The following is a 66,088-nucleotide window of genomic DNA, read 5'->3' as shown; positions in this document are numbered from 1 at the left end:
TGGCACAACAGACTTCTCCTGTCTCACCCTCTACTCCCCTCAGCAGTGTTTTGCTGCATAAAAGAACTGGGGTGCAGGCCAGAGGTGCAGAGGTGAAAGGCTTCACCAAAGACAGAGTGGGGAGCAGAAAAGGCATATCTGCTGAAGTACACTGCTGAGGGGAACAGTGGGCGAGACAGGAGAGGTCTGCTGTGCCATGTGGGTTAGCTCCCTGGCCTGGGCTCGAACTCATGCCACAGTGGCTGGCAATAGCTTGATAGGGCTGACACTTTAACCCCTGCGCCACCAGGGAGGCCCTTGTGTAGGTTATTTAAACATACAGAATATCGTATGTTTGAAGAACACAGTATTGAAGAATACGGATTTGGGGAATAGGAATTTTAATTTGTTCATTTGTTTTCATTCATTCAACAAACGTGAATGAGAGTCTGCCTAGCATTGCTCTAAGAGTGAAGGATATATAAGTGAACAAAATAGGAAAAAATTCCTGCTGTCATGGAGCTTACATTCTAATGAAAACAAAAAATATTTGTATGTACCAGCACTGTTGTGAATACAACATTTACTGATGCAGTTAAGTTTAATATGTATCAGTTTCTTATATAGAGAAAGTTACAGTATGGTACTCAGTCCTGTAAAACCTACTTTATGTGTGGCTGGCTATTCATCTATATTTCATTTTTGCTGTTATTTGTCAACTTATTTAAGAGTAGCGTTTACTTAATATGTTACATTTTTACTATTTTATTTATGTTACCTTTCATACTTACTTGTACATGCATGTGTCTGGTTTAGGGGACTCCATAGCAGTTCCAAAAATTTAACAATGATTGGATGCAGGAAGAGATTTTACTTCCTGAACCCTTGTCTTTTTGCATTCATTGTCAGAATGACAATGAAGGTTACATGCTTTCAAACCTTATCTGGATCATAGGGAGTGGCTAACACAGATTTTTCAGTTTGTGGAATTAGTTACTTAGGGTTAGGTGGATTGATTGTTTTTATTTGGTGCTGCTATATATATAATTGCTTAGTGATGACTTTTTAATCAAGAGGAAATGATTTCTATGGAAATAATTTTTCTTATCACTCTATTTCTAGGTAATTATTACAACATCAAAAATCTTCTGGATGAGCAAAGTGTACTTCTTTTTACTCAGATAAAAAGATGAAATATGAAGCAAAGTTTAGATGTGTATGTGTGTGCATGTGCGTGAGTGTATATATACACATATACACACAACGGTTTGTACAGTTGGAACATTTCTCTTTGTAATTATTTGCACTATTTTAAAATAATAAAATTTTATTTAGTTTTCTGTTACTTATATCAGATATTTCAAGTTCCCATATCTTAATTTTTCCACAAATATACACTTGACCTCTAGTGGTTCTCATGCTTATAATATTTTAATAATATAAAATAAAAAAAAATATTGCTTGCAGTGAAATACAATATGTTTATTTGTCAGAAGATATCTGATTAATATATCCATTTATTTAAAAGTCATTTCCAAATTTTAGTTTTAAATCACTAATTGTTAAGACAACCAAAAAATAGAGAACTGTACGAAAATAGTACATCTGTATTAGTTTCCTTGGACTTTTGTAACAAACTAGTACAAACTGGGTGACTTAAAATAACAAAAATTCTGGAGCGTCAGAAATCAAAGTATCCGCAGAGATTCTCTCTCTCTCCTCTCTCAATCTCTGTCTGAATCTCTCTGAAACCTTTAAGGGAGAAGCCTTTCTCTCTTTGGTGTTCTTTTAACATCAGTAGTATTTTTTGTTAGAGACTGTCCTGTGCCATAGCTTTCTGTGCTCGGTTCCCTTCACCTTTCTAATATTCAGTGAAATATCTCACTAAATACATCTAGGCCATGGAGTCTAATTTTTATTTTTTTTATCTTATCTTATTTTATTTATACAAGAGCTGGGGTACAGGCCAGAGGTGCAGGAGGGTGAGAAAATTCACCAAAGACAAAGTGGGGAGCAGGGCAGGCAGTGGGACCGAAAGCACTGCTGAGGGGAGCAGCAGGCGAGACAGGCGAGGCCTACCACACCATGTGGGTCTATCCTGGCCAGCCGGGATTCGAACCCGTGCTGCAGAGGCTGTGGACAGCTCCATAGTGCTGCACTCAACCCAGTGTGCCACCAGGAAGACCCAAGAGTCCAATTTTTAGTTATTATTTTTTGTGGTATGTCTGTGTATATATATGTATATATGCGTATATATGTCTGTGTATGTGTGTATATATATACGTATACATGCTATAATTACAAACATAGTTGATGTTTCATGGTAAATTATACTTAGGCCAGCCTCCTACTCATGTACTTTATTGCAATTTCCTAATGAAGGAATATCCTTTTATATATCCCTTTTCCTAAACCTTTTCCTACAAACAAAATATACCTTTTCCTACAAATTTTCAACACCTGCAATAGGTTTATTGTCAAAACACAGCAGTTGTTTGACTCTGATTTGCAGGTTGGGATAAATTTATCAATAAGTTTCAATCACCTGTTATTTTCTGTTATTTTCATTCCCCTATAGCTGATAACCTCCAGGTGCAAGAAGATCTTGGGGTAAGCCTGTTTCTCCTACTGTCTACTCATCTAGACATCTGGGTATTCTGTGTGGTTGCAGAAGATCTTCACTATATCTTTTTTTTAAAGATTTATTTATGTATTTAAGAACTGGGGTGTAGCCAGAGATGTAGGGGGGTGGTGAGAGGATTTACCAGAGACAGAGTGGGGAGTAGAACAGGCGAGTGACTGAAATACACTGCTGAGGAGAGCAGCGGGTAAGACAGGAGAGGTCTGCTGCCATGTGGCTTAACTCCTGGCTGGGGATGGAACTCAGGCAGCAGTGGCTGGCGATAGCTTGATAGCACCGTGCCTTTCTTTAACCCTTGCACCATCAGGAAGGCCCCTTTTCATTAAGTCTTAAGTCTGTCTTCTGGTATATCCTCATATGGGAAGAGATCAGCTCTACATCCAAGTTCTTCTGTGAAGGGTTTTGGTAGCATCCAGCAATAGCTAGCTTTACAATGGCCTCCGGTTTCTGCTGGTCAAATTGAGCAGCTGTTACTTGTTTAAATCCACCTGGTAGCCCGAGTGTGAGGTTTCTATTTACTCTTCCATTTGTTTTCAGAAAATGCCATGTATTTTGTGTTCATTGTGACAACATAATCTCCACAGTCATTTGGGTCACTTTAGAGGAATTCACACAGCTTCCCACCAGCAGGACTGTCTTCTTTTCCAGGCTCCAAAGCCAGTCTCCTATAGCCGATTTTAATACTTTTAGAAGCAGCAGCAACTTGAGTAAATGATAGCTTTAAGAGCAACTAAAAGAACCCTTTATTTTTCTAATTAAAACATCTGCCTTATTGATTCACAATAGTGCTTAAAATGATCGTTTTTTCCTTTATTTTTATTTTTTAAATTATCCAGCTTTGGAGGACTAGTAAACATTTTCTGAATAGGCTACATCTTAACATCTTTCATACTTATCAATGCCACCATAAAGGGATTAGTTTAACTTCCACCATCTTATCACCTGGTAGTGATTTGAATACAATGGACATAGGACAGAAAATCAGAGAAGGGGTATAGGGAAGATTGATTGTTTTGAGTGAGGATGTTTAGTGCCCTGCAATGGTTGATTTTGATCATTTCATCCAATTTTATACTTAGGCTTTTTTTTCCTTTTTTCGTAGAGGAACCTCTTTAAACTGACATAACTAAAAATCTTCTTTTACAAGTGTATGTGGACACTTCCGAAGTAGCTTAGTTTGAGTCATTTTGCTGTTTCATCCCCCTCATCTGTCTATACAGAAGGGCTGGTGACCCTTTGAGGGGCTCTGAGACCTTGAGCTTGATAGGTATGTTCCCACCTGTAGGGTAAAGAAAATATCAGGCTTTTCTGCCCTTCCGCCATCAGGATAGATGATGGATCCTTGTCCTGAATGCATGCCTGATGGCGGGCACCTGGAATAGGGTGTGGGCATAGCTAGATGGGATTCAGCTGAGCTAAGACTGTGCTTTTAAGGGCGGCGTCATGGGGACGCCAACAGCAGCAGCAGCAACAGCAGTAGAAGCCGAAGCAGAAGCCGAATGAGAAGCTGAGAAGCAGCAGAACCAACGCTAGAGAGCCCAGATAGCCATGTGCCTGGTGAACCCCAATAAAAGACCTGCAAAACCACTGAGGACTCTGACTCCTCCTTTACCCGGTCTACATGGGATCAGAAAACCTGCTCTGTGCCTAGTCCTGCCTCTATACCACCAAAAGTGGGATCTAAAACTGTGTTGGACTATAAACCAGAGGCACACTATGGGGGTAGGAGTGGGGAAAGGAGGGATTGGGGTCAAAATAAGGGGAGTGCAATTGTATGGGGAATATATAAATTAAAAAAATATATATAAAAATAAAAAATAAATAAAAGTGTGTTGGGGGACATTTAGCTGGAGCATACCTCCTGTAAGGGCAGGATAGGACACTGAGTAGGTTATGATCCGAGCAGATGGGGTAAGGAGAAGAGTCCTGGAGGCCTCAGTGGCTTTTCAGGCTTTTATTTGAATTTACCAGGTACATGGCAGGCAGGAGTGCCGGAGGGCCAGGAGGCTGGCAGGCCTTTCAGCCCCCAGCAAGTCTTCACTCTTTCTGGGCTCTCGGACCTTCTCTCATGGCCTCTGCTTCTCTGCTGTTTCGTTCTTTAGTTCTCTTTGCTTCTGCTGGTGTCCCTGGGACGCCACCCTTAAAAGTCCAGTCTCAGCCCAGGTGAATCCCATCTACCTATGCCCACACCCTATTCCAGGTGCCTGCCATCAGGCATGCATTCAGGACCACAGCGATCCATCATCAATCCTAATGGCAGGAGGGCAGAAAAGCCGGATGCTTTTTCACTTACCCTATACCTACTATATGAAGGAACTCTGCAGAATAAAGGGCTTGAGAAAATTACCCTCCCATCATGCACCTGTCAAAAAAAAAAAAAAAAAAAAACGGGCCTCCCTGGTGGCACAAGGGTTTAAGCACTTCACTATGAAGCAATCTGCAGCAAGAGTTCTATCCCCAGCCAGCCAGGGAGCAACCCACATGGCGAAGCAGACCTCTCCTGTCTCGCCTGCTGCTCCCCTCAGCAGTGTATTTCGGTAGATCTACCTGTTCTGTTCCACACTCTGTCTCTGGTGAATCCTCTAAGCCCCCTGCATCTCTGGCCTGTACCCCAGCTCTTGTATGCATAAATAAATAAATCTTTAAAAAAAATTCTTAAAACTATGCATACATACATTTGACAAGAGAGTCAGCATTTGGGCCCCTGCACCCAGAGGGCATCAGTGTCTTAGATTGTAAAAGCATCCATTAAAAAAAAGCATCCATTAGTTTTTTTCTAATGCCTTTACTTATTAAAAAAAAAAAACACACCCAATAGTTAAAAACAGAAGAGGAGAGGACTTAAAGAGCAGAGAGAAAACAATACAACCATTTAATATTGCTACATCACTGAGAACAGACTGTCAAGAAAGTAAACAAGGAGTAAAAGTATTTTAAATCTACATGGAAGCACCACCGGAGAGCCTAGCTGAGGGCATACCTGAGTGCTACCACCAGTCTTAGAGTTTTGAGCACACTCATCTCATCCATTCATCTATTCATTCAATCAGGATTTGCTGAGATGCTACAATGGTTACCATAACCTTGATGTGTTCTGAGAAAAATGGTCCTCAAGACCATATGTAGGATAAACAAAATTATCAGCTTTTTCATGTCTTCCTGTCATGAGCATGTCTGATCAGGGCCTGAGGTCTTGCCCTGTAATTATGGACACTTGGGCCCAGGAAGCACTGGACATGCGTTGTAGGGTAAGGTAAGTATCAGGCTTTTCTGCCCTCCTGCCATCAGAATAAATGAAGGAAACCTGTGGTCCTGAATGCATGCCTGATGGCGGGCACCTGGAATAGGGTGTGGGCATAGGTAGATGGGATTCACCTGGGCTGAGACTGGGCTTTTAAGGGCGGTGTCAGGGGACACCAGCAGAAGCAGAGAAGCAGAACCACCAGAGAATGCTAGAGAGCCCAGAAAGAGTGAAGACTTGCTGGGGGCTGGGATCCCTGCCAGCCTCGCAGCCCCTCAGCCCCCCCCAGTACCCCTGCCTGCTGTGTACCTGGTAAATCCTAATAAAAGCCTGCAAAATCCACCAAGGGCTCAGGACTCTCTCCTCCTTTACCCCATCTGCATAGAATCCTAGAAATCCTGCTCCGTGTCTTCCTGCCCCTTACCTTTGGCGTAAGTCGGCAAGATGATTCATGCAGACGGGTATGGAGCACTCCAAAGACTCAGGAGGGACTGAAGAGTAGCAGACTGAGCCTGTGACAGCACTGGAGGTGCCAGGGCAGCACAGGGGGTGGACAAGATCCAGGAGCTACAGGATGAGACCTCGCCTGGAGGAGGAGACAGCCAAGAGGACCAGCCAATGACCCCCAAGGCAGCAAGAATCATTGGGGAAGAAAGGACCATTCTTCAGAGCTCGCCAGTGTGGACAAAGGGAAAAGCCGATGAACTTGGACTAATGGACTAACAATCCTGCCAGAAGGCAGAGGACCTTGGCGAGTTTAATATGTTTTGGGGACCCTGGGGGTGGATGTTATCATTTAAAATCAAGGCATGGCCAGTGGGCCTTGGTCTAAGAGCCCACAGTTGGCTGAGGGAGGAAGTCCTCACCAAGTTCTCTGCAGCCAGGCAGAGAAAAAGCCAACTGAGAAAGCAAAAGCTGGTACTGAGATTGAGAAGCTCTGAGTGGCTGTTAAGCACTAGGTAAGCTAAAGAAGGCCAGTGAGACTCTTAAAATCAGCTGTGGGTGATGCCCTGCTCATAGTTGAGTGAGGGTGAGGAGCTGAGGAACCGGTCCTTGGGGGACAGGTGGGGAACGTGGCTTGTAGTGGAGCCCAAGCCTAAGAAGGGACCCAAGAGAGGCCTCATGTGGAGCGTGCATCCACAGATCCCCGACCCTTGTGCTTGTGCAATGGGTTGGCCTGAGTGCAGGGGTCTGCGTGTTGAATTGGTGGCTATGAAAGCCCAGTGTTGGAGTGACCGCAGACAGAAACACTGAGGGTTGGGCGATTACCCCCAAAGAGTACAGAATTGCCAATCCAGGAGTGCGTGCATCCTGGGGGTGGATGTAGTGTGCAGCTTGTGGCTTACACTACAGCTGGAGAAGGCCAGGAAGCCTGATGGCTCCTAGTGAGTTACAGTGATACAGTTAACAAGTTTGTCTTTCCCCCATTTTTTGCAATTCCCCTTATCTAGCATTAACAGGATTGATGACTTGTCTTTCCCATTTGTTGCAGCTTCCCCTCCCCTTGGGAAGAAAAAAAAAAAAAAAGCTGGCACCCACTGGTTTCCCTGTAGACCCTTCCCCCTCGCCCTAAGGAAAACAAGTTGGTGATCACCCGTCTCTGTGCCTTGACACCTTCCCCTTCCCTTAAGATGAATGAGCTGACACCCATCCATCGACCTGTTGAGCTGGCGCCCACTTGTCTCTGTGCAGACCCCTTCCCCCCTCCCTTCGCGGATGCCTACCCATCTCCCCCTGTATAAATACCCCTGCCCACTGCCAAAGAGGAGGACGGTGGTTTTTCGGACATGAGTCTGCCTCCCTCCTCATTTGTCGACAAATAAAACGGCTTTCCTTTTCCTCAAACTCAGTTTCCTTTTATTGGCTGAGGGAAACTGAGGCCGGCGTTCGGTAACAACAGCAGATGCTGTGAGTGGGTCCCCTCCCTTGTATGAGCAGTGCCTTTGGCAGCAGATTTGGTGGTTCATGTGCTGGTGCCAGTAATTGTCTTTTGCCACTATGTTGGTGCCCTGCCTGGACTAATTTGTTCTGTTGTATTTTGTTATATTGTGATGTATTTCATTTGCTTTTGTGGGCCATGGCTGCAGTGTTCTATTGCCAAGAGAAACATATATGACTTGTATAGACTGGCAGAAAACCCTGAAGGGGTGGATTTTAGGGTAAGGAAAAATGTCAGGCTTTTCTGCCCTCCCGCCATCAGGATAGGTGATGGATCCTTGTGGTCCTGAATGCATGCCTGATGGCGGGTACCTGAAATAGGGCGTGGGCATAGGTAGATGGGATTCACCTCGGCTAAGACTGGGCTTTTAAGGGCGGCGTCATGAGGACGCCAGCAGAAGAAGAAGCAGAAGCAGAACCACGAGATAAGCAGAGAGAATATGAGAGAAGGCCGAAGAGCCCGGAAAGAATGAAGACTTGCTGGAGACCGGGAGGCCTGCCAGCCTCCTGGCCCCCCAGCACCCCTGCCTGCCGTGTACCTGGTAATTCCAATGAAAGCCTGCAAAAGCCACTGAGGGCTCTTGGACTCCCTCCTCCTTTACCCTGTCTGCTGGATCAGAAAACCTGCTCTGTGGTCTTCCTGCCATTACATGCGTATATGTAAATGGGGGCACGTGTGGCCAGGGTCTATAAGGGTGTCTTCACTCTGAGGGCTGGATGACAGAGGGAGGAGACAGCCAGAGGAATTAATTCTGAGAGAGAAAGCTGATCTGTCCTGATTCAGCAGCAAAGGCCTGTAAAATATCCTAGGCTCCAAAATTATCTTTTCATCTGCGAGAATTGATGATGAACCTACCAGGTCTGGGAAGATTGCAAAACACCATATAAAAAAGCAATCTGGATGGCCTCCCCGGTGGTGCAAGGGTTTGAGTGCAGCACTGTGAAGCTATTTGCAGCTACTGCAGCATAAGTTCGGTCCCCGGTCAGGGAGGTGACCTGTGACCCACATGGTGAAGGTGCAGCAGACTTCTCCTGTCTCAGCAGTGTATTTCCCCTGCTCTTTCCCCTCAGCAGTGTATTTCAGTCAATCCATCAGTTCTGCTCCCCACTCTCTCTCGTGAATCCTTTCACGTACCCCCCTAACACCTCTGACCTGTACCCCAGTTCTTTATGCATGAATAAATCTTAAAAAATAAAATAAAAAAGCAATCTGAAGATATCACCAAGCTGGCAATAGAAGAGTTTCCTTGCTTTCCTTCCCAAATGAATAAATAGCAATTAATTGGAAATCACACCAAGGGAGTCCTGAGCCACAGGCTGAGATTAAATCACTCCTTGTACCTCAGAGACCAATACAGGCTGCACCTGAGGGAATAGAGTGGCTATTCATGCTGCAGTGGGCTGAAGGGCGGTGGAAACACCTGGAGGCTGTGGTCAGGGATGGAGGACTCAGAAGTGGGGTGGCTGTCCTCATTAGGGATTCTAGGGAGGAAAGGGTGTGGAAGTGCATGCCCTTGATTTGGTGACGCCCACGTGGAGGACAGAACCTCTACCCAGACTGGCAGGGTGGCTCAGGGTTGAGTTCTGATGACCTAGAAGGCCTCCAGTGGCTCCCACCCAAGGTGGCATGAGCTCTGCTCCAATACTGGCCTCATTTGCTTTCAAATTCCAGCTTTGAAGTTTTAAAGCTGTAACTTAACCACCATTCAGTCCCCTCCGTTGTAAATTGACAATCATAACTCTCGTTCTCTGATCTGCTCCAGAGTTCTTGCAAGGATCAAAAGGGATAACATGCGAAAGTGCTTTGCAAAGTGTAAAATGCTAGTTAAATGTGGGTATTATTATTGCTCAGGAAGAACACTTAGCTCATTGCTTAGTAATGGTGAGGCAAACAGTGTCACTAAATAAGACAATATAATGGTCTTAAGAGGCTCTAATTCAGTTTCTCCTTTTTATTCAAGCACACAATTGCATTCTAACACTTCACAGACAGGCTGAAATGGGCCCTGTGGAGGCAGATAAGGAAAATTAGAACAAGGAGCTATTTGCTCCCTCGTTTTAATAACTGAGTCAAGGAGCAGGCACTTTGATACAGGAAAGAAGGAACACTCTCTTACTCAGTCCTCGGTGAGAAAATAACTCTATTACCAAGCAGGCCCTCTAGAATCAAGGTCACAGGCACTGCTCACGGAGACTGCTCCCAGCACAGGAAGGAGAAGACGCCATCCGCATCAATACAGTGTGCTCAATATGTAAAATCAGACTAGTCACAACCATTCACGAGACAGTCATTTTCACAGATCTTTTTTTCCCTTTTTAAATAATTGCATACTGAAGTGGTGGATCATGGGTGATGGAAGCTAAGAGTAAAATTTAGGATGGAGGTATCAAAAGACCAGAAAATGGAGGTGGGGGTAGAAATGATCAACACAGTCACTCAACCAGCTATAGAAATGAAAAACCCTTAGGCTCCAGCTGCTATACTAAGTCTCAGACTGCTATAGAAAGTATCTGGAGGCGCAGACCAGAGGTGGGGATATGGAGATGGAGGGCCATTGTCAAGAATTGCTGGTGCTTACAAATGAACTAGTCACTTGGCCAGAAGTAATTAATTTAAAAGCAGACAACAATTCCACAAAGGAACAAACTCCTCCCAAAAAGAACAGTCTATCAATACCGTTTCTGCCCTGGCAAGATACAGCTCTTCTGCCCGCCTGCTGCTATGCAGTGCCTCTTAACAAACCTGTCCTTTTCGGAAGAAAAGAGACAGCTCTTTTCTGCCCACTTGTGTCTGTGCAAGTATCCTCTTTTTCCTTTCCTTTTTTAATATATCTTTTTAAAAAAAGATTTATTTATTTATGCATATGAGAACGGGGTGCAGGCCAAAGGTGCAGGGGGTGAGTGGATCAACCAGAAACAGAGTGGGACACAAAACAGGCAGATTGACTGAAATACACTGCTGAGAGGAGAAGCAGGCGAGCCAGGAGAGGTCTGCAGCACCATGTGGGTTGCTCTCTAGCTGGGGATAGAACTTGTGCTGCAGTGGCTGTGGTCAGCTTCATAGTGATACCGGAATTGTCAGGTCTAATCTCCCAGCCAGGAACGGATTCCAGGCTGCAGGGCAGCGCTAAGCCCCAGCCGCTAGACCCCCCCACGGGTTAGTGTCTCAGGAAGTCATAGCAGGAACTTCGCAGACGCTCAGGCAAGCAAGCGAGCAAAGGCAGGTTTGTTTAGAAGAAAAAGTCTATTGAGGAGAAAAAGAACAGAAATAAAGTGGGACTCCCAGGCCAGGGAACAGCCCTGGGAGGGGAAAGGAAGCCAAAGTGAAGTCCTGTCTCAGGGAATATATACTTTCTTTCCCTGATTATTCTAAAGCTCTACCAGTCTCTTTGTGATTGGTCAGTTTTTGGCTGTCTCACTTAATTTGCTACTGAGTGGGAGATCTTCACATTCCTTATCTAACAGGTCTGTCTTTCCCCATTTGTTATATCTTTATCTTTATGGTCTAGCCCTCCCGATGAGCATCTTTACACTTTATCTTATCATCTGAAGAAAACCAGGACCATCCTTAACAAGATTATCTGTAGTGCTAGAATGTTTGTTTTTCCCAGTGGAATTGGTTTCATTTCCTTGCTCATCTTTATCTCTGAAGCCTTCCTGAATTCTTCAGAGGTCCCCTCCTGCACTGTCCCTAAAACTGCCTAATAACCCTAGCTTGCCCTGTCTCAAAGGGAAAAGGAAATAAGGAAAATGTACAACTCAGGAAGAAAACAGGGAAATAAAGTCTTTAATGCGTCCTACCCGATCTGCCAACCTGGAAACCCAAAGTCACTCTCAGAGCTGGCCAGACGGTGCAAGCTGGTGGAGAGCCAAAATGGGAGAACCCCCCAAGCCCACATGTCTGGCTTTATATCAACCTGGCTACTTAACCCCACCCTCAGGTCCCAGTCACCTTCCCTTCCCTGGTGATGGTATTTGGAGTTCCCAGTGTCTTTGGCTTTGGCCTGGGGTGGGGGTGGAGTCCACAAAGCCTGTATGGAATTAGCTTTAGGACATCCTTTTCCCCCTAACAACCCCAAGCACATGCTAAATACCACCACTGCCCCATTCACATCTCTGCCTCAGAGTCCACAACCAGCCAGGTGCCAGCTCCCGAAGTAGAGCCCCGAGGCGACCCAGCAGGACAAGAGCCAGAATCACTTCTGTTAGTCAATCTTTATTGGTTGCTCTCACCCTTCACCCCAGGGATGCAGACCTGGGGGACAGCAGGAAGCCACGTGTGAGGCAGCACCAGAAGGCAGGGAGTGTGGGGCTGGGCCCCAGCACAGAGTGTACCCCAGGGCCAGGGAGTCCCTCCCCCCACAGCAGTGTGGCCTTCACAACCCTGGGAACAGCTGCATGTACTGTCATTTTCTTTTCTTTTTTTTTTGCTTTAATAATAAAAAAGGAAAGGAAAATTGTGTATAATGTGTATGCTATTCTTGCTATCTACATTATGTATAAAATATAGACTCTTTTTACTTTATAACACACATCTTTCCCCTTGATAAATAACTTCAACATATCTAGTATACATGCCTTGACCTTGTCTATATATGTTTGGTTTTCTACATACATACATATATATAAATACATACATATAATTACTCACATCTGTAAAAAACACAGTAAATACATCCTCAACAATGACAACTGAACAAATGCAATTTTGGTTTAAAAAAATGAAGTATTTCTATGAAAGCACCAGGCAGCAAACAGAAAGCCATAACTGCTAGAAACTTCTTCCTCCCCTGGGCCAACACAGGGCAGAATTCTAAATATGTTTGGTTGCTTAAACAACAAAAAGGGGTCTAAGGAGTTGGTCAGGTCCCTGCTTTTGTTTCTTTTCCTGGGATTTGACTAGAGTTACAAGTAAGTCATTACATTCAGAAGGACACCAAGGTGTCCCGGTGATGCTTCAGGGACAGCAGAGACCCGCACAGGAAGGGAAACACAATGGCAGCAGGCCACCATGGGGCAGAGCCCGGCCTGCCTGACAGCCTAGCTAAGTGCAGAGCCATCACGTATAGCACAGTCTTGCTATTACTCTGTTCGCTTTGTAAACAGAAAGGGTGCAGCAGATTCAATAGCATTCAGCAGTGCAACACTTTAGTAGCCTGACTGAGAGTCAGATGCTCGCGTGCCCTGTCCAGGACTCCAGCACAGAGAGACTGGGATGTGGGGAAGAGGAAGTTTCTGCGGCCACTGCTTTGCACTGCTCACTGACTGGGGTCACTCAGTTCAGTCCTGGCTTCATCTCAAGATCCAGTGAGACCACCGAGCCTATCACCTGTTGCAGCTGCCCAGGAGGTCTTCACTGTTCTTGTAAGAAGTGCTGGAAGCCACTCAGGAGGGCCACTCCTGAAATTGGGAGCACTCCCTGTCTGTCCACTTTCCTGCCCAGGGGTAGGACGGCCCAATGGCTGCAAAGTCTGCAGCCACATTGTGAAGTAGCACACCTTTCTTTCTCTGCCCTCCACCCAGGCTTCAAAAAGGAACTGAAAGGGTGAACTCTTGATCTTTTTTGTTTAATGAGCTCCCACTTCTACAGCCTCTGCAGTAGAAAAACGGAGGCAGTGGGTGCAGCAGAGTCCTCAGGCAGTGGAGCCCTAGGTCTGGATCTAGGATTGGGGTGGGGGCAACCTAAGGAGAGCTGGCCTCAGGAAATCCAAAATGTAAACATCTGAATTGGTGTCTCTGTTCTTACCTACTATAAGAAATCGGAGAGAACTGTTCATCTTACAATCACAATGGGAATGTTTAAACAGCTAGTTTTTTTGGTAGAGTCGAGACATAATTGAGTTTCTAAAAACATTCAGTTAGCTACAATACAACAAAAACATTCTGTAGCTAAACATTCATTTAGCTACATTACAGTCCTTAGCAGGTGTGAGTTCTAGCTGCAAGTCATACACCAATCAGCCAGGACCTCAGCCAAGTCACTTCACCTCTGAACCTCCCTCTTCCTATCAGAGAGCCCCCAAATCCTGGTAGGAGAGCAGTGTGACTTAGAAATCTGGGTGACTTGTGGTACCACTAAGAAGAAGTCCTGTAACCTTGACCATCATGTCACCTCCCTAGGATGTAAAATAAAGGAACTGAATATGCTGGACAGAATCCAGGGCAAATGGATTCTCTTTCTCCCCAGGATATCACTGGCCAAGGCCGAAGCGACCCCTTCCCGGCCCAACCCACCAGAATAAAGACAATCACATCAGAAACCTAATTTATGAGCACAGACCACATTCAACAGCTTCTGCTATGAGACAAGATAGTTAAAAGCGGATAAAGGTATGAATTCAATATACAGCTAAAATCTAAGTCACAAATGAACATTAAATGCTCCACTCCCTGAGAAAAGGCATTTTCCCATGGGATACACCCAGACCACCGAGAACACATTTGACAGTCATTGGTAATAACCGGCCAAGGACATTTGAAAATCCTAAGTCTGAGGCTTGCTGCATCACCTACACTCAAAATCAACTAGGAAGTCAATTTTTAAAGGAGTTTAGCGATATTTCTGTTTCGGAAGGGAAAGAAAAATCGACTCCTACTTGCAGCTCTCTCACTAACCTTCTGGAGGAATGTGAGTGTGGCTTCCTGCTCAACAGGAGGGTGTTGACAGAAGTGCTGAGAGCCCTATGCAGGTTGCAGTGAGCCCTTATCACAGCTGCTCCACAGGGCAGGAGAGCAGCCCCCTACCGAGTCCGCAGGGAGTGCTTTCCTGACCAGGAGAAGTACAGAGGCACAAATCCTTCTAGTAGGGAGGCAAACTGGTTTGATGGAGAGGAAAGGCTTTGGAGTCCATTTTGCTTAATAGCTGTGGACTTTCGGCAAGTTGCTCTTCCTTCAAGTCTCAATTTTCTCATGTATAAAATGGGACCAGCAATACCCACTATTGAGTGTGATTTACAGATGAATGAAACCAAGAATCTACAACACTGCACACAGTAGAAAAATCAAGAAATGTTGGCGCACAGTGGGTTCCTCAATGGCTCTCTGCAGAGAAAGTGTTTGGGAGGAGTTGTCTTGAATTGCAGAGGGCCATGTTTCCCCTTTAAGTGTCCAGATACACCTGACATAGGTAATGAAGGCAGACTAAGGAATGTGGCTGGACTCTGCTACACCTCTCCCATCATGGAGTGACTGACAGTGATTGCAGACTCTCCAAAAGAAAGCTTAGAGAATCCAAACTTTCCAAATAAGCCCAGTGCATTTCCAAACACTGGACACCAGTGGATACCAGAACATCAGACTTACACCCTCTTCAGGATTTGGAATTTGGGATCCCTGTGAAAGCAACCAGTGACATCAGCCACATTTTCAGTACTAAAAGCAGACACATGTGGCAGAAAGTAAACGAGGGAATGGCAGAACTAGATGTGAAAACCAGAAAGTGCTGCCTCCATCCCACAGGTTCCTAGCTACATCTTAAAGCCGAAAGGGGCCTGATTATCACCGGGACTTTGTCCCAGGTCAGTCAGTGGATGTGCCCAGACACCTAAGGGCACTACTCTCCATCTGGACTAAAACAAAGCCTTCCGCAGAGTGCCGTTGAGGGCTTAAGATGAACGTTTCCTATTATGACTCCCAATCAAGGCTTTGCAAGTGGTAAGACTGGGACCAACGGAGCACTAACGTGTATCCCAAGCCCACTCGCAGTGAGTTTTGTATTAAAAAGTCAACTATCTGGGGCTTTATTCCTCACATTTCTTCATCTACCTACTACACGTGTTGCAGCAGATAAAGCTGGAATAAACTTACTAAAATATTTTTCATGCTTCTCTAAAAGTCTATTTTCTTTCTATATACCCCAGCCTCAAATGAGAATTTTGGTTTTAGACATTGAGTTCAGAGGCCTCATGGGAGAAACCTCCCAAGTATCCTGGCTAAGTGGAGAAACCTAAAATAAGAATCCGAGGAATATCTCAACTTACATTATCAACAATTTAGAAAAATGAAATGCAGACAGTCACTGGTTTCCCTCCCTATTCAATCACAGCCTCATAGGCCAGCTAGAAAAAAACTTGTTTCTAATAAGAAGGAAATTTAGGACACCTGAACCAATACAGCCCCTGGCATGGCCTCTGCTCAAATTACTGGGAGACTTTCATTCTATCAGATGTGGTTTTGAACTGATAGTTACCAAAGCAACTAGCCAACGGGGAGCCAAGAGGGGAGCCAAGAGGGGAGCCAAGAGGGGAGCCGCCGGTCATTGTGAACCTGCAGTCTGATTTTGGGGCCTCTCCTGGTGGTGCAGATTCCTTGAGGCTGTCTGCGGCCTCTGCAGCACCAGTTCGATCCTGGCCAGCCTACGAGGGTCTCACAAGGTGCAGCAGAACCCTCCTGTTGTGCCCGCTGCTCCCCTCAGCAGTGTATTTCGTCAGACTGCCAGTTCTATTCCCCGCTCTGGCTCTGGGGGATCCTCTCACCCTCCCGCACAACTGGCCTGTACACCGGTTCTTGTATAAATAAATAATCTTTGAAAAAAAATAAAGTGAAGATTTGCACCCAGGAAGCCGCCTGATCCACTTTCTTCCAAAAAAAGTTTGAATTTATCCTAGTGGAAAAGTGTGAGCACAGAGGGACTTTGCCTCCTGCCCTTCGTGACCTAATCATGTGGAGGGTTTATCTCCTCGTTTTTTATTTATACATAACAGAACTGGGGTACAGGCCAGAGGTGTGGGGGGTGAGAGGATTCACCAGAGAGAGTGGGGAGCAGCACAGGAGGATCTACTGAAACACTATTGAGGGGAGCATTGGGGAGAAAGGAGGGGTCTGGCGCGCCCTGTGGGCAGCTCCCTGGCTGGGACCGAACTCGTGCAGCAGAGGCTGCAGACAGCCTCACAGAGCTGGGTCTGTACCCTTGCTCCCCAGGGAGGCCCTGTGGCCTCCTTCCTGAAGGTCCTCTCTGGAGGGTAGAGGCTGGGCGCCCCGGGATACATACTCATCACCTGCCCCCAGGGCACACGGTGGGGTGGAGAGACCAGCTCCCCTTCCTTTGGGGCCGCCATTCAGACCCGGTTGGGGGCAGGGTACTATCCTGCCAGCCAGACCGGGGCAGGTAGGGGGCGACGGCCCTGGATTATGTCACCCCGCAGTCCCCAAACCCTGAGGTGTGTCCCTGAGATGAACACGCGGGTGGGGAGGACCGGCCCGGTGCACCCACCCCAGGTGCACCCACTCACCACGACACGCCGGGAGACCAGTCCGCGGAGGCGGGTCAAGGAGGGTCACGCTCAGGAATGAGTCCTGACCCCCAGGGTCCTCCCAGCCCTAGAAGACGCCAGCCAAGCCCCCCGGTTCCCACCCGCAGCCCCCACGCAGGGGCCTCGAGGCCCCTCTCCGCGGGCAGCCGCACGGGGGTGTTCCCACGCCCCCCCCCTCACCTGCTCCTTCCGCGACCGCAGAGTCCCCAGGCCCAAGGAGACGGGTCGCGCCAAAACTGGGGTACCGCGGGCCCCGACTTCACTCCGGGGTTCGGGCGGGGCGCGTGGGCACACAGGTGGCTGGGCGGAGCTCGCGGGCGGGAACACGCAGGTGCACAGGCAGGTGCGGGGCCAGCACACCTGGGAGCCTCCCGCAGGGGCGCCCGTCTGGGAGTTCCGCCCGGAAGGGAGGAGATGGCCCGTGTCTGCTTCGGGAGCCTTTTGAGCGCTGATAGGCATCTGTCCCGAGCTGGGCACCTGCTCGGGATTCCTCAGCGGGGACCGCTGACACGCAAGACCGGCCCTCCCGGGAGAGACAGGTGGGCCCACTGCGCCATCAGGCGGGGGCGCCGTGCACCAGGTTCCCCGCCCCAGCAACACCCAGCACCCTCGCAGCTCCGCGTTCACGGCATCCCCGCCTCTCGGCACCAGGAGGGGCGGCCTCTTCTTTGCCCCACCCAGACCTAGGCCCCTGCTGGGCCCTGCATCATCCTCAGCCCTCTCCACCATCCACCTGCAGCTGCCCCACTGCAGTCCAGGAACACGGTCTACTGTCCTCTGTCCAACCGTCCTCGCGGTTGCACTTACACATCGTCTCCAGCGATTTGTTACTGCAAGACACGGCTGGTGAGTACTGTCACACTCGAAGATTTCATCTGCATTGGAAAGCATCTCCTTGGGTCATTCCCCCCGAAAAAGAAAGACCGTATGAAGCAGTCTACATGTTCTAAATGCACAGCTCTCTGCAGGAGGATGGCACGATGTCATTCTTTTCCCAGGAAGGAGTGAGGGGGTGTATCGCACCGCACCGTGGCCAACATGTCCCTCCAGGTGTCCAGGGCTGGGAGCACCCGGTCCACGAGAACCAAGGACACAATGAAGTGTCGTTATAGACAAGAAATATTTAACTACTTGAGACCCTCAACAATACGGAGCATTGGCTCCGGAGTACAAATAAGGGAAATACTTAAAACCCCCTTAGTTTTCGAGGGTGAACAGAGGACTCAAGGAAGGAAGCAAGTAGAACGGCCAGATGCTTGCCAGCACACGATCTCTGTGCACCACAATGAGATCACATCACGGGTCTCCACCACAGCGGTGCCTCCGGGAGCTGTAGCCACCCGAGCAGGGGCAGGAGAGAGGTCTGCTAGTAAAACCTCCCCACCTTACCCACAGTGTCCTTCCACACCCCTCCTTTGGCTGCAGCCAGATGACTCCACAGACACGCAGGAGGACGGAACCAACACCTGAGGAGCCGGAGCTCCCAAATGATCACGTAGATGCCCCCAGCCAGACAGGCAACCCATGAGAGAGGGAGGGAGTTTAGAGGCTGAAGCACCCGGTGTTCCAGGTTCCACGTTATAGCACCTGGGGTCCTTTACTGTGAACGATGCAAATGGTGTCTTGAATAACGACGACATCCTGGACACCACATGAAATATCTTTTCCTTTATCGGTGCATCCCGTGCTGTCCTTCTAAGTATCACCTCCCAGGAACCGATCTGCCCGACATGAAAATTTTTCCCAAGCTGAGATGACTGCTCTCCATAGAGAAAACTGCCAATAATTACTGTCTCAGAAACTTCTGTATGTTCTTATGAACTCGAAACTCCACTTGGCTCTAAACAACAACTCTGGTTTCACTGTTAGAATCATTCTCCTTAAACAAGGAGAAATGGAAGCTCCTTGACCTATGACTCTGCCGACTGTCCAGTTTATGTTTCACAGCCTTCCTGAGGGGCCGACTGACCTGGACACATTCTGCGGCGCTGAGAGGCTTGAGGGGCTCTGCACGCAGGGCCTGGGGGAAGCAAAATGCTGTTGCTTCCGTGGCCACAGCCTGGGCCACCAGAGGGGAAGCTGCCATGGTCCCACTGTGCAGGGCTCAGCCGCTCCCCTCCTGCCTATGGGGCTCCAGCAACCATCCCTTCCTCAAGATGCTTGGCCAGATTGTTTTAAATTTATGCTTTTTTTTAAGATTTATTTATTCATTTATTTATACATGCACTGGGTACAGTCAGAAGTGTGGGAGGGTGAGAGAATTCACCAGAGCCAGAGCGGGGAGCAGAGCAGGCAGAAGGACCGAAGTACACTACTGAGGGGAGCAGTGGGCGGCAGGAGAGGTCTGTGCGCCATGCGGGACCCTCACCGGTGGCCAGGGAGCAGCCGGGGATCGAACTGGCGCTGCAGAGGCTGCGGGCAGTTTTGCAACCCAGCGCTCAACCGCTGCGCCACCAGGGAGGCCCCTTTTTATGATTTTTCTTGATGCAGCAGATGGCAGACCCTTTATGGAGCGGATATTCTGGGGGCTTTATGGTCTCCCCACCTCCTGTAACAGCAGAACATTTTAAATTCCCAATTTCGACATCACGTCCCCCCAGAAGACAAAGGTGGTGAGTGACAGACACTGAACCAGCCCCGCACACACTCATCTCTCCACACTCTGAGGACAGCCGCCTGCACGACCCCTTGGGATACCCCGTGTCCAGCGGCGCCGGAGAAGCGGCGCCCTGGAGAGTCGAGGGAGGACTGAGAACCCCGAGGAGGCGCCACCAGCTCAGACCCCGGCGAGCGGGGAGGATGTACCTGACGCTCCTGAGGCGCTGAGACCGTCATGGCATGGGGAGGACACGCGGGTCACGGGGGCGCGAAGGGGGGACGTCCAGCTGGGGACGTCTTTCCCCCCGCGGAGCGCCCCACGACAGCGCGAGCCCCCGAGGGCGACGGTGCCAGGGCAGCCTCTGCCCAGGCGGGTGCAGGTCCCCCCAACCAACGCCGCCCCTGGCTTCTCGTCACCCCACAGGCCACTGTGGATAGAATCCCCCCACAAGTGCCTTGAGGGCATTCGCGCCCGATGGAGGAATCCACCCGCCGAGGGCGGCCCCCTGGCACCACCGGGTCTGGGCAGCCTCGGAACCCCGACTCCACCCCACCTCGGAACCTCCCCCGGCGAGTTCAGGACTCAGGCCCAGGGAGGCTGCGGCTCTGGCTTCCCCGACAGCGTCCCTGGAAGTCCTGGAGCCGCCGGAGCCTGTACACGGCTCGCTGCAGAGGGAAAACATTCCCGGGCTACTCAGCAGTGACCGCGGCGAGCGCCGGGGGCCTTTTCACAGACTTCACGTGTCCTTCACACTGTTTCCTCAGCTCACCCCGAAAGGCCGCCGAGCAGGGTGCGCAGTCACGGCAAGACTGCGCCCCGAGCGGTGTCCACATCCTCCACCCCAGCTCTCCACAGGAGGACGGCACCCACTCACTCTCTCCTCAGGACATAGAGAGTCCACACTTCACCTCAACTTGGCCGACATTTCGGTCACCGCAGCCAAGCCCAGGAAAGTCTCATGACACGAGATGGAAACACCACCACCTCTCCCCGCCCGAGACTGCTTGATGCTCATCCCTGGTCGTGGGAAGGTGAGCATCTCCTCCTGGCCTGCTCTCGGGATGTATTTCCTTTCTCTAGGGATGTTCCACATAATCTTGCACACATCCAAGTTTTTACAGATTTGTTTCATGAATCTACACATATTATTAGTATTCTTCAAAATGATATCACAAGTCAGATTAATTTGTAACTAAGGATTTGATAAGGTAACTCTCGCTCAATTATTTGGCTTTCCAAAATACTCGTTTAACGAATACTTAAGATTTATTTATTTATGCACACAAGAGCTGGGGTACAGGCCGTAGATGCCAGGGTTGAAAGGATTCACCAGAGACAGAGCAGGGAACAGAACAGGCCAAATGACAAAATAAACTGCTGAGGGGCGCAGCAGGCCAGTCAGGAGAGATCTGAGGCACATGTCAGTCAGCTCCCTGGCCTGCTGGGAATCCAACTTGTGTACAGTGGCTGGCAGTAGTTTGAGAGCACTGTGTTTAACCCCTGGGCCACCAGGGAGGCCCCTTACCTTTAGTTTGAGGTCAGAAGTGTGACTCCTTCATTTCCCCCCACTTTTAATCAGGAAAGCTTTGGTTATTTGGGGTCTTTTGTGTTTCCATATGAACCTCAGTAATCTTTGTTCTATTCCTCTGAAGAATACCATTGGGATATTTATTGGGGTTGCAGTGAATCTAGAGGGGGCTTTGGGTTGGATGGCCCTCTGGACAATGTTGATTCTTCCAACCCATGAGCTGGGTCTCTCTTTCCATTTCTCTATGCTTTCTATTATTTTTTTCCACAATGTTTGATAGTTTTCCTTGTAAAAGTCTTTCACCTCCTCTGTTAAATTTATTCCCAGTTATTTTTTTTGCGTGTGCAATTGCAGGTGGAATGGCTTTGTTAATTTCCTCTTCCAGTTCATTATTTGTACTTAGGAAGGCATATGTTTTTCAATGCAGAGTTTGGTGGCATTACATACACTCACTCTGTCGTGTAACTCTTATTTCTGAAACCAGGGTGTCCCAAAGGCTTACATACATCCCCAAAATAGACCTGCGTTCTTTCTGCTCATTGCTTAACCCTTTGCACTCCGATGTCCGATGTCCCCTCTTAGGGGACATCGCAATTTATTAGTGATTACGGGGAATTGAGTTATTTCAACACAACTTTTTGAGACATGCATGTTTCCCTGAAGTTTTATCTTGAAAGGGCACATGAAATTAAATCAAAATATCATAAAATTACTAAGATATATACAAGAAATGTCAGCGGGTTTTGTGTCGGACGAGAACGTGAGATGCATGCTCACAACAGTCCGAGCACTTCATGACGCCACTTGACAAGAGCGATAAGGGGATTTTGTAGAAGAAAGGTTGATTTTCGAACATAGCGTGCACTGTACAGTGAGATATATAATTACAAATAAACAAGTCTACATCTGGAGGAAAAGATTTTCAAAGCTGAGCTCATTTTGGTTTGAAGCTTCGAGCAGTGCACATAGATGTAACGAGGAGAAAATCGGAAAACTGATTATTTTCTTAGTGAATAAATTGTTTGGTGAAAGCGTTTTTGGTAAATATCATCTTGTCAGTCAGTAATAACAATTAGAAATTTTCAATCCATGCATTTATTCATATTTTTCATTAGAACAATGGCAAAGTGTCCAACCACGAATGAGTCTCATGACACAAGTAGTAGTAAAGATGAGCTCCACTAATCAGCCTGCAATGCATATTGGGGAGTGTTACAAAACTTATCACACTGTACAAAATTATAAACAATAAAATATTGTTTTTTTTTTTTGCAAATATACATTCCTCGATGTCACCCAATTCATATATGTCCAATATCATTATAATATGTTACTTGGTTCCAAAATTATACTAAATAATACGAGGGTCTGTAAATGCACGTTTCCGCAGCAAAGTAGCATCGAGTAGCTGGTAGCCAATGTCCAGAATGGTTCGGAGAGCAAAGGGTTAAAAGTCAAACTATTCTTTGTTTTCTAGCCTGGCTACATTACCAAGAAGAACATGTTCTTCCCGAGCAGTTCTGCTTCTCCAGAGAAAGAGAACCTTGCAGCCCAAGACCGGCCTTCCACCTCGGTATCTTATGGGTACATTCCCTTTCATCCAGGGGATGAACATAGGGGTGGGGGCGACCAAGGGAAATGGCACAGACCTGCAAGTAGCACACACCTCTTGTCCCCATATCCAAAGGATAAGCGCCCAACGCAAGAGTGGACCCATAGCCTCTCTGCTCTGTAGGCCTCAGACCGTGAAGCTGTCCACAGCCACTGCAGCAAGAGCTCCATGCCCAGCCAGGGAGCTGACCCACAGGGCGCAGCACCTCTCCTGTCTCCCCGCGGCTCCCCTCAGCAGTGGATTTCAATGGATCTGCCTGTTCTGCTCCCCACTCGTCTCTGGGGAGTGCTCCCCCACCCTGGTCCACTCCCTGTCCCTGGAGCTCAGGGCTCCTGTAGTGTCCTCACCGCTGGAGCGTGGACAGTGTCTCTGGGCTGTGCTGATGCTGCACGTCCTGACCCCGGGATGCGGCTGAGCTGGGCAAGGTCCCCACGGAGCACGGTGGAGGCCTCTCCTGGGCCTCCGCCGACAGCATCACCACCCACCTGGGCCGCCCACCCATCTGCAGAGGCCTCACCCACCACACCCCTGGACGCCCCAACATACCTGCAGGGGGGCGTGACACGAGTCCCCTGAACCCCTCACCTTAAGAGCAGAGAGTGACCCTTGCTGCAACAGCCCACATGGGTCACGTCACAGCAACAGACACTTCCAGGGAACGTGGCACTAGCAGAGGAGTGTTGTTTTAGCAAACCCTGCAGGCCTCTTTGGACCAGGTCTGAGGTGAAGGCTGAGGGGCCCGATGCCATGTTTAAAGGGTGCTCAAGGACACGTAGGAGCCTGCAGCATCATGGAAAGTGGCCTGCGGACTAGGGGTGAAAATCTCAGCGGCCTCCCACGGCGCGTTGAGGAATATGGCCCGTGGCCCCGACACTCCAGGTGGAGTTTGAAGGGACCAATGTACCCCCCCTGAATCAGGGAGGATGCTCTCAGGGGACAGACACCCCGTCAGTCACCAACCTCGAAACAAAGGACAGGGGCTCTGGCCGTAGAGATGTTCCTGACGTAGAAAGCTGAATAGAGGGTGCAGGCAGGGAGGAGCAGGCGCCCAAGTCCCAAATACATGATCAGAGAAACAATCCCCAATGGATGGGCCCTGAGGCCAGCCCCACAGAGAGGATGCCGAGGAGCCTACACAGGGCACGACTGCAAATCCACAGACTGAGGCTAGGTGTGGACATGCAGGCGAGTAACGGGGGTAAACTCAGCGGGCCTCAGAGCCTCGGAAGAGCCCTCAGGCCAAGCCCTTCAGCAAGAGACACACCGCAGAGACCCCCACGACCAGCACCCGCTCCCTACCCGCCACAGCCATGGGAGCCCCTGCTTCTTGGCCCCAGCGGCCACCCCTCGGGACCGTTCTGCTCAGGGAGCTTTCTTGTCCTTACTCCTGTGAGTAAATATCTGGCTCTTCTGGAACTCTGGGCTCCACTTGGAAGTACTTTCGTACCAAAGACAAGAAATGAGGAAGAGCACACCCCAGGCCTCAGACTCCGGGCCTGCTGCACAAACTCTCTGCTCAGTATCACCACGGATCCAAAGAAACACACCAGAAGGTGCCCGGGGTCCCTGAGGGGGGAGTGGTAGCGAGAGTTACATCAAGGAATTCCTCGGCCACCACCTTCCACACCGACCACTCACCCCAAGGTATGAACTGACTCAGACAAAGACCACATTCAGGGCACGGCCAGCAATGGCAGTAGGGATTATATTCTGAACAAAGAGTGAAGGAAAAAGACCTGGATTACATCATCACCTCCAGGAGGAATACAGGGGGACGAAGAAAGGTTCAGGGGAAAAAGACAAAACTAGCAGGCAGATGACAGAGCTGAGACGCCAGCAGGAGATGGGGCAGAAGAGGGGCCAGGAGGGGAGGAGGAGCACCAGGGCCTGGGGTGATGGGTCACAGGGGCGGTGCGGACAGGACATTTGCAAGAATTATACAGAAGGGGAGCAATCCAATATTGCACAAATATGAACAATAATTTAATAAAAAAAATTTAACAGGCAAGAATCCTTTCCTTTAAAAAAATTTCAGGGTCCTCTGTTGGTGCAGGGGTGAAGTCTCAGCACTATGAAGCTGTTCTCAGTACTGCAGACACGAGTTTGATCCCTGGCCAGGGAGGTGACCCACGGACACAGTAGACCTCTCCTGTGTCTCCACTGCCCCCTCAGCAGTGGATTTCAGTAGATCTGCCTGTTGTGCACCCCAATCTCTCTGTGGAGAATCCTCTCACCCCCACATACCTCCGGATTGCACCCCAGATCTTGTATGCAGAATTAATCTTCCAACAAAATCCCCTTATTCTGTAGAACTGGGGTGTAGACCAGAGGCTCGGGGGTGAGAGGATTCACCAGATACTGAGTGTGGTGACAAACAGGCAGAACCACTGAAATACCTGGCTAACGGGAGCAGCAGGTGACACAGGAGAGGCCTGCTGTGGCCATATGTGGGGCAGCTCCCTAGCTAGGGCTGGAACCCTGGCCAGAGCAGGCAATAGCGCTGAGACTTAACCCCGAGGCCACCAGGGAGGCCCTGAAAAACCATCATGAAAGGTAGGTAAAGATACCTGCAGACCTCAACCTATAGCCGAGAGCACACAGTTCAACATTTCCTTCTAGAGGAGGACATTTTGGTGGTGAGCAATTCCAGCATTGGGGGGCACCACAGAGACTTAGAGTACTGGACAGAACGTGACGACTAAGTTAGAAAACCCAGAGAGATCACTTACCCACGCAACATGCAGTGTGCCATGTAGACAGACAGCTGCTGTGGAAAGGCATAGCATCGCCCAGGAACTTAAGAGGATACTAGAAGCAACAGCAACAGGAACAGCAACATCATCACTGCATGAACTTGGGAGAACAGAGTGAACCAGGTAACTCCACGCAATTAAGATTGAAACTGTATGTCAGTTCCCATTGCTCTCAGCTGCATGATGTGGTTTGAACTCCTAAGTTTGAATATTTTTTAAAAGATTTTTATTTATTCAAGCATACAAGAACCAGGGTACAGGCCAGATGTGTGGGAGGGTGAGAGGATGCACCAGAGACAGAGCGGGGAACAGAACAGGCAGACTGACCGAAATACACTGCTGAAATACACGCAGCGGGCAAGACAGGAGAGGTCTGCCGCACCATGGGGTTGCTCCTGGCTGGCCAGGGAATCAAACTCCCACCAAAAAGGCCACGGACAGCTTCAAAGCACTGCGCTCAACCACCTGCACCACCAGGGGAGGCCTGCCTGCACACTCTTGACATTCATAGCATTTCACTCCAGTGTGGAGTTTGTCATGCCTAGTGAGGGCTGACTTCCTGAAAAGTTTTCCCACATTCTTCACAATCATAGGGATTTTGTCCAGTGACATCTCTGATGTCCAGTGAGAGCTTGCTTACTGGAAAGTTTTCCCACACTCTTGACACTCATAAGGCTTCTCTCCACTGTGACTTCTCTGATGTTTACTCAGGGATGATTTCTGGCAGAAAGTCTTCCCACATTCTTGACACTCATAGGATTTCTCTCCACTATGAATTCTCTGATGTGTAATGAGGTGTGGCTTACTAGAAAAAGCTTTCCCACACCCTTCACAATCAAAGGGTTTCTCTCCAGTGTGAATTCTCTGATGTTTACTGAGGGATGATTTCCAGAGGAAAGTCTTCCTACACTCTTGACATTCGTAAGGCTTCTCTCCAGTGTGAATTCTCTGATGCTCACTGAGGTAACACTTACTGGAAAAAGCTTTCCCACACCCTTCACATTCATAGGTTTTCTCTCCAGTGTGAATTATCTGATGGTGACTGAGGGATGATTTCCAGAGGAAAGTCTTCCTACACTTTTGACATTCATAAGACTTCTCTCCAGTGTGACTTCTCTGATGGAGACTGAGGGATGACTTACTAGAAAAAGCTTTCCCACACTCATCACAATAATAGGGTTTCTCTCCAGTGTGACTTCTCTGATGTTTATTGAGGGATGATTTCCATTGAAAAGTCTTACTACACTCTTGACATTCATAAGGCTTCTCTCCAGTGTGAATTCTCTTATGCTCACTGAGGTAACACTTACTGGAAAAACCTTTCCCATACCCTTCACATTCATAGCATTTCTCTCCAGTGTGAGTCCTCTCATGTAGGACAAGAAGTGACTTACGGGAGAACACTTTCCTGCACGCCTGACATTCATAGGATTTCTCCTTTGTATGAGTTCTCTGATGGACACTAAAAGCAGGTTTCCGCCTGAAAGTTTTCTTACACACCTGACACGGGTAGCGCTTCACTCCCGTTTGAGACTGTGGATGTAAAGTGAGGGCAGTCTTCCATGAGTAAGTTTTCACGTAATCATTAGAGCCAAACAACTTCACTGCAGTGAGATTTCTCTGGTATCCCCTCTGTAAGGAAATCTCAGCGGTGCCCCCACACTCATCAGGTTGATCGTCTGCTTGTGTTTTCTGATGTTCAGTCAGAACAGAGGTTTTAGAGGCCGCTTCACCATATCTCTTATATCCCAAATTATTCTTTCCTAACTGGATACTCTCACACGGATAGGCGTGAAATGTGTTTCTGAGACTGGCCCCACTTTCACAACATTTCTGCTGCTCATGTTCAACATACCTAGGAGGATTCAAATGCACTGGAGTCATCTCCACAGCTCTCCCCTTTTCATTACAACTGCAAGGAGTCTGTCCTCCTTGGGTTTTGTCTCGGACAACGAAAGCTACCTCATCACGGGTGTCCCTGCACTCATTGCATTTACGGGCAATCCCTTCCAGAAGGGCTCCTCTAGGTGTAAATACTGTTTCTTCACTCACAACTTTTCCTTGTTCACGAAATTCAAAAGGCTGTTGAAAGTTCTGAATCACCTGGTGACTAAGGTGCTCAGGATACTTGATGGGTTCCCTCATTCTACTAAAGACCTCCTCGTTCTCTCCAGCATGCCCTTCATGAGGCTAACCAGGGATCATCATGGTCCTATGTATAGTAAAGTTCTTAGGCATCATCGCTGAATTCTTTTCATTTTTGATACTATGGTTCAAACAATGACTTGAGTGCAAATTGCTTTTTTCCATTAAGTCAGTTCTCTCGTTGGATGGAATTTTGCTGCTGTTGGTAAGAACTTGCCACACATGTCTGCCCTGATTTGCAGGGCTGTCCTGAGTCAGGTGATCCACATTATGGACATCTAAAGTGAGATAAAAATGACCATGTCTCTAAAAAGTAAGCATTCTGAGTGAATACTACTAAGCGGCACAGAAGTTCCTATATTACAACATAATTTACAGGTATTGATTTTCTGATTCATGCTTTTTGCCTGTAGTAAATTATGGGGAGAATAGATTTTTGGTATTTTTTACTTTAGCATAGGAGATCTGGGGTGTAGGCCAGAGGTGCAGGAGTGGGGGTGCAGTAGGGGAGCGTGCTGTAGGGGAGTGTGTTGATCAGAACAGGCGGACTGAATGAAATACACTGTTGAGGGGAGTTGCGGGTAAGAAAGGAGAGGTTTGCTGTGCCAAAGTCGGTGAACTCCTTCACTGTGGATCAAACTCAGGCCATTATAGTGACAGCTAAGAGACTTAATCCCTAGGCCTCCAGGGAGGCCCCAATTAACAGATTTTCTAATGCCAAACCAGGATAACAAAGCAGTAAATCTAATTTCACAATGGTTTTATAAAATCATAAATATTTGGTAAATATAGTCTTTTAACTAGAGTTGTCGATTTCAACCAGAAGCATTTCACCCAACATAGATCCTACACACTTTCTTTCTTAGACTGACCTTGTGCAACTCTTGAGGGTACTTTCTGAATTACCAAGCCCTGCAGAGGCCATGACTTTCCCAGAAACCTGTGGACTGAGAGACCCAGTCATTGCCCAGGCACTTTAAGCAAGAGGCCTGCTGAGACTCAAGGACTCTGCTTCTCCATTTCCTTAGTTCTTCTTTCGACTCTGGCCTGGGCCACGGTCACAGTCACCGGCAGAGGTTCTCAGAGGCATGTGCTTCCCTCCACGGAAGAGACCAGTCAGTTCATATTTAAATATATCACATAAGGCTCAGAATCCTAATACTTGCAGCAAACTCCACCTCATAATTGTGTCCCACATTCCTGCTAAGCGATAGGAAAAAAGTTCTGCATACATCCTGTGCTATCAGCGTTAAAGTCTTTTCTCACATCCTTCTGAGAGCAACACCCTGGTGTTCTCAATGCACTCCCTGAAACCTGTGTTTCTGCTTTGTTCATAGCAGCTCCAGTTTCTATGTCGTGTGTGACTCTCAGCTACATCACACTGTCGTCGATTCCTTTACTTTCCGCCCAACGATTCCCACGAGAAGGTGGAATTGCACAGGTCACACTGCTCCTCAAGGTATGAGCCCCCAACCTGAAACTCTTGGTGCCATGGCTTTAGAAACCACCACCTCAGGTTCCCCCTCCCATGTCACAGAACATCCCTTCCAATGCTGAACAATTCTGGGTCCTCCTCAGCCTCACAATTACTATGAGGGTGGTCACAAGGCTTGCCCCTGAAACACTACTCATGTTCTAAATAACTCTCCACTCAACGCCTCTCTATCCTTTTTGAGTTAGTCACCAGCTCAGTGACATCTCCAGTAGCAATACATAGACTCTATCCCAGACTGCAGAGGAAACTATAGATATGACATGTCAGTGCAACCCATTCACCTCACCTGAGCTCTGAAAGAAAAGAATTAATCTCTGTAATGATGCGTATGGAGCACACACAAAAACAACATCCTCCACTTTGTTTCACTCATGCTGGTCAAAGATCCTCTGTGGCTTTACCTCTCTATTAATAAATGTATTTATTACATATTCTTTCCTCACAGAGTATATAACTTTAGAATGTAAAGATCATTTCTGTGAGTACTGTTGCTCTCCCCTCTCATAGAAAATTTACCACTGGCTAAACTTCCCATGAACACACAGAATAAAAAATTCCTGAACAGGTACCTAAAGAAAACAGTCTATGAGAATACACTAAGAGAGAGAATAGAGATATGTGATTACTGCAGAATCATCCCCATGTGTCAGAGACTGCATACTGGTTTAAGAACATAGACAACCATTATTAAAAGAGCAGGACAAAATTCACAAGAGAGTATTATTTGGAAACTGAATAAAGAATCAGTTTGATATATGCAGACACACTCTCCAAGATTGGACACTGGAAAAGCACCTCAGTGTGGCCAATATCACTGGCCACACTCCCAGTCTCCTCTCAGGCTCCCGACCTGGCAAGCACTGACTAACCTGAGAGGTCCTGTTTGGGGGATTGTCCACAGTCCACGGCTGTAATCCCTGCTCCGACCTGATGCTCTCCTCAGGATCGGTAACACAGTGCCCTGTGATGAGAAACAGTGTTGGTCTTCAATCAAGTTCAACTTCAGTCTTTGAAAACTAACAAAAGCAAAGTGAAGAGTGTGCAAAAGAGGCCAATCTGAATCTTTCCAAACGAAAACCGAAACACCCACAATGCACACTGCCTGCCATGTTCAACCTCACCAACACTCAGTTTCATAAGCAAGCGCACACTTATCCGTGCAGAAGACAGCATTGCACTAGAGTGTTACACTGGAGCTTCCTCACCTAGGGACACCAGGTGATTGCAGGTCTCCAGCATCACATCCCGGTACAGGGTCCTCTGAGCTTCAGTCAGGTACCGCCACTCCTGCCACGTGAAGTTCACAGCCACATCTTCAAAGGACACCGTCCCTTCTGAGGGAACATTTCTCATCTCAGGGCCGCGAGCCTGGGTCAGACAGAGCAAGTGCAAACACATCTTATTTTGTGGGTCTTCGGTCCTGTATAGAATTCGTAGTTGAAAGAGCCTCGCCTCTACATTCACCCCTTTGGTCCTACAAGTAGAACTATAGCTTACCTTATATATTTGGAAGTGTCTATGATTCTAAGAATAAAAGGATGAATAAAATTGGCTCCTTGAGGAGCTGATAGCCTGGCTGGCAGTTGTAACAGACATATATCCGGACTCATGTGCTAAAAGAGCTTCATAACAAATGAAAAACATGTGCAACTTTGTGCCAATATTTTACTCCCGTGACCTCAAAGCCTGGTATCTCAAACTCACAGTAAACAAAAACTGAACCCGAAACGAGGATGTTCAAGCAATGAGGTGGGAAAAAGCAAAGGTAAGAGATGTTCAACTACAAGCAAGTATAAAACAGAGATGCACTATGGGGGGTGGAGGGATTAGGGTTAAAATAAGGAGGGTGGGATGTATGGGGACTATAACCAAGATGAAAATGCATAACTCATGCAGAAATAAAAAATGATGTAAAATACATATAAAGTAAAATTTTAAGAAAAGATGTTCAGCTGACAAAGTCAGAAGAAGACAGAACAGGTCATCACTTCTGAAATGGAAGGACAAAGGGGAGGAGAACTTGGTAATAACTTGGTGGCTGAGGTACGAGGAATGTTTTCCTAATATGCTGTCCACATGATGGGCTGGTAGACACTGGAATTCCACACGCAACTGGACATGTGTCTGATAGATCAGGAAGTCTAAGCTGAAAACAGAAATTTGGTTATCAGGGCCTCCCTGGTGGCACAAGAGTTTAAGTCTCAGCACTATGAAGCTATCGGCAGCTGCTGCAGCACGAATTCGATCCCCAACCAGGGAGCTATCCACAAGGCGCAGCAGATATCTCCTATCTCCCCACTGCTCCCCTCAGCAGTGTATTTCAGTCAGTCTGCCTGTTCTGTTCCCCGCTCTGTCTCTGGTGAATCCTCTCACCCCCTGCACCTGTGGCCTACACCCGAGCATTTATATGCATACATAAAATAAATATTAAAGAAAAGAAAGAATTTGGGAATCTCCAGGATATTATTGATAGTTTTCATCACCGTAGGGGAGAACACGGTGACCAGAACAAAAGGTATCGAAAGAAGAGGAAAAACAACTAGAAGAGACAAATATTTCTTTTGGAGAAAGAAATGAAAGAGTTTTGAAAAATAAGACACACGGTATAAGAAAACAAACATCTTAAGAAATCCGTAAATTTATTCCATCTTTTCCTTTCCTGTGTAGTAAATCCTGTGCACCTCTACATACATATAGAATAGGAACCCATTACAATAAATTTCCATATATTAGCTAAAAAAGGATTCAGAGGATTTTTCCTTAACACAAAACAAGTCCTTGACAGCCACAGGCGACATCAACATTCCCAGTGAGAGAAGGACTAACAAAGACGCTCAGTGTCCCCTAATCACAATGGGTTTGGGTGACGCTACGTAACAACAACAAAAAGACAACATACATAAAAATGGTCCTAACTAGTTATAATTCATTCTTGGAAAACTAATGAAAGCCACAGTAAAGCGACTCTGGAAAGGAAAACCCAGTGAGCAGACTATGAGTATAACACACACCCGTGTTCACACACACAGGAGCTCCTGTACGCTGCCAGTGAAATGACAAAACAGTAAGCAACGCATGTAGCGGAACCAAGGGCAGAGACTCGCTGGGATAAAGAAACCCGGAGGGTTAAACAATGAATTAAACAAATGCAAAGACACAACAGCATCCAGGACACGATGAGCCTGCTGCACTGACAGCAACTCTCGCAAGGTAACCCGGCACATCCCAGTTCTAGGAAAACAAAAATGCATTTATTTACAGGCTCATTGATTAAAACACTAATACGAGAAATAAAACAACAGCAGAGAGATGGTGGATGGCTCATTTCTGCACAGAGAAACTCACAGGGACCTCCGGCAGGCGTGGGCTTCAGGATGCCATAAAAGGACCGTATGACGAAATGGGACAATACAATCCCCTCGCACTTTCGACCCTGTTCAAAATGGAAATGTGCAGCCATGAGTAAAGGACTGGAATACACAGCTCTGCAAATCACATACCCAAGCGGGTCCTAAAACATGAACGTGCTCAATACGATCAGTCACGAAGGAAAAATGAATCAGAAGTACAAGAGATGAGATTTTACATCTGCTGGGATCGCAATGATTTAAAAAGAAAGAAAATAACAAGTACTGGCAAAAATTGGGACCTGGCTCCCTTGCGCACTGTTGGGGCAAACATAAATGATGCAGCCAGGAGGGAAGACAGGAAGGTGATTCTTGGGAAAAGGGAACTCAGAATGACAGGAGGACCCAACCCCACCTCGGGGTGTTCACCAATAGTAGGGAGAGCAGGAACAGGCAGAGATGTTTGCTCACCTACTGTCACTGCACCACCATTCATTACAGCCCAAAGCAAAATCAACCCAAGCCCCAGGTGATGGATTAATGGATAAATAAGACTGGAAAATACACATAAGAGATTATTAATGAGCCTCACAATGGAACTAAACAATGACACACACTACAATATGAATGCACTCCTGTACTATACCTATGAAATGACAAAACAGTTAACAATGCAATAAAATAAGAGATTCACCAAGAAAACAAGGTGTAATAAGACTCCATTCATACAGGTCTGAGTTGTCAAACTCTTGAAAACAGAAAGTAAATGGTGGACACAGGGGCTGAGGGACAGAGCAGTTGGGAGCAAGAGTTTAATGAGTACAGTATTTTATTACTGGGAAAAGAAAAAATCTGGAAGGTGGTGATGGCTGTATAACACTGGCAGATACTAAAAGCCAAAGAACACCACATGCAATAACAGCGAAAGGAGACTTTTTATTTTACATTTAAATAAAGGGTCAGGGGCTTTCCTGGTGGCTCAAAGGTAAAGACACTACCTATGGAGCTGTACCGCATCCACAGCAGCACGAGTTCAATCCCCAGCCAGACAGCTACACACATGGCATGGCAGACCTCTCCTGACTCGCCCACTGCTCCCCTCAGCAGTGTATTTCAATAGATTTGCCTGTTCTGCTCCCCACTCTGTCTCTGGAGAATCCTCCCCCCTCCCACACCTCTGGCCCATACCCCAGTTTTTGTATGCATAAATAAGTTCATCTTTTAAAATATGAATGAATGAATGAATAAATGGAGGGCCACGTTTTCTAGGAAAAGGAGAAAAAGAAGCAACAGTCATGCTGGGCAGAAGAGCAGCCACTGCTGCTCCCCACATTTGTACAAAGGTTTATAAAATGAAACACTTGCATGGTCACAGGTGACAGAAGAGCTGGTAAAATTAGGTTGCAAAATATATTCATTCCATCAATATTCTATAAACATCTATCAAAATTAAAAAAAATCTACCATTAACCGTAACTTCAGCAAGAATCATACGTATGACAAATGCAAACACACCAACTATACTCCAGACTCGATGACAGAAACATGAAGCTCTTTATTAAAAACTACATTGAGCATCACAGACATAAACTCCCAACCACCAAAGGTCAAATGATGAAAATGTGTGCTACCTGGTTTTACTCAGCGAGTGTCTGTGTCATGACCCTTGTTCAAACGTGTCCCACTGACCCCTGAGTACTTTCTCCCCCTGAACTCTGAGGTGTCACCACACCCTGGCCAGTTGGAGGCAGAAAAGGGAGCAACCTCATCACTGAGAAAACACATCCATCAGGTTTGGCCAAGAGTGAGAACTGTAATGTGAAAGAAAGTGAACACATGCACACACGTACGCACGCACGCATGGCGGTGCTGTTGTTAGCAACCATTAAGATATCAGGTAATATTGAAGAGTAACTTGCATTGGGTGAGACTAAACTCTGGAACAGAGAAATTCCTTTCTGTTGGCGGGAGACCTGGGCTGAGAAGGATCTAATTCCACACGGGAGGGCACAACACAGGACGAGGTTTGCATGTTGCATGAGCGGCAGGTGCCATCAGGACGGCTACAGGTGCAGTCAGGTGGGAGCCGAGCCTGTGGCAGTAGGACTGGGCAGAGGCCCACGCTCAAGTGTAACTGGCAGAAATGGCAAAACACAGTTGACTGACTCACTCAGGAGAAGTGCAGACTGAAGACGGGAGACCAGATCGGAACACAGGGACTAGCTACATTCAGAAGCACAAGATACTCAAGCATTCAGGGACACAGAAAAAAAATCATCAGAGAGACCATGACAGAAGCAAACACAAAGAAATATGCATCTTCCAAAACACCGAAGACAGAGGAAAACTCACCAACACATGCGACGAGGTCAACATTGCCCTGATCCCCCCCAAAGGAAGACAGCATAAAAGGGAAAAATAGACCACCACCACCAAAGAACAGAGAAGCGATAATCCTCAACAAATTCCAACCGACTTAATACAGCAACATGGAGTCTCCCTGGTGAAGCAAGGAGTTAAGGCAAAGCACTATGAAGCTATCCACAGCCCCTGCAGCATGAGTTCCATCCCCAGTCAGGGAACTCACCCACACGGCACACCTGACCTCTCCTGTCTCCTTGCTGTTCCCCTTAGTAGTGTATTTCACCAGATCTGCCTGTTTTGTTCCCCACTCTGTCTCTGGTCAATCCTCTCACCCACCACATGTCTGGCCTGTACCCCAGCTCTTATATGGATAAATAAATCAATCTATAAAATTCCAAATGGATTAAATATTTGGTGAAGTACTTGACAGAAAATATAGGGACACACTATGGACAGTTGCCCCAAAGTGCACTAGGGAACACAACCCCAACACCCAGGGAAACAAAAGCAAAAATCAACAAGTGGGACACCACTAAACCTAAAAGCTTTCATACCTTAAAAGAAACCAGCCCAAAACCTGAAAGGCAGTCTACAGAACAAAGAAAGAATCTGCATGCCACACATATGACAAGGGGTTCATTCCAAAATTTATAATATCCCCAAACAATGCGGGAAACCAACTGATGACTCAACTAAAAATGAACAAAGGGGGCCTCCCTGGTGACACAAGGGGTTGGGATGCAGCCTATGAAGCTCTTCACAGCCTCTGCAGCGAGAGTTTGATCCCTGGCCGGCAGGGAGCAACCCGCATTGCGCAGCAGACCTCTCATGACTCCCCACTGCTCCCTCATCAGTGTGTTTCAGTAAGTCTGCCTGTTCTGCTCCCCACTCTGTCTCTGGCGAATCCTCTCACCCTCTGCACCTCTCGCATGTACCCCAGTTCTTGTATGCATAAATGAATAAATCTTAATTAAAAAATGGACAAAGGAACTATATACACTCTTCTCTAGAGAGGGAATTCTGACATCCTACAGACAATTGGAATGTTCACCTTAACTTATTTTAAGAGAAATGTAAATTAAAAGCACACTTAGATGCCACCTCACACCTTGAGAAGGCCCAAATGAAAACGAATGGATTTATACAAAATGGGGAGTGAGGGGTGAGAATTTTATGGGGACTACAACGAAGATGTAAATGATTACACTGTGCAAAAATTAAAATGATGTAAAAATATGTAAAATAGTATTTAAAAAAGTGAAACACTAAAAAAAAAACAAATATGGAATGAACAACGCTGGAGAGGGCACAGAGAAAAGGGAGCTCTCACCCACGGCTGGTGGCCATGACAGTCAGAACAGACCCTGTGGATGAGGGTGCAGAGGTTTCTTAAAGAAATAAAAACGGAAATTCCATGTCATCTGCAATACTTCTACACACTATCCTCACGGGAAAACTCAAACACAAAAAGATTTATCCCGCCCATGAGCAGAGCAGCTCTGTTCCCAACTGCTCAGTCATGGCCCAATCTACATCCCTTCAGCAGGGGCGGGAAGGGTGAGGCACACGCAGGGGAGCACTGCAGGGCTGTGAGGAAGGAGCAAAGGGTCACACTGAGGCTAAAATGGGTCGGCAAGAAGGTGACAGTCTGTTTCTCTTTTTTAAAAAGGCTTATTTATTCATACATACTGGAGCTGGGATACAGGCCAGAGGTGCAGGGAGGAAAGTGAGAGGATTCACCAGAGACAGAGCAGGGAAAAGAACAGGCAGAGAGACCGAAATACACTGCCGAGGGACGCAGCAGGCCAGTCAGGTTTGCTGCGCCATGTGGGTAGCTCCCTGGCTGGCCGGGGGATGGAACTTGTGCTGCAGAGACTACAGACAGCCCCATCGGTTGCATCTCAACCCCTTGTGCCACCAGGGAGGCCCCGGGAGGTGCTATTCTTGAGAGAAATAAGCCAAAAAGTAAAGACACATATGAGATAGCTTCACTCATCTGTGGAAAATAAATACCCAAAAAATATTTACAGCCAAAATACTTGAATAAAACTTGAACAGGGTCATTTGAAGGTAAAGATGATCACCAGAGGGAACAGGGGAATGGGTGGAGAAGTTAGGGAGGGAGGCAGACAGGGGACTGGCCAGAGTGGTTTGGAAGAGGGGAAACAAGGGGTAGGGCAAGACCCATTAGGATTGTAGGAAAAAAAAACTTGCAACTATTTCAGCAAAAGGCTTTTAGTGCTACACATGTCAATGACATATCGAGGAGGGAAAATAAGTAAAAGAATAAGAAAAAAAAATTTAAGAAGCTTTAAAACAATTAAAAAAAAATGAAATTTCCCAAAGGTCACACATGGTGTTCTCAAACATGGCAGGAAATTTCGGAGAGTGTAACTGGACTGGAGAGCAACTTAGAGTGTAGTGAGTGTCACTAGAAATGCATTCAGACCACACCAAGGAGAAATGCGCAGGAGCAGTGGAAACAACGGCCAGAAAAAAAGACTCTGAATAGTCTACTGGGCACCTTCGGTTTGCAGGCCACCTGAGAGAAAGGCAGGGGCAGTTATGTAAGGATTCCCCACTGGACTCAACGGCACACATGCCAAGACTGATGCCTGCATGAAAGTCTCCGAGAGTTGTGCAGGACACAGTATATTTTAGCTACTGCACAAAAATCTTAAAAATTCACTTGGGGCCTCCTGGGGGGAGCAAGGGTTTGAGCGTTGGGTTGTGAAGCTGCCCCCAGCCTCTGCAGCGCCAGTTCAATCGCCAGCGAGGGTCCGACATGGCACACAGACCTCTCCTGCTGCACGCTGCTCCCCTCAGCAGTGTACTTTGGTCCTTCTGCCTGCTCTGCTCCCGGCTCTGGCGAATTCTCTCACCCTCCTGCGCTTTTGACTGTACCCAGTGCATGTATAAATAAATAAATCTTGAAAAAAAAATCAGTTGTCCTTTTTAAAAGACATGTGACTCCTTCACCCCCATTCTGCACTCAGGTCCTCCGGCCCCGTCCCCTCCTCCCTCACCCCGCACCTGACCAGCGCAGAGCTGGGAAGTGTTTCTCTCCAGCGGGGTGAAGAGCCACAGTCCACACCTTCAGTGTCATCAACCGCGACCCAGGTACAGACTCTGACTCAGCGCTGCATGAGCACCAGGGCAGAGCCCCATCTTCACACATGCTGGACATGTGAAGTGCCTGGATCTACGCCACATGTTTCCCTGGTGAGGAATGTGTCCCTGCAGAAAACTATGTTTCTAATGCACATGTCCGGTGATGAACTCACATAAAGTCAATGCACCACAAGCTAAAGCAAACACAGCACTCACCAGAGATTGACCCATTGTCGCTGCTCTCACAGATGCGCGAGGGCTCTGGAGGCAGGCGCTGGGAGAGGCGCTGGGGTCCAGCACAGAGGACGGAGGCAGCTGCACGGGGTCCAGGAGTCTCCTGTCCAGAGTCCGCCACATGCTGCCTGGAGACACCAGAGAGACACTGCGGGTGATGGCCGTGTGACACTTCTAGCAGGGGCAGGAGACGCCCCGCGAGTCCATGAGTGGCAGAACCTGGGTTGAAGGTTCACCATAAGTTAGTAAAAGGTGACACTTCCCACTGCCTGATCAACAGTCACGCCAAGAACAACCGTCTCAAAGCTGAGGAGTCACTTCAGAGTGTGGACACGATTTCCAACGAGACGACGCCCCGAACACACTGTTCTGCCAGGACACCCCGGCAGTGGCTCCGCGCCGCTTCCCGCCCTCCTCTCCGTGGACACCCCAACAGGGATGCAGTCCCCCCTGGGTGCGCACCTCCAGGAGGGATGCCAGAGTGCAGCAGCCAGCAGGACGCCGCCTGGGGGCGGGAATGCGGAAACGCGCCCGGAAATTCAGACAACAAGCCTCAAAGCCCCAGGAACCACCCCCCAACGCCCTGCAAACCCAGTTTCCCGGGACCTCCCCGCATCCACAGGGGCGCCTCCCCCTGGAAACCTGAGTGAAGTCACCCGCCCACCTTGGGTCCGTGAATCTGGCCCCGGGCGCAATACCCCCCCCAGAAACGCAGCCTGGTCTCCTCTCCCTCACCGCCCGACTTTTGGGGGGAACCAGAGGAGTCAGTGCGCATGCGCACAGCCGGACCCGTGCTTCCCCAGGGCCCCCGCCTCGGGGACCCCGTGCCCCGCCCCGGGAAGACCCCGGGCAGCGTCCGGGGTCAGGGCCGGGCGGCCGCGCCGGGGACACCCCGGAAAGGCCTGGACGTTCTCCCCAAACGCCCTGCCCCGCCCCCACGCGCGCTCCGGGGGGAATCGGCTCCAAAGCGCCCGACTCCACGCGGCCTGGGCCCCCGCTCGCCCGCGACCCCCGCCCCCCAACCTCCCGGCGTCTCCGCTCAACCGAGCCCGGCCTCCCGGGACAAACCCGCGCTCACCAAGGGGCGCCCCAGCGCTCGCGGAGGCGCCAGAACATTCGGGAGGACGGGGGCGGGGCCGCGCCTACGCAGATCGCGGAAGCCCCGCCCAGAAACCTCCGCGGGAACCACAGAGGCTGGAGACTACATTTCCCACAACCCCTTGCGCAGCCCGTCGGGCCGTCGTCGGGGTGGGGTTGCGGCCGGGAAGTGGGAGGAGAGGAGGTTGAGGAGAACCGGCAGTTGGGCGAGGCCCATGAAAACTGCAGGGCCCATAAAGGGTTCAGGGTTCTGAGGGAAGAGGCACAACAGGGCCGCCCTGGGGCTGAAGGGGTTAAGCACCGCGCTGACTGACAAGCTATCTGCCCCCTCCACAGCAGGGAGCCTCCCACAGGGCTTGGCAGACCTCTCCCTTCTTGCCCACTGCTCCCCTCAGTAGTGTATTTCAGTCAGTCGGCCTGTTCTATGCCCCACTCTGTCTCTGGTGAATCCTCTCTCTCTCTCTCTCTCTCTCTCTCTCTCTCTCTCTCTCACACACACACACACACACACATACACACACACACCCCTTTGACCTGCACCCCAGCTCTTGTATGAATAAATTTTAAAAATAATGTAAAAAGTTCACATATAGTCTAAATAAGACATTCAGATACCAAGACACATTTCATCAAAACCAACATTCAGGTATTTAAGAAGCATCTTGACCTGATATCTGGATCACAGTGTCGGTGTTCAACATAAAGATGCTTTGCTTAGCTAATGTGAATGAACAAGAATTCTACACTGTTATGAAAAGCTCACCTGCTCTTTCATCACATGCTTGTGAAGATTTCTTTTGGCAACAACGTCCGATAATATTCATGGCTCCATTACTACCATGAAGAAACATGAGGATATTAATAAACTGTTAGGGTATTCCCTGAAGGAGAAAATGATGAAATGAGTTGAACTTCAGCACGTTTCCGTGTCTAAGTTTTATGCCCACAATGAAGTCCACGACTCTGGGTGATTTAGATCAATCTTTTCAGTCAGACACAAACAGCATATCCATTTAGATTTTCTTCATCCATGATACATGACACCATCAGTAATGTACCCAAGCAATTAAGATGTAAAGAAACTCATCAACTGGAGAGGGTCCCTTAGATGTTTGACACACGAAAGTCAAATACATGACTCCACCTACATCCCTTAGATGTTTGACACATGAAAGTTAAATACATGACTCCACCTACATACCAGGAGAAAGCCATAGAGTGAAGTGATTTAGGGCTGAATTATATTCATCAGGTCTCTTCACAATATCTCAAGTATGGTTGATAAAAAAAGGACAGAGAAAATAACTATACAGGGTCCCAAACCATCGTCTTGAACTCTTATTTATTTTTTTAAAGATTGATTTTATTTATTTATGCATACAAGAACAGAGGGGTAGGCCAGAAGTGTACGGGGTGAGAGGATTCCCCAAAGACACAGTGCAGAGCAGAACAAGCAGATTGAAACACACTGCTGAGGGGAGCAGCAGATAAGTCAGGAGAGGTCTGCTGTTTCATGTGGTCAGCTCCCTGGCCAGAAACCAAACGATAGCTTCATAGTGCTGTGACTTAACCCTCTGCACCACCAGGAAGGCCCTCAGACTTTTCAGTTATGCTAATATTTAGTGTTTTAATGTTGGCTTATGCTCCATAACAATTTTCTAACTTAAGGAATGTAAAGTGTTTCTCACTTCCTAATGTATTGCAATATCTTAATATGAATCTAAATTACATTATAAATTACTGAATCATATTTTCACTTCTTTCGAGTTTCCAGTATGAAAATCCGGTGGCTTCAAAATTCATATTTGGACAAACCACTCATCACTTTCCATTTACACTTTCTCTTGGTTTGCACTCTCTGATGTTTAGGATGATCTGACTTCTGGTTAATCACTTTGACACTTCTGGTTAAACTTCTGGACTTCTGGTTAAAGACACCAAAGTTGGGACCTCACTGGTGGCACAAGGGGTTAAGACACAACCCATGTAGCTATACGCAGCCACTGCAGTACGAGTTGGATTCCAGGTCAGGGAGCTACCCACATGGTGCAGCAGACCCCTCCTGTCTCGCCTGCTGCTCCCCTCAGCAGTGTATTTCAGTCAATCCGCCTGTTCTGTTCCCCACCCTGCCTCTGATGAATCCTCTCACACACCCCCCACCTCTGGCAGATACCCCAGTTCTTGTATGCATAATAAAATAAATCTTGAAAAAAAGAGACTAAAGTAAAAAAAATTGACTTCACAATTTTAGCATTTCTCTCTGATGTGAATTCTCTAATGTAGAGTAACACTTAACTTGCGGTGAAAGGCTTTGCCACATTCTTCACATTTGTAAAGATTCTCCCCAGTATGAATTCTGTGATGTTGACTTAAATGTGATGAATGGTAGAAGGCTTTGCCTACATTCTTCACATCTGGAAGGTTTCTCCCCTGAATGAATTCTATGTTGTCGAGTAAGACGTGACTTATTGTTAAAGGCTTTGCCACATCCTTCACAATTGTAAGGTTTCCCCTCAGTATGAATTCTGTGATGCTAAGATAGTTAAAGGCTGACAGTTGGTTAAAGCCTTTCCACATTCCTCACATCTGTAAGGTTTCTCCCCAGTATGAACTCTCCTATGTCGGGAAAGGTGACACAGCACAGGAAGGTGTTACCATAATCAGGACTCGTGTAGGCTTTTCTCCAGCATGAATCCTTAGATGGTTAGTCAGCTGTGGATGCCAATACAAGGCTTTACCATGCTCTTCACACTTGTGAGGTTTCTCTCTGTGATGTTCAGTAAGTCTTGGGCACCATTTGTTAGCTTTGCCATATCCTTTACAATTGTAGAGTTTCTCATGAAGTACATGATGCTGGAAAAGTATTGAGGACTTTTCAATAGGATCCTGTGTAGATTTTTCATCTTTGAATCCACTCCCACTTTTGTACCCACAACCAGTGTCCCTACCTCTTCAGTACCCTCACTTTTGCAGTCTTAATTCTCGAGTTCATTTTGGTTTGTATTTTCAGTTTCTTTGCTTTGTTTCTCCATATTCCAAACAGGAGTGAATTCATCCAGTAAGTCTTTCCCCTGCTGATTCATTTCTCTGAGCATCATCCTCCCCCAATATTCCATCCTTGTCGTTGCAAATGGCCAGATGTATCCTTTTTCAGTAGTGTTCCACCCAGTGTATATACCACACCTTTCTTTAGAATTATTTTTCACCCCTGTTTGTCAACTCCGGTTCCTGATTTTATACCATTATTTTCCTTCCAGTTGCAATTGGGGCTTGAACCCCAACTTAATCTTATGTTTTCCTCTTCTGCATTCAGTTCTGTCTTTGTGTGCTGCACACATTCAGGTCCTCATGTTAGTGCATGTGTTATATTACAGTGCTTCCCAATACATGTAGTTTTCTGTTATGTTCTTGGGGCATTCTTTTCATCCTGTGAGGCTTTAAACTCAGATCATATAATTCTGATATTAGTGTGATCAACGTGACTCCATGGATCAGTTTTCATAGAATCTAGTTCCAACCTTACGTTCTACATGGTGTGCTGATGTCTGTGTTGAGTTTCATATAGGTAAGATTGAATTGGTCTTATTTTTAATTCCTTCAGACATATTTGTCATTTTCATGTGGACTTTAATTTACACACAAAGTATTTCTGAAAGGAAGGCATTAACTTTATTAAAAAATGATTCCTGTATTCTCAGCCATTTTATACCTCATTTCCTCCCTAGTACAGCTCTGTATTATTCCTCTCTTCCTTTCTTGTGGGTGATTTCCCTCCATTTGCTCTCATTTTATATGCTAATTGAGGTATACTGGTTTGTAATCTTATTTACAAACATTGTAAAAAGCATTGTCACCCAACCTGTTACATATGACATCATTCTCTGTTTTCATTTCCTTTTCCATGTATTTTATACTGGTATCTTTTTTGTCACATGGGGATTATATATCATGTTGAAAAGTTATTCAGCCTTATCTAAACTGAAAACAATTACATTCAACTGCATACCAAAACCCAACTGTTTAACATTTCTAAGTTCTCAAGCAGAAACAGTATTTTTGCTATAGGATTGTATCATGCCTTTTTCTCTGTTTGCTATGTATTTACCTTTCCCTGAGGACATCACCTTTTATAAGCATGTGTGTTGCTGTCTAGTGCTCATGTTACCTGTCTAACATCAGGCCGGGGGTCTTTATTTGGTATTAATTTTGTCTATAAAATAGTTAAAATATTTTATTTTGTCTTGAGTGCTCTGAGTGCGGTAATTATTCCTTGCTGTCTCCCAGCCATGTCTTCTCAAGACAACCAGGACTGCATACCACAGTCAGGCACAGAAGATTTATTCCTAAATGTGGGACCGGGAGGAGATGGAATCGACACCTTTGAGAATTTAGAATTATTGAAAGATCAGACATGTCAAGAGACATGTGAAGGGCACAACAGTTGTTGCGATGAAGGTGGTCGAGCAGCGACAATTATCCATAGTAAAATTTCTCCTGCAAAAATGATCCAGTGTGTAAACCATGTTGGGTAAAACTCCATTTTATGTGTGTTGCATGTATATATAAATATGTTTCTGTTAGCAAAGATCCATGTGGCATTTTTACCAATACACGTTCTCAGAGAGGAATATTGGAACATACGGGAAGTCCCCTAGTCCATAATGGAAATGATTATTCAAAACATTGTCACCATGGGGTAGGTTTAAACTTTGTGTCAAATCATTCTCAACATCAGAGAATTAGAAAGGAAGATGAAAAATCTACACAGGATCCTATTGAGGAGTCCTCAAACCTTCTACAATATCAGACAATTGGTAAGAAACCTTACAATTGTAAAGATTATGGCAAAGATAACACATGCTGCTCCAGCCTTAATGAACATCAGAGAAAGAAACGGCGTAAATGTGGAGAGCATGGTAAAGGCTTTTATTGGCATTCACAGTTGACGCGACCTCTAAGAAGTCATACTAGAGAAAAGCCTTACATATGTCCAGACTGTGGTAAATCCTTTCTATATTTGTGTCGCCTCCCAACATCAGAGTGTTCATAATGGTGAGAAACCTTACAAATGTGAAAAATGTAAGAAAGCCTTTAAGGTGAAATCAAGTCTTAGTCGGCATCAGAGAATTCATACTGGCCTGAAACCTTACAAATGTGAAGAATGTGGCAAAGCCTTTAACCGGGTGTCAAATCTTTCTAAACATTACAAAATTCATACTGGGGAAAAGCCTTACAAATGTAATGAATGTGGAAAAGCCTTTATTAATAATTCAAAACTTATTCAACATCATAGAATTCATACTGGGCAGAAACCTTACAAATGCAAAGTATGTGGCAAAGCCTTTAACCAGAAGTCACATCTTAATCGACATCACAGAATTCATACTGTAGAGAAACCTTAGAACTGTTAAGAATGTGGCAGAGTTTTAAAAAAACAGTCATATCTTAGTCAACATCATAGAATTCACACTGGGAAGAAACTACAAATGTGAAGACTGTGGCAAAGCCTTTAACTGGAAGTCAAGTCTTATTCTACATCACAGAATTCACATTAGAGAAATGTTAAAATTCAAAGGTCATTTTTTTACTGTAGTCTCTTTAACCAGAAGTCCAGAAGTTTCACCAGAAGTGGCAGTGATTATCCAGAAGTCAAATCATCCTAAACATCAGAGTACCTAGCGAGAGAACCCGTAAATGAAAGTGACCAATGGATTGTCCAAATATATATTATGAAACCACCAGATTTTTATACTGGAAACTTTAAAGAAGCAAAAATAGGAGAAAGTAATTTATAATGAAAATTAGATGAATATTGAGACATTGCAGTGCAGTAGTAAGTTAATTCCACTTGGCCAGACATAAACTAAAATGAGAATATGGTCATGGAACATAAACCAAGATTAAAACACTAAATATTAGCATAATTTAAAAGTTCAGGAGGCCTCCCTGGTGGTGCAAGGGGTTAAGTTGCAGCTTTGTGAAGCTGTTGGCAGCCACTGCAGCACAAGTTTGATCCCTGTCCAGGGAGCTGACCGACGTGGAGCAGCAGACCTCTCCTGTCTTGCCTGCTGCTCCCCTCAGCAGTGTATTTCAGTGGATCTGCCTGTTCTGTTCCCCACTCTGTCTTTGGTGAATCCTCTCACCCCCCTTACCTCTGGCCTATACCCCAGTTCTTGTATGCATAAAAATACATCTTTAAAAAAATAAATAAAACTTGAAGACAATGGTTTGGGTCATGTATAGTTATTTTCTATGTCCTTTTTTATCAGCCATACTTGAGATATGAATAGACGTGATGAATGTAATTCACTCCTAAATTACTTCATTCTATGACTTTCTCATGTACGTCATGTCATGTGTTTGATTGTTGCTGCCTCAAACATCTAAGGGATCCTTCTCTAATGGATGGATTTGCTCACATCTGACTTGCTCCTGCAAATTTAAGGTGGTGTCATATATCATGTATGAAGAAAATGTGAGTGGATATGCTGTTTGGTTGACTCAAAAGATTGATCTAAATCACCCAATTGGCATAGAAATTAGAGAAACATGCTGAAGTTCAAATCGTTTCATCCTTTTGTCCTTAGGGAATACATTGACAGTTTATTAAAGTCCTGATGTCTCTTCAGAGTAGTAATTAGAGATCATGAATATTATTTGATGTTGTTGCCAAAAGAAATCTTCACAGGCACATGATGAAAGAGCAGGTGACTTTCACAAAAGGGCATGGAATTCTCATCCATTCACATTAGCTAAGTAAAGAGGCTCTGTGTTTGACACTACGGGATTCTGGTATCAGAAGGTCCAGAATGCTTCTTACATACTTGAATCCTGACTTTTATGAAATAGCATACAGTGCTATCTAAATGTCTTATTTAGACTATATGTGAACTTTATATATATATATATATATATATATATATATAATAATGCTCATTGATTTTTTTTTAAAGAAGCATGTATTTTTATTTATTTGTTTTTGTTTGTTTATACATGCACTGGGTACAGTCAGAAGCGCGGGAGGGTGAGAGAATTCACCAGAGCCAGAGCGGGGAGCAGAGCAGGCAGAAGGACCGAGGTACACTGATGAGGGGAGCAGCGAGCGGCAGGAGAGGTCTGCGTGCCATGTGGGACCCTCCTCCGGTGGCCGGGGAGCAGCTGGGGATCGAACTGGGACCGCAGAGGCCGCGGGCAGCTTCGCAACCCAGCACTCAACCGCTGCGCCACCAGGGAGGCCCATGCTTATTGATTTTTAATGTAGTCATCTGGACATGTACTTAATCATAAGTTGTCCCCCATCAGCATTAACCAATTCCTCCATTTTAAGGCTTTCTGTAACAGATGAGAACAATCAGGTGGTTGTCTACACAATGTTACATCACCAGCAGGCGCTCTTCTCCATAGCTTATATCTGAAATAGTTTTGACTGTTTTCAATAACTACACACTTTTTGTTCTCTTAGTAGCCCGGAATATTGAGTGCTTTCAAAATAATGCCAGAGTATTTTGAAGAATTTTGCAAAACACTTCATGGTATTGGTGCTTTGTCATCCATTTTTTGTACCTAAACTATCTGTGGGCACCCTGAAGTGACACTAGACCCTCTTTTAGAGGTTCCTGTTTTCATCTGTTGTAACACTCTGCATGATCACAAGAAAAATATAAATTCTTCACATGACTTCACATGCAGAAATTGTCTTGCCTCTCCTGTCTAGGGGCCTCCCCTTGGTTGGCCCTGGATAAAATCTCCATAGAGCTGACAATTGATAATACTTAGTTACTTCCATTAACTAATACTCACTGTATTTCTGCCTTTGGTTTACCTGCAGCAATACAATTTTCAGGATCTTTGAAACACTACAGTTATTGACCTTTTAGTGGTCTTCAAACAGACATTGTCTTAGATTTGATATATATGTAATCCAACATGTAAGTACATTGAGACATCACTTAGGAATGACAGATTGGTTGTGGGGAGTGGGGTAGGTAGGTGTGTGTTTATATTATGTGCATTCTGGAGAGCAGGGTGTATGTGTAGGGAAGCATTTTGTGATGTCACTGGCCTGGGCAGCAGTTGCTTATTTTTCAGAGAAGAGGCAATTACTTCTAAAATGGGGATGTTTGCAGGAAGTATCTGGCAGGATGGAGGCACCCTCTATTCCATTTCGGGGAAAATCAGGAGAGCTCACACTGACATCTTTTAAGAATGATGTGGGGTCTCGCGGGTGGCACAAGAGATAAAGCACAGCACTATGAAGCTATCCACAGCCTCTGTAGCATGAGTTTGATCCCAGGCCACCAGGGAGAAACCCAGTTGGGGTGGCACACCTCTCCTGCCTTGCTTGCTGCTCCCCTCTGCAGTGTTTTCAGTCCATCTGCCTGTTCTGCTCCCTGCTCTGTCTCCCCTCCCACACCTCTGGCATGTACCCCAGTTCTGGTATGTATAAATAAAAAATGAGGAGATAAACCCTCCACATGATTAGGTCACGAAGGGCGGGAGGCAAAGTACCTCTTTGCTCATGCTTCTTTTCCACTAGGTTAAATTCAAACGTTTTCTGGAAGAAAGTGGATCAGGGCCTCCCCGGTGGCGCAGCAGTTGAGCACTGGGTTGCGAAGCTGCCCGCAGCCTCTGGGGCGCCAGTTCGATCCCCAGCTGCTCCCCAGCCACCGGAGGAGGGTCCCACATGGCGCGCAGACCTCTCCTGCCGCCCGCTGCTCCCCTCAGCAGTGTGCTTCGGTCCTTCTGCCTGCTCTGCTCCCCGCTCTGGCTCTGGTGAATTCTCTTACCCTCCCGCGTTTCTGACTGTACCCAGTGCATGTATAAATAATAAATATTTAAAAAATATAATAAATAAATAAATAAAAAGAAAGTGGATCAGGAGGCTTCCTGGGTGCAAATCTTTATTTTATTTTTTTAATTATTTTTATTTTTTTATAGAAGCATGTTTATTTATTTGTTTGTTTGTTTGCTTGTTTATACATGCACTGGATACAGTAAGAAGCGCGGGAGGGTGAGAGAATTCACCAGCGTCAGAGCGGGGAGCAGAGCAGGCAGAAGGACCGAAGTACACCGCTGAGGGGAGCAGCGGGCGGCAGGAGAGGTCTGCGCGCCATGTGGAACCCTCCTCCCGTGGCCGGGGAGCAGCCGGGGATCGAACCAGCGCTGCAGAGACTGCGGGCAGCTTCACAACCCAGCGCTCAACCTCTGCGCCACTGGGGAGGCCCTTCAATTTATTTTTTTTCAAAGATTATATATACAAGAACTGGGGTACAGGCCAGATGTGCGGGAGGGTGAGTGGATCCCCAACAGCCAGAGAGGGGAATAGAACTGGAAGACTCACAAAATACACTGCTGAGGGGAGCAGCGGGCACGACAGGAGGGGTCTGCCGTGCCTTGTGGGACCCTCACAGGCCGGCCGGGTTCGAACTGGCGCTGCAGAGCCTGCGGACAGCCTCAAGTGTGATGCTCAACAGTCTGCGCCACCAGGAGAGGCCCCCAAATCAGACTGCAGGTTCACAATGACTGGCGGCTCCCCTCTTGACTCCCCTCTTGGCTCCCTGTTGGCTAATTGCTTTGGCAACTATCAGTACAAACCACATCTGATAGAATGAAAGTCTCTCCATAATTTGAGCAGAGGCCATGCCAGGGACTGTATTGGTTCAGGTTGTCCTAAATTGCCTTCTGAGTGGAAACAAGTTTTTTTCTAGCTGGCCTACGAGGCTGTGATTGAATAGGGAGGGAAACCAGTGACTCTATGCATTTCATTTTTCTAAATTGTTGGTAATGTAAGTTGGGATATTCCTCGGATTTTCATTTTAGGTTTCTCCATTTAGCCATGATACTTAGGAGGTTTCTCCCATGAGGCCTCTGAGCTCCATGTCTAAAACAAAAATTCTCATTTGAGGCTGGGGTATACAGAAAGAAAATAGACTATTAGAGAAGCATGAAAAATATTTTAGTGTGTTTATTCCAGTTTATCTACTTCAACACGTGTAGTAGGTAGATGAAAAAATGGGAGGAATAAAGCCCCAGATAGTTGACATTTTAATACAAAACTCGCTGCGAGTGGGCTTGGGATACACGTTAGTGCTCCGTTGGTCCCAGTCTTATCACTTGCAAAGCCTCGACTGGGAGACACAATAGGAAACGGTCTTCTTAAGCCCCCGTCAGCACTCTGCGGAAGGCTTTGTTTCAGCCCAGATGGTCAATAGTGCCCTTAGGTATCTGGGCACATGCACTGACTGACCAGGGAAGAACTCCTGGTGATAATCCGGCGCCTTTCAGCTTTGTTTAAGATGTAGCAAGGAACCTGTGGGATGGAGGCAGCACTTTCTGGTTTTCACATCTAGTTCTGCCGTTCCCTGGTTTACTCTCTGCCACATGTGGCTCCTTCTAGTCTTGAAAATGTGGCTGATGCCACTGGTTGCTTTCACAGGGATCCCAAATTCCAAATCCTGAAGAGGGTGTAAGTCTGATGTTCTGGTATCCACTGGTGTCCAGTGTTTGGAAATGTGCTGGGCTTGTTTGGAAAGTTTGGATTCTCTGAGCTTTCTTCTGGAGAGTCTGCAATCATTGTCAGTCTCTCCACGATGGGAGAGGTGTTGCAGAGTCCAGCTACATTCCTTAGTCTGCCTGGCCTTCATTACCTGTGTCAGGTGTATCTGGACACTTCAGGGGCAGCCTTGGCCCTCTCCAACTCAAGACAGCTCCTCCCAAACACTTTATCTGCAGGGAGCCATTGAGGAACCGCCTGTGCGCCAACATTTCTTGATTTTTTTACTGTGTGCAGTGTTGTAGATCTGTGATTTCATTCATCTGTAAACCACGCTCAGCGGTGGGTATTGCTGGTCCCATTTTATACATGAGAAAATTGAGACTTGAAGGAAGAGCAGCTTGCCAGCAGTCCACAGCTATTAAGGAAAATAGACTCCAAAGCCTTTCCAGTAACCCGTTTACCTCCCTAGAAGGATTTGGGCCTCTGTCCTTCTCCTGGCAGGAAAGCATTCCCTGTGGACTCTGTAGGGGGCTGCCCTCCTGCCCTGTGGAGCAGCTGTGATAAGCGCTCACTGCAACCTGCATGGGGCTCTCTGCACTTCTGTCAACACCCTCCTGTTGAGCAGGAAGCCACACTCACATTCCTCCAGAAGGTTAGTGAGAGAGCTGCAAGTAGAAGTTGATTTTTCTTTCCCTTCGAAACAAATATCGCTCAACTCCTTTAACAATTGACTTCCTAAGTTGACTTTGAGTGTAGGTGATGCAGCAAGCCCCAGACCTAGGATTTTCAAAATGTCCTTGGCCAGTTATTACCAATGACTGTCAAATGTGTTCTCGGTGGTCTGGGTGTATCCCATGGGAAAATGCCTTTTCTCAGGGAGTGGAGCTTTTACAGTTCATTTGTGACTTAGATTTTAGCTGTATGTTGAATTCATACCTTTCTCCGCTCTTAACTATCTTGTCTCATAGCAGAAGCTATTGAATGTTGTCTGTGCTCATACATTAGGTGTCTGATGTGATTGTCTTTATTCTGGTGGGTTGGGCCGGGAAGGGGTCGCTTCAGCCGTGGCCAGTGATATCCTGGGGAGAAAGTGAATCCATTGGCCCTGGATTCTGTCCAGTATATTCAGTTCCTTTATTTTCACATCCTAGGGAGGTGACATGATGGTCAAGGTTACAGTACTTCTTAGTGGTACCTCTTGTCACCCAGATTTCTAAGTCACACTGCCCTCATACCAGGATTTTGGGGGCTCTCTGATAGGAGTCGGAGGCTCAGAGATGAAGTGACTTGTCTGAGGTCCTGGCTGGTTGGTGTATGAGTTGCAGCTAGAACTCAAACCTGCTAAGGACTGTAATGTAGCTAACTGAATGTTTAGCTACAGAATGTTTTAGTTGTATTGTAGCTGACTGAATGTTTTTAGAAACTCAATTATGTCTCCACTCTACCAAAACAACTAGCTGTTTAAACTTTCCCATTGTGATTGTAAGGTGAACAGTTCTCTCTGATTTGTCATATAGTAGGGGGAACAGGGACACCAATTCAGATGTTTACTTTTTGGATTTCCTGAGGCCAGCTCTCCTTAGGTTGCCCCCACCCCAATCCTAGATCCAGACCTAGGGCTCCACTGCCTGAGGACTCTGCTCCACCCGCTGCCTCTGTTTTTCTACTGCAGAGGCTGTGGAAGTGGGAGCTCATTAAACAAAAAAATCAGGAGTTCACCCTGCATTTCAGTTCCCTTTTGGAGCCAGGGTGGAGGGCAGAGAAAGAAAGGTGTGCTGCTCCACAATGTGGCTGCAGACTTTGCAGCCATTGGGCTGACCTCCCCCTGGGCAGGAAAGTGGACAGACAGGGAGTGCTCCCAATTTCAGGGGTGGCCCTACTGAGTGGCTTCCAGCACTTGTTACAAGAACAGTGAAGACCTCCTGGGCAGCTGCAACAGGCGATAGGCTCGATGGCCTCACTGGATCTTGAGCTGAAGCCAGGACTGTGCTGAGTGACCCCAGTCAGTGAGCAGTGCAAAACAGTGGCCTCCGAACCTTACTCTTCCCCACATTCCAGTCTCTCTGTGCTGGAGTCCTGGACAGGGCACCGGAGCATCTGGCTCAGTCAGGCTACTAAAGTGTTGCACTACTAAACACTCTTGAATCTGCTGCACCCTTTCTGTTTACACAGCGAGCAGAGTAATAGCAAGACTGTGCTACACGTGATGGCTCTGCACTTAGCTAGGCTGTCAGGCAGGCCGGGCTCTGCCCCATGGTGGCCTGCTGCCATTGCGTTTCCCTTCCTGTGCGGGTCTCTGCTGTCCCTGAAGCATCACCAGGACACCTTGGTGTCCTTCTGAATGTAATGACTTACTTGTAACTCTAGTCACATCCCAGGAAAAGAAACAAAAGCAGGGACCTGACCGCCTCCTTAGACCCTCTTTCTTGTTTAGGCAACCAAACATATTTAGAATTGGGCCCTGTGTCTAGCCCAGGGGAGGAAGAAGTTTCTAGCAGTTAGGGCTTTCTGTTTGCTGCCTGGTGCTTTCACAGAAATACTTCATTTTTTTTAAACCAAATTGCATTTGTTCAGTTGTCATTGTTGAGGATGTGTTTCTTGTGTTTTACAGATGTGAGTATATATATGTATGTACTTATATATATGTATGTATGTATGTAGAAAACCAAATGTATATGACAAGGTCAAGGCATGTATACTAGATATTTTGAAGTTATTTATCAAAGGGAAAGATGTGTGTTATAGAGTAAACAGAGTCTGTATTTTATATATAATGCGGATAGCAAGAATAGCATCCACATTATACACAAGTTTCCTTTCCTCTTTTATTATTAAAGGAAAAAAAAGAGGACCATAAATGCAGCTGTTCCCAGGGTTGTGAAGGCCAGGACACCGTCGCGGGAGGGACTGCCCGGCCCTGGGGTATGCTCTGTGTTCAGGACCAGTCCAACACTCCCCACCGGCTGGCACTGCCTCCCCGGGGCTTCCTGCTCTCCCCCAAGGTCTGCATCGCTGGGGTGAAGGGTGAGAGTAACCAGTAAAGATTGGCCAACAGAAGCGATTCTGGCTCTTCTCCTGCTGGGTCGCCTCGGGGCTCTCCTTCGGGAGCCCGCGCCTTGTGGTTTGTGGACTCTGAGGCAGCGATGGGAGTGGGTCGGTGGTAGTATTTAGAGTGTGTGTGGGGTTCTTAGGGGGGAAAGGCTGTCCTAAGGTTAATTCCACACAGGCTTTGTGAACTCCACCCCCACCCCAGGTCAAAGCCAAAGACACTGGGAACTCCACATCCCATCACCACCCAAGGGAAGGTGGCTGGGACCTGAGGGTGGGGTTAAGCAGCCAGGTGGATATAAAGCCAGACCCCTGGGCTTTGGAGGGGTTCCCCATTTTGGCTCTAGGCCAGCTCGCAGTGTCCTGCCTTTAGGTTTCCAGGTCGGCGGATCGGGTAGGACGCATTAAAGACTTTATTTCCCTATTTTCTCCCTGAGTTGTACATTTTCCTTATTTCCTTTTCCCTTGTAAGTAAATCTTTCATTAACCTGTGTGTGCCTGCAGTGGAGTATTAATGGGTCCCTTTTAAGCACACGGGTGAGGACCCACAGCCAGGCAACCCGTTCAATATCAGGGCTGCCCTATAACAGGGTGGTGTGCGTATGTGACCATAGGTGCATGTAGTTCGTGTATGGTTGGTGTGCGTGTGTGTGTTTGTGTGCATGTGAGAGAGAAAGGCTGGTCCGCACAAGCCGATGACGGCACAGACTTTAGATGGGAGAAACAAGTTTTAAAATTATTTATTATTCTGATGACTAAGTGACTACCTCCACTGATCTCTAAAGGACTTTCCTAAGTTGTATCTGATTATTCATAAGAGCATCTTTGCTTCCCTCTTTCTTAGCAGTGTTGAAGGGTCACCATCTTCAGTGAGCTCAGGCAAATTGCTAATTGGCCTGATAGTGTAACAGGGTGATCCCCAGGAAAGGGGGAGGTTCCAGGTTCCCTGGCCCACCTAAGGGAGGGTGGAGCTGAGCAGGGAGAGAAGAAGCTGCAGAGGAGACTGAGGAAGGAAGGAAGCAGGATGGAGACAGGAATCCTGGAGGAGGCACATGGAGTCTAGAAACACGTGAAGAAACTGAACTTGCCTTGTGGTCGTGGACGGGGTGACACAGATGTGGGTGAGACCCGTGGGAGGTGACAATGGCAGCTTTTATCTTGATGTTGATTTTGCTCTTTTCCTTCCAGGCTTGTCTGGTTGTTTCTGACCCTTTTCTGTGGGTCCCCACTGGAAGATGCTTTAGACTTGTGGCAGGCTTTGGGGCCTTGTTCTGGGCCGATCCCATATGGATAGACTTTTACCCACGAGGGGACGGGTGACTGTGGGTGCTTCATTTAGAAACTAGATTCTTTGCCTTTCCTGTATTGTTTCCTAGTTTTATTAAAGTTCCTTCCCATTAAATTCTCATATGTTTTGTGTTGATGCGGCGGATGGCAGAACCCATTTAGAATAGGCAGGTTTGCGGGGTTTGGGCTGCCCCTCTCCCTGCCCTATAACAGTTAGACCGGCCTCCCTTTCCACCCTCTGCCAGCCTAGAGCGTACACGCAGGCAGGTCTTCTGGTGCATAGTCTCCCTTCACTTCACAACAATGGAAAATTGGAAATAATAATACAAAGATGAAATCTTTTGTTGCGAGCCAGCCACAGCCGTCTGGGTGTCAGGGGTTCCTGAAGGATGGGACAGCGGTGGCACAATTGTAGAGAATGATAAGGGAGGGGGATGAGGAGACGCAGACACTGGGTCAGGGTGCGGGCCTCGTCCTGCTGAGGGTCTCCACAGCCCTTCATTTATGCATTTCAGGCAACCCGGGAGAGCGCGTGAGCACAGGCATGAGGGAAGGGAACAGTCACATCTTTCCCAGAGCAGCAAGGGTTGATTGGCCCTTTCACAAAGGCTGTGACTGAAAGGTTCGGTGCGGTAAAGACAAGGAGAGCCAGGCTACATTTTCCAAAGGGAGGGAAAGTTTATTGCGCCCCGCGCAGACCTCACACACCCAAGGTGGGTGTCAGTGAAGCCGAGCACGTTGTTAGGGGGAAGCAGGGTTTTAAAGGGTGAGCAGGGGTCAGGTGGGAAGTTGGGCTCCTCTGGCAGGAAAAAGTTTGTTGGGCAGGGGGAGTCTTGTGGGGCAGGTAGAGGTTCTTTGTCTGAGAAGAGACTCTAGGGGGATGGGGGAGTCTCACTGTCTGAGTCCTCCAGGCAGGTATCCACATTCCTGCCCCCCAGGTGGGCTTCCTGGTAGGCTTCTGCATTCTGGCTTCCTGCATGGACCTTTCATACCAGCCTTTTGTTGATAGGAAAAGGGGTGAAGGTTCTCTCTTTGGCTACTTCTGGCTGAAAGGGGCGAAAATCAAGGGGGTGGCTCAGGCCTGGTGATGAGGGTCTTCTGCAGGGACACGAGAATATGGGTGGAGAAGGAGTTGGTTAAAGGTGGTAGGAGACATTTCCCGAATGCGAGCCTGTGTGAATTTTAGGAGGCGAGGAGAGAAAAGAAAAAATAAGGTGATCATTAGTATTGGCCCCAAGAGTGGGAGGAGCCATGACACTAGGATTTTGAAACCTTGTCAGCGGAGAGTTGGAGTCCCCAGTTTTACTAGTAATAACATTCTTCCCTGAGGAACAGGCAGGTACCCCCTTTATTAGCTGTTAACAAGTCCAGAGCCCGCCGGTTTTGGAGAGTGACCTGTGCCAGGGCGGTGAGCTGTCTTTGTAATGATGCTGAAGACACATAGGTTTTTTCTAAGGAGGTATCTATTCTTTCATGAAATTCCTGGGCAGAAATCAGGCTGTGTCCCAGGGCCCCACCTGCCATTCTTGCGGCTGCTATCGATGATGCCAGGCTGATTCCAACCATGATTGGAAGAAAGGCCGCCCGCTTAGTCCGATGTGGTGGGAATAACCAACCTAGCTCAGACCGTCCGTACAGAGCTAACTGTGGGACCGCGAGGACTTGGATATGTGGACCTGGAGTAGCAGAATTAATACACCGAGAGAGAGAGCCATTGCACTGTAACAGGGTGATCCCCAGGAGAGGGGGATGTTCCCTGCCCCACCCAAGGGAGGGTGGAGCTGAGCAGGAAGAGGAGAAGCTGCAGAAGAGACTGAGGAAGGAAGCAGGATGGAGCCAGAAGGAGGAGTGACATGGAGCCTAGAGACACGTGAAGAATCTGCGCTTGTCTTTTGGTCGTGGACTGGGTGACACAGATGTGGGTGAGACCCGTGGGGAGGTGACCATGGCAGCTTTTATCTTGATGTTGATTTTGCTCTTTTCCTTCCGGGCTTGTCTGGTTGTTTCTGACCCTTTTCTGTGGGTCCCCACTGGAAGGTGCTTTAGACTTGTGGCAGGCTTTGGGACCTTGTTCTGGGCCAATCCCATATGGATGGACTTTTACCCACGAGGGGACGGGTAACTTTGGGTGCTTCATTTAGAAACTAGATTCTTTGCCTTACCTGTATTGTTTCCTAGTTTTATTAAAGTTCCTTTTCATTAAAGTCTCCTATGTTTTGTGTTGATACGGTGGATGGCAGAACCCATTTAGAATAGGCAGGTTTGCGGGGTTTGGGCTGCCCCTCTCCCTGTCCTACAACAGCACCAGAAAAAGTTTCCTTTTGCTGTTGTTCGGAGCACAGAAGTAACCGAAATGTTAGAAGCACAGGAATGAAAGCTGACAAGGGCATCAGTTTGCTAGCAGGGGTAGCTGTGATTGGAGTCCCATAGGGGGACTGAGAGTTGGGGAGTCTGGCAAGCAGCGTCCGTTATCTTGGTCGTAGTGGTACTGAGATTAATTGGACCTGCTGCCAGTAGAGGCCTCTGAAGGGAAGCACAGAGGAAACAAGAGGAGGTGTTAGTCCCACAAGAGTCATTTAGGAAGGTTATAGCGTTTTGGATTATATGAATCCAGGTTGAGGGTGTCTCGGTCTTTTCTGATGCTGTTAGCTTATTTTATAGGATTTGTTCTGAATGGAGGATGTCCTGGGAGACTTGGACTGTGGCATTTTGTGTCGGGACATATTCCCTTGAGATGGACAGTGTTGCCACTGGATAGGAATGCCAGCCAGTGTACCCTGTACCCAATGTTGGTCCCAAGGATCTGAAATAGCATAGCTAACTTGATTCATATTGAAGCCCGTATTATGACGGACCAGAGAGAACATTTGGCCTTTGTCTGGAAGGTGCACTGTGCATGACTGGTAAGGGCACCCCCCCATATTCTCTATAGGTATTTTTGCAGTGATCTAAGGTTTGATGGTAAAGAAACAAAACAAGGCGTTCATAGGGTTAGTAATCGATGAAATAGTGAGGGTGAGAGTGATGGGTGCTGTGCATCCGGCCTGTGGGCACTCCGCAGTACCCACCTAGTGGGTGGTCTCAGTGGATCCTGAGACAAAGGTCTCCCTAACTTTGAATTTCCATACACAGGACACTGAGCTAGGGGAGATTTTGACAAGAAATGCACATCCTAGTAGGACCCAGGTTACGACATACATACTGTTTGTCTTCGGGGGCACGTTTGACCCCTGATAGATGGTGCCAGGAGGGGTGTCCCAGAAGTGTTACCGCTGTAGGCGTGGTGAGAATAACCGTGTGTGGGCCGGTCCACCGAGGCTGCAGTGGCTTTGGCTGAAGCGATTTGAGCAGGACTTGGTCTCCCGGATGCAGTGGTGGGGAAGGTTGGTTGAGGAGGTCGAGATCTGAGGCAGGACTGGGGAAGTACCGGTCTGCGTGTTCCTGGAGCAGTTGGCTGAGTAGGGAGAGGCCAATCCTGTCCGGGTAGGTGTCCACGCAGTTGGTGAGCTGATTGATGGTAATGTGGCCTAGGCGGCCCTCCGCTGACCGTGCGCATCTTCACAAGAGCTGCCGTCTACAAACACAGGAGGCATCTGACAAAGGAGTCAGTCTGGAGGTTTGCATTTCGTCCAGGATTTTAGGACACGGATGAGTGGCAGAAGGGGGCCAGAGACAGGCAGGAGAGTGGCTGGGTTGAGAGAATTAGACTGAGTGAGACTCACTAGAGGGTTTTTAATAAGGAGCACATGGAAGTCCTGTGAGCGGGCAGGAGTGAGAGTGGAGAGCGAGCGGGGAGACAGGAGGGCCTGAAAGTGGTGTGGGGAATGCACTTGGGTGGGTCTTCCCAGAGTAAGTTTGAGGGATTCCTGGGTGAGTAGAGCTGCCGCCGCCAGGGCTCTAAGGCAGGGTTGCCAGCTCCTAATGGTGGGATCCATCTGCTTGGAGAGATAAGTGATAGGACGCAGGGCTGGCCCGAGAGGCTGGGAAAGGGCACCCACCGCCTTACCCCGATGTTCGGCTGTGAACAGGAGCAAAGGCTTTTCTGGATCAGGAAGGGTAAGGACAGGTGCCTAAAGAAGGATATGTGTGACCCTGCGGACTTTCCGGGGGATTGGAAAGGTTTTTTAGGAGGCTTTTGCTTCGTCGTGCAGTGGCCTGGCTGGGAAAGCAAAATTAGGGATCCCATGACAGAAGAATCCAACCAAACCTAGGCAAGAAAGGATTTGTTTTGCCGATTCAGGGGAGGGAAGGTCCCGAATGGCCTGTTTGTGGTCCACCGTCAGCTGTTTGGAGGAAGGAGTTAGTGGAAGACCCAGATAGACGCCTGTGGGAACTGAGAGTTGGGCTTTGAATGGGGAGACAAGGTATCCTTTTGAGCACAGGAAGGTGAGGAGTTGTGCAGTGTGTTGCTGACAGTGGCAGAGAAGGACGGCAGAGGAGGAGGCCAGCGACATCCTGGAGGAGAGTGCGGGGTGGAGTATGACATGGCGAGAGGTCACTAGCTCATGCCTGACCAGGCAGATGAGGGCTGTCCTGGAACCCCTGAGGCAGGACAGCCCAGGCCAGTTGCTGGGAGGTGTGTGTCCGGATTTTACCAAGTAAAAGCACATAGTAAGTAACATGGAGGATTTAGAGGGATGGTAAAAAAAATACCTTTGAGGTGAAGTACAGAGAAGTGTGTGGTAGAAGGCGGTATATGAGACAGAAGGGTGTAGGGGCTCAGCACTACGGGATGGATAGGCACCACCACTTCGTTAATGAGGCGAAGGTCTTGAACTAGGGGATAAGAACCATCAGGCTTTTCAATGGAGAGAATGGGTGTATTACAGGGCGAGTTGACAGGAGTAAGGAGTCTCTTTCCCAGGAGTCGTTGGCTGATGGGTTTGAGACCCTGACGGTGAGTGAGGGAAATTGGAAACTGGGGGTGAGAGGGAAAAGAAGAGGGATCCTTAAGGCGAATGAGGACTGGGGTACGATGGGTGGCAACAATCATGATAGAGATATTCCAGAACATGGGGTTGACAGTGGAAGGAGACAGTGGGTAGTCCTGAGAAGGATTAGGAGATGTTTGGAGCCGTGGGAGGATGAGAGCAGCGCTAGGGTGGTGGAACCATGAGAGAGTAGCCCTGAGTTTGGTTAGAAGATTGTGACCCAGGAGTGATGTGGGGCAAGAAGGCATGACTGGAAGGCCTTCCTGGTGGCGCAGCAGTTGAGCGCTGGGTTGTGAAGCTGCCCACGGCCTCTGCAGCGCCAGTTCGATACCCGGCTGCTCCCCGGCCACCAGCGGAGGGTCCCACATGGCGCGCAGACCTCTCCTGCCGCCTGCTGCTCCCCTCAGCAGTGTACTTCGGTCCTTCTGCCTGTTCAGCTCTCCGCTCTGGCTCTGGTGAATTCTCTCACCCTCCCACACTTCTGACTGTACCCAGTGCTTGTATAAACAAAACAAACAAATAAATAATACATGCCTCTTAAAAAAAAAAATAAAGAAGGCATGACTAGGAAAGAGCGGACCAGTGGTCCTGAGCTGAGAAGGAAGGCCGTCAACACCCATAACCCAGACCTGAGAAGGATAAACTTGACCGGAATAAGAGGGGAGGACAGAGAAGGTAGCCCCCGTGTGAACCAGAAAGGAGATGGACTTACCTGCTACCTTGACCGTTACCCTGGGCTCCTCAAAGGTTATTGGAGTTGATGAGTCCGGGCCTCTTCAGTCCTCAGCCGCCAAACCCAAGACTGCCGGTGGCAAGAGTTGCAGGGACTGGAAGGACTGGCCCACCACAGCCAGGCGTGGAGGGACAGTCACTTTTCCAGTGACCCTGGACGTTTCAGATGAGGCACGGTCCTGGCGAAGGGCGGGGGGTGGGGCATTGTCTGGACCAGTGGCCTTCTCAGCCACATTTGAAGCAGGCTTCGGCGGCAGTTGGTTGGGGCACATGGGGCCCATTGTCATCCTCTGTCGGGCAGCAGGCGCTGCGGTCGTTGGAGGAGCAGGGCCTGGCGGTCTCAAGGCAGCTACTGGGGCCTGAGCTTGAAGCTCAGCCTTCTGGCAACTACGGAGTTCCCTCTCTGCCCTGTCCCGTTCCTCCCAGTTGTTAAATACCGTAAAGGCCATGTTCAGCAGGTCCCGGATAGAGGTTTGAGGACCATCCTCAGCCTTTGGAAGTCAGGAGGGTTTTTTGAGGCAGATGGGGTAATCTTTCTGAGCTTATGAAAGTTTATAGGTTTAGGCGCTGCCTGTTGGAGACCGGCTAGGGGACAGGTCAGAGGTCAGGGTGGAAGAGAAGAGAACATGTAATTATGACATGTATGGTCATAGGCTTGGGTAAGATAATGAAATTTTTAGGTGTAGGTAGTGGGATCGTTTGTGAAAGAGCCAAGACGCTTTTCAAGTTGGGAGAGATCAGACAGAGAAAGGAACATGGACTCTAACTCTTCCTCCAGTTCCCACCCACTTCCCTGCGGGGAGGGAGAAGAGGATCAGCAGGGAGAGGGTGTGGCGGCTGGGAGGTGAAAATAAAGGGGGGGAGGGGCTGGATTGGGGAGCTGGAGGAGGTGAAGACTGAGAATCTAGAGGATCAGAGAATGCAGAAGAGGGTCTGGAGAGGGCGAAGAGAGAGAGGAGTCTCGAGACTTAGAAAGTGCAGCAGGTTTGCAGGAGGGAGGGAAGGGGCGGGCGCAAGAGAAAGCCAGCCTGGCCCTACGGATCTCTGACCATGTTCCATTGCGGGGACAGAATTTTTGAGGTCTGTGAGGACCAAGAAGTCAAAAGTGCCATGTTTGGACCAGTGGGAACCGTTGTCCAATTGATACTGAGGCCACGTAGTGTTGCAGTGAAAGACGAGACGCTTAGGGTGTTAGATGAGACACTTAGGGCGTTATGTGGCCTAAGTCCCAACGGACCGAGGTTTGAGAGAAGGCATCCCAGTGGAGTGGCTGGAATTTGGCTTGGAATTTGCAGATCCCATGACTAAGTGAGGAAGGGAGAGCACTTAGTCAAAGTGTTACAGGACAGGGAGAGGGGCAGCCCAAACCCCGCAAACCTGCCTATTCTACATGGGTTCTGCCATCCGCCGCATCAGCACAAAACATAGGAGACTTTAATGGGATGGAACTTTAATACAATTAGGAAACAATACAGGAAAGGCAAAGAATCTAGTTTCTAAATCAAGCACCCAAAGTGACCCGTCCCCTCGTGGGTAAAAGTCCATCCAAAGGGAATTGGCCCAGAGCAAGGCCCCAAAGCCTGCCACGGTCTAAAGCACCTTCCAGTGGGGACCCACAGAAAAGGAGCAGAAACAACCAGACAAGTCTGGAGGGAAAAGAGCAAAATCAATATCAAGACAAAAACCACCATGGTCACCTCCCCACGGGTCTCACCCACATCTGTGTCACCCCGTCCACGACCAAAGGACAAGTGCAGTTTCTTCACGTGACTCTAGACTCCATGCACCACCTCCAGGTCTCCTGGCTCCATCCTGCTTCCTTCCTCAGTCTCTTCTGCAGCTTCTTCTCTCCCTGCTCAGCTCCACCCTCCCTTGGGTGGGGCAGGGAACCTGGAACCTCCCCCTTTCCTGGGGACCACCCAGTTACAAAAGGTCAAAGTACCAACTGCTCAACAGTAAAATGTGATGATGAATTTTGTCCATCGGGGTGGCCTGGAAGGCAGCCCTTGATGGAAGACTCCACTGTACCAAGTTTTATATCCAATGCAGGAGCTCGTCGTTCCTTCCCAAATCTGGAATTTGTTTGTGATGTTGGTTTCTCTCAAATTAGGCCCATTTCTTGTTTTGGAGACCAGGAATTATATTTTCTTCTACTAGATCAGTGTTGCTTCCATAGTTTGGGGGCACTTGCTTAATTAGAACGCATGCATTATACTACAAGTCATTCAGGTTTTTGTTTCCTGGTCAAAGAGAAGTCTGTGTCCTGCCATGCCCATGTATCCCCCACCCTCTCCTGCTGCACACAGAGAAGGGACAACCAGTTTCCAGTTTTACTTCCTGCTGCTTTTCTCCTATGCCTTTTTAGCACCTGGTGTGACAAGTCTGGGTGGTTCCATATGAAAAATGACATGACTGCAGTAGTTGTCATGAGAATGAATTACACATATACAAAGTATGTCAAATTTTGTGTAGAAATGAAGAAAAAAACACTTCAACTCATTCCAAGTAGTAGGCTCCCACTTTATTAACCCATGTTTACCTTAATCTCACCTAAACAGAGAAGATCCCTCTGCCTAGATATACCTGGGCCATCTCTACATTTGGCAGCTGCAGTGGCCCCTGCCAGAAGACTGTCCGAGAATTCTAGACAACAGATGACAAAGATGTCATTTCGCAGAGTTTGGGCTAAGTCACGACCAGGTAGATGTGGTACGGCATGTGTGACCAAAACGTCTACATTCTACAGAAATGCTGATGCACAACATTCAGAGTCCTTTGTCATGTTCATTCAAGTTCAGGCTTCTTCTTGAACACTCTCTGAGTCTACATCTGCTGGGTGAATTCCTGTGAGGTGACTTGACCTGTGACTGCTTCTGCAGCAGGGATGTGGCCCAGCCAAGGCTGTGCAAAATGAGATCACCATATCGAAGTTGGTGTTTGGGCTTCCTCTGAATGGCGTCCTAATTCTGGAAACACATTTTTCTCCTGATTTTACTCGAGTTCTGTCTTCTTTTGAACCAACCAAACGCTCCCTTCAGCCTTGAGTGAAAATGAAACACTAAAAAATGTTAGGAGCGCTTCTTAAGCAATTACAGATTAATTCATTTCTTGATCAATATTTGTGCTCAAATTTGATGGGGGTTCCACTCCAGAATTATGTTCTAGAACATCTATGTATGTAAGTCCCATTGTCTCTGACCTGTGCACACTGGCCATCAATGCTTTGGAAGAAGGACATACTGGACAATTTTCTTGTCTTTTTTTTTTAATTTTTTTTAATAGAGGCATGTTTTATTTATTTGTTTATTTATTTGTTTGTTTGTTTATACAAGCACTGGGTACAGTCAGAAGCGCGGGAGGGTGAGAGAATTCACCAGAGCCAGAGCAGGGAGCAGAGCAGGCAGAAGGACCGAAGTACACTGCTGAGGGGAACAACGGGCGGCAGGAGAGGTCTACGCACCATGTGGGACCCAGGGATCCTGCGGCAGGCCGCGGGACCCAGCTCAGCCTGGGGGATCGAACCTGCGCGCAGAAGGCCGGCGGGCAGCTTCACAACCCAGACGCTCAACCGCTGCACCACTGGGGAAGCGCTTCTTAATTTTTTTAATAGAGGCATGTTTTATTTATTTATTTGTTTGTTTTGTTTATACAAGCACTGGGTACAGTCAAGCGCAGGAGAGTGAGAGAATTCACCAGAGCCAGAGTGGGGAGAAGAGCAGGCAGAAGGACCGAAGTACACTGCTGAGGGGAGCAGCGGGCAGCAGGAGAGGTCTGCGCGCCATGTGGGACCCTCCTCCGGTGGCCGGGGAGCAGGCGGGGATCGAACTGGCACTGCAGAGGCCGCAGGCAGCTTCGCAACCCAGCGCTCACCCCCTGCACCACTGGGGAGGCCCATACTGGACAATTTTCAAGAACGCCAAGGGGTCCTTAGTAACAGCAGCTGATAGGGCCTATGTCCACAAAGCCTGCGGGCGCTTAGCAGTCCTCAGTCTTGAATTCCCCCAAGTTCTAATATCCTTTCAGAGCACACTGAGGGGTGGAAATCAGACAAGGGGTATCTGAGACTGCCTTAGGCCTGGTGAATCACTCGTGACCCCAACATCAAGGACCAGCAGGAACAGTAGCCAATGAGATTATTGGTGGGAACAAGACCTGTGACCCACTCTTTCTAGGTCTTCTGAGACTGCCCACCTGGAATATGGGCGTTCACAGGGGATCCTGGAAAATTCGGTCAATCTTCAGTGTGCTCGGCTAAGGAATCTGGACTTGACATTTAGGTTTCCTCAGGCACCAAAGAGTATCTGGGAAGAGCAGCTGTGAATCAGTCTGGCTCTGAAATGCTAGAACTATATGCATTAGAGAAGAAGCAAGTGGGATGGAAGGGATGGGAAAAGAGGATCGCTGGAGGTGATGGGAGGCAGCATGGGCGCTAGAGGGAAGGAGCTGACCTGGAGTCCATGCCAAGGGTAAATGGATCAGGGGGAGACAGATGAAAGGCACATCTAAGACATGGACTGTTCTGGCAATAAGTAAGCATTACATGAGATGTCTGGAATATGGTTCCTCTCTGGCTGACGGGCCTTTATCTGTGTTCTGAGAACAGCTTGTATGAGGGGGATGGCACAGGAGAAGGAATGAGGGAGGAATTCTTCCGGGAACTTTCAAAAGTCTGGCTGATTCCCTTCTAGAGCTGATCAAAGCTATCAAGCTGTTGGTGTTTGCTAGAAGAATTTTAACACCAACCATACATGGAGTGCCACACGCCCCGGGTCGACCTGGGATCACATCCTCCCTTTTAGTTGCTTTCCTGTTGTGTTTTTCCCAAACCTGTGGTCTTCAAGTATTCGTCGCCTGCCACATCATCCTTTCCATCAGTCCCCTAACCCAGGCCCCTGCCCACACTTTCCCCTCAGGCATCAGTCATGAAGGCTCGTCTGTGTAGGCAGACTCTTGTCTCCTCTCAGCTCTCAGGTGCCCTGCCTCCAGGCCTCACTCGGCACTAGAACATTTCTTTTTTCTTTCAGTAGTCCCCTAGCTCTCCCACCGCCACATCACCCGTGAACCATCACTGTGTTTTCCTCTCTTGTCTCGCCCCCCTCACTCTCCTTCCTTTGCTGTGCACCTCAGCTCTGTGGTCAGTTTGCTAGTTTTGTCTTTTTCTTGATTTTTTTTTTTTGCTTTCTCTATATTCCACATATCAGTGATACCATCCGGTATTTATCTTCTTCCTTCTGACTCCATGGGTTAGTGTACCCTTCCAGCTCCATCCTTGTTACCACAGATGGTGAGAGTTTGTCTTTCTTGATCCCTGAGTAACATTTCATCGTGTGCCACTGCACTGGAGCATTTATGAAGAACATCCCTGGGAAGAGCCCAGCAGGAGTGGACCTGCCTCAGCTGTGTCAGTCTTTGGTCTCAGCTGTCCTGAGCCTCCCTGCTCTGTCCTCAGACCTCTCTGGGGTCTTCCCTCTCACCAGCTGGCCTGTGACCTCCAAGTGTGTCCCCCACTTGTTTATAGTGACTTCTTGCTTTCATTCATTGGAACTGAGGCCTCGGACATGGGCCTCCGGACCTGTTTTTCCGGACATTTCTGTACATAGGTATCCTCCTCTTTGCATGAGCAAGTGAAGGCAGCCCTCTTTATTCTATCACTTGGTCTCACCCTTCCCAGCCTGCTCTGCGGGAGGCTGCACCTCCCATGCTGTCTCTTGACATCGTTGGGGCATTAGGAGAGACTCTGAGAAGCGGATCCCTGTGCTCCCCTGAAGAGGGAAAGTTGTACTTCCCAGAAGAGGGGAGTACTTGCACCTCCCAAAGAAGATCTGAACTAGGGAGTCTCCATGGCAAAGCCTGCTAAAGCTCTCCTCTTTGTTCCTGGTTAATGCTGAAGTAAGTTAGTTATTCATTGGCCTGTGAAAACCTAATTGGGACCCAGGTGACAACTGGCTTATTGTTCTTATGCATGAACTGTCACAAAAGAAGTAAAAATTGTTAAAGATATAGTTAGGAAAGAAAGGTTTTGGCCCCGAGAAATTTGGAGAACAAGCTGCCCTGAACCAGCTGTGCTTGGAAACCATAGCCTAACCTGGGGGTATCTGTTAGGGGCAACAGTACATCTCCTGGTGTATGCGAAAAGTTAACAGTGTGCAGGTTGTGTGGACGTTCGGTATTTCTTGTTGAAAGTTAGATTTTTTTTTAAAGATTTATTTATTTAGACAAGCACTGGGTACAGTCAGAAGCACGGGAGGGTGAGAGAATT

At 47.7% G+C, this 66,088-nt stretch overlaps 1 protein-coding gene across 1 annotated transcript; it reads right to left on the bottom strand.

Annotated features, from left to right (window-relative positions):
• Positions 1-6,310: 6,310 nt before the first annotated feature.
• LOC129146207 (zinc finger protein 39-like) lies at positions 6,311-39,352 on the bottom strand. The gene is made up of 6 exons (XM_054697773.1): positions 39,317-39,352; positions 38,221-38,457; positions 30,388-30,550; positions 30,052-30,143; positions 25,519-25,597; positions 6,311-6,447 (listed from the first exon to the last, which is right to left on the bottom strand). Exons 2-6 carry the CDS (start codon positions 38,359-38,361, stop codon positions 6,311-6,313), a joined length of 612 nt encoding a protein of 203 aa, XP_054553748.1. The 5' UTR covers positions 38,362-38,457; positions 39,317-39,352.
• Between the last annotated feature and the right edge of the window lie 26,736 nt (positions 39,353-66,088).

This window comes from Talpa occidentalis, unplaced genomic scaffold, assembly GCF_014898055.3.
Source record: "Talpa occidentalis isolate TD23 unplaced genomic scaffold, MPIMG_talOcc4v2.1 talOcc4.18, whole genome shotgun sequence".
NCBI lineage: Eukaryota > Metazoa > Chordata > Mammalia > Eulipotyphla > Talpidae > Talpa > Talpa occidentalis.
This window is presented reverse-complemented; position numbering and strand designations above follow the sequence as displayed.

Excerpts from the sequence above, each read along its gene's own strand:
- LOC129146207 (XM_054697773.1), bottom strand. The coding sequence starts at position 38,361 with ATGTGGCGGACTCTGGACAGGAGACTCCTGGACCCCGTGCAGCTGCCT. Across the intron at positions 30,144-30,387 it reads CAATCACCTGGTGTCCCTAG|GGCACTGTGTTACCGATCCT; the intron begins GTGAGGAAGCTC and ends TTCTCATCACAG. Across the intron at positions 6,448-25,518 it reads GCACACTGCATGTTGCGTGG|GCGAGGTCTCATCCTGTAGC; the intron begins GTAAGTGATCTC and ends CTCCTCCTCCAG.